A 72,089-nucleotide genomic window follows, 5' to 3' on the forward strand; every position below is an offset into this window, starting at 1 on the left:
CTTTCTCTCTGGGGCGTGCCTGCTCTGTTCTATCACTCTACATAGCCACCCACTGGGTGGGAGTTGCACTGCATAAACACAACACACGTGCATCTAGGTATGTAAATTGTAAAGCATTAAAACATGGTTTTACTAACAGTTTTCAGTATGTTGTTACTTCGGCATTATTATTATTATTATTTTGAAACGTGTATTACTATTAAATCACGGTCAAATAGGTTAATTTTGACATAGTCGTTTCCACCACAGTATTTACATGGAGAAGATAAGCCCCGCCCCCTCTCCCGCACGTTCTGTTTGAATGACAGGAGTAAACAGCTGACAGCCGCTGTGAAACTCCAGCGGTTAGAGCGATGAGAATGTCCGTTCGGCACCTCATGACGCATCTACTGAGTACCGGGCGGCTGTATATATATATATGGATGTATAATAAGAACGGCGGGAGAGTGTTGAGTACTGGCACGGTGCATGAGTACCGGAGTACCGCCAGCATGCCGGTACTGAGCAAGAAGTGCCGGTACTCCATGGGTCAGAACCAGAAGTGCCGGTACTGCGTACCGGTGAGTACCGGCCCAATTCCAGCACTGCATATACCTTATATAGGTATGGTACAGTGGCCGGCAGGTGCAAACGCGGCACAACGGCCCAAAACGCATACATTAGCAGGAAACACCTGCAAATAATGAAATGAAAAACAAACAAACCCTGAAAACAAACGCAACAAAAAAAAGCTGCACGATATGCAAAGTCCAAAGCACGTACAAATCTCAAAAAAACATACAAAAAAAAAAATTCCGGAAGTGCTCCAGGCCTCTAGCTACGTGGAACAGATTTATGTCTGACCAGATATAGAGAGAACGAACAAGACTGATGGAAATCGGGAGGAAAGAAAGTTCATTTAAGTGGAGAAAGATATAAGAAGATACGTTTTGTTTTGTTTTGATACATAGAGAGTCATATTTATATAGCTAGCGTTAGCGTGCCTAACTACTACACCAGCTGAGGGAGGAGAGCTTCATGCGAAGAGAAGATAAAGTGAGGGAAGAACATTGTTAAAAGAGATGACAAATCAAGTGCAGGCAAATAACACGGGCCATAGTGAGTACCGCGGAAAAAGGACATTTGAATTGGGACCACCAGTGTCCCCTCCATCCTCAGTGTGTCCCTCATCATCAGTGAACTTAACTGACATCTCATGAGAGGGGTCGAATGAGGCACCTTTGAAGCCGCGGATTGCTCCATCCCACACATTGGCTCTATTCATTTCATTTCATTTAATTTCAATCCTTTATTTATACAGATAAATCCCATTGAGATCATTGATCTCTTTTTCAAGGGAGACCTGCTCAAGTAGTTCCACATGAAACATAAAAACATAAACAGAACAACAAAAGGACATCATACAGCATCATTTACATAATTATCCACATAAACAGGTACCAAAAGCTTCCGATTGAGTAGCATCCAACCGAGCTTTAAAAACATTTAGTGGCACCAGATTGCTCAGTTTCCATTTAATTTGCAGACTATTCCAAGACAGAGGAGCTGCACATCTAAAAGCTGTCTTCCCTAAGACAGTCCTAGCGGTTGGCACATTTAATAAAACCAAAGCATTCGATCTCAGGCAGTAGCCACTTACAATTCGCCGTGAGATCAGGGAGCAGATATAAGATGGAAGTTTCCCTAACATGGCTTTGTATATAAAAATGTACCAGTGACTGAGCCTCCGTACAGTTAGTGAAAGCAAACCAGCCCTTGCATACAGGGTACAGTGATGGGTTAATGCTTTACAGTTTGTCACAAATCTCAGTGCACTGTGATACGCAGCATCTAACTTGCTCAGGTAATTGGCAGGTGCATTCATATACATCAAATCACCATAGTCCAGCACAGGTCAAAAGGTGACAGAGCCTTTTCCTGGCCTCAAGCGAGAAACAGGACTTGTTCTTGTAGAAGAAACCTAGCCTAACCCTCAGCTTTTTAAGCAGGTTATTGACATGAAGTTTAAAAGTGAGACAATCATCAAGCCAGATACCTAGGTATTTGTAACAGGTAACCACTTCAAGTTTTATTCCTTGCGTAGTTACAATATCTAAAACAGGCTCTGGTGTCTTTTTAGCTTTTGAAAAGAGCATTACCTTGGTTTTCTCAACATTTCAGAGAGCTGAGTCTGAATAATGTTAAAAACAGCCTGTAATTTAACACCAGCCTCCTGAATGGAGGGACCTGCACAATACATCACGGTATCATCCGCATACAAATGTAAAGTAGCTTCATCCACATTTTCACCTAAACTGTTGATGTAGATGGAGACTAAAAGTGGACCTAAAACAGAACCTTGGGGAACACCATTTGCAATGTTCAACCACTCAGAAGACAGCCCATCAAAGTGAACACATTGGGACCTTTCAGAGAGGTAGTTTACAAACCACCCTACTGCATGGCTGGACATATTGATCCTGCTGCAAGATGTATTTGTTATTTTTGCAGAGAGTTCTGCAACAATGTGTGCCGCAGTCAGGTATTCTGTGCTGGGAAAGACAAAGTGATGTATTGTAATATTAAATGATGAAGTTATAATACGATTTACAGAATAGAATAGAAAAATCAAGTGGTAATAGTAACAATTAATACCTTTCCTCTGCAGTTTGCTCCATTTTGTGTTCTGGCTCAGACTGGCTATCAATAATGATAGGTCCATACACATTTGTGTTGTTGCTGCAGTGAGAAGACAGTTGAATAATTACTTTCAAATACATAATATATGGATGACAGTCATATTTACAAAAGGATGTTGATCCTCTTCCTGTCTTTTTTTTCAATACATTGGGTTCTAAACTGACAACAGCACTTTGTCATACTCCTGCACAATCCTTGTAAACATTTGAAATGGATGCAACAAACAATATCTGATCTTTGAAAAATATTTGTGGGTGTTTTTTGTATCGTCTTCACTAAGATGTCAGATGTTGTGGGTGTCATTTGGAAATGTATGAAAGTATAATTGTTCTGCTTCCTGTCAATGTTACACACTGTGATTGGAGGCTATACAAACAAACACATGTAAAATAAAGATACACACCAAACAACTGTGTCACGATGCAACTGTCAACATCGTTTACGTATAGAAGTGGTTCTGACCCGGGGCAGACTGGACCTCTTCCTGGAATGGGGTTGGTGCTCCATCCTATTTTTACCCAGGAAATAAGTGCACACAAAGGTATTTATTGATTTCATCTTCACAAATTCAAACCTACATGGTATAATTACATGTTTAATTAGTCTTACCCAATCAGACGCTGGTTGTGGGTGCCTGAGAGGTCTGATAAAGGTAAACAACAAATGTATTCAAACTACTGTACTGTTTAAAACATTCTGCTTCTTGTGGCACAAAATAATATGTTGACAATGTTTTATTTTACCCTGGCAAACTTGTCCATTCGTGGAGTGCTCACTTTTGGAACATTTGGAATGTCCCACACCTGCATACTAATTACCTGCACTACAAATTAATTCACTTTAATTAAGAATAGATGCCACGATAAATCCAAACTGACCAAGGTACATTATATTGTTGACTGTCCTTTAACTCTCACATTAGGATTGACATTGGGGAACAATAAACCAACTCCTCTCTGCACCTATAATATATCTATATGATGTCACGAGTTACATTTAGGTGCACAGACAGTGCTGTCTCTTGACTTGCAAGCTCTTTTACCAAACAAACTAACGCTAGCTGGGTAAATATGACGCTCTTTGTATCAAAACAAAACTTACCTTCTTATATATCGACTTTTTCCACTTCGATCAACTTTGTTTCCTCCGGCTTCAATTTGCAGCACTCTTGTTCGTTCTCTCTATGTCTGGTCAGACATCAATCTGTTCCACGTAGCGCGCCCCCTAGAGGCCTGGAGCACTTCCGGAATGTTTTTTTTTTGTATGTGTTTTGGGATTTGTACGTGCTTTGGACTTTGCATATCATGCAGCGTTTTTTTTGTTGCGTTTGTTTTCGGGGTTTGTGTGTTGTATTTACAGATGTAGCACTTCATTTCAGATGCCTACCCGTGCGGGTCCGTGATCGGCACGGGGTGGGCCCCTGCTGAAAAGGAAAACCCCCCCGCAGGACTTGATACGCCCCCTTGATAAATACATGTAATTTTAATGAAACCAGCTGCAATGGATAATGGATCCACCAGGGGGAGCCGTGAAAAGCTGCCACACTGGAACTCATGTGAAATAAACCAACCCAGTCTCACGGCATTTCGTGTTCACCAACACGATTTTTAATCTATTGATTCGTGTTCACCAACACGATTTGCCCCTTTTTTTCGTGTTGCACAGCACGATTTTAAAAGCAATGTATTTCTACTGCCTGCAGCACGTCTTTTTCTCCGGTCGGGTCGAGGAAGACCGGAAGCTGTGTGGTTCATAAAAACATGTTCTTACTCAACAGTTATTGCTTTTATTTGAAATCGTATAATTTTGGACTTTTGTTGCCGTCTGTGAGGAAAATAAATGGGGCTCAGAGCCTCAGAATACGGAAATCTGTATTTTTAAATATTTTGTTCCTTCTAATTCGATATTCTTTTCAAAATAACACACTCTTATTTACTCACCAATAACACACAATTATCCTTGCTTTTATTTATTGGTTTAATTCCATAATCTCTGGCTTTTTTGGCGTCCGTCAGGAACTGAATTTCAAAATAAAAATAACCGGAAACAGAGGTAGGCCTATAAGGGACATTTCGAGCATCATTGCGATTGTCAACATTTCTGAGTTTAGGATGGCCGAAGACACTACACTACCCATAATCCCCAGCTATCGTTTAGGACTACAGTCCCCGTAAGGTTACGCAGAGCATCAAACAGCTGTGTGAAATGGAACGAAACCACGCCAGACTATCCAAAACTGGAATCGAACGCCCCCCCAGAACTACACATGCTGGCTATTGTGTTTTGCAAAATGTTCTATGGGACGTCTCTACTGAAAGTTTTCGTTTTACCCACAATTAGAAGTTGCCAGTATTAAACACATTGGTGTTATCAAATGTAAAACATATAATTCATAAATGGGTGGAAATCGCTTGTGTCCATAATGCGCAGCATTAATACCCACATGACAGCTCATTGTTACTTTGTAATTCAACTCCACTACAATTCAGAGGTTAACCTGGTATTTTTACTCCACTGCATTTATTTGAGTTACTTTGCAGATTCTGATTAATTATGTGAAATATAAACAACCCTTAAATCAGACTTTAGTTACACCTGAGTAAAATTCAGGTAAGGTGATTGTCAAGTGCCAACAATCAGGAGAGATATTTGATAGTTGGTGCTTGAGAAGACTAAACATGTATCTGCAATTGACATGAATGGAAACGAGTAATAAAGTATATTTATTACTCGTTATTCTCTACTAATAGTTCATTAAAGACTGTATATTATGGCTATTTTGCAAATCCCTTTCAAGATTTTCAAAGGTGTATTGACATATCATATACACAACTACGGTGTAGTTATGCAATGAATGAAACACTTGGGTCACAGGTTCCTTAACAGTGCATTACAAGACATCTATCAATATGTGTGTACCTCCACCATTAAACTGTCATATTCTGCACATTTCTTATTCTATTTACATAAGAGTATAATTCATATGTATAATATCAGTTAAAATAAGTGCTTCAACATAGTTAACATTGCAGGAAAGCAATATATTAGACGTTAAGTACTTTGTCAGGCTTAATATTTATCTGTAGATAGATACCCCCAAAGTTTTTTTCTTATTTAAAAGAAGACCTTAATCTGTTATTTAATGTTTAAATAAAGGTTAATTCGTTTTTCTGTTTTGCACCTCCTCCTATTAATATCTTTGTACATTCTGCACTAAACTGTTTTATTGTAGAGATCACTTATAGTATCTTCTTGATTTTTTATATTCTATATTTATACTTTCCCCCTATGAAAGTATGGACTCTTAATATTTTTAACAAATAAAACACAATAATTCAATAACGTGCTTTAACCACTAGGCGGTGCACACAAGGTACACACAGCCATAATAACTTTGTATTATTAGTGTAGGACACTTTTGTTTTCTGAAAATGTGTAGTTTTATGCATGCTTTCACATAATTTTACAGCATATCGCTATACTATTTCAGATTTAGTATTTACATTCTTACATTCAAAGAAAATCAGTAATATCTTTAAAAACTATAGTCCTTTTATATCAGCTGTGCACCGTTATGGTGTAAATATAACCTATCTGTGAATTAGATCAAATGTAAAAGTCAGCCGAATTAGTGTTGATACTGCAAGGAGACGTATTGTGTGAAGAGAAATTGAAGATGTTGTTTAATTGTTGAATATATTTATGATCCACGTCAAGTATTCAGTTTCGGCAGCATTTTCTCAGTTTTTCCAAAGGTCTTCTCATCAGGGCTCTATGAATAAAGAACTACGGCAGATATGTAATATACAATGCAGCCGAACCGTGTATTACAATGCCGTTATGTGATGACTTCCAAAGAGAAAAGCAAGAGCGCTCGGAATTAAGTATTATTTTATTATTTTAAAATGTTTTCCGGATTCCATATCATATAAACAACAAATCCCAGCATGCATTGCGGCTAAAACATCCAATAAGCGAGCTTAAAACCATAGCTGAGGATCTTGGGTAATCGCTCGAAATGCCTACGTCTGTTTCCGGTTATTTTTATTTTGAAATTCAGTTCCTGACGGACGCCAGAAAAGCCCGAGATTATGGAATTAAACCAATAAATAAAAGCAAGGATAATTGTGTGTTATTGGTGAGTAAATAACAGTGTGTTATTTTGAAAAGAATAACAAATTAGAAGATTTCAGTATTCTGAGGCTCTGAGCCCCATTTATTTTCCTCACAGACGGCAACAAAAGTCCGAAATTATACGATTTCAAATAAAAGCAATAACTGTGGCTTGATATTGAGTAAGAACATGTTTTTATGAACCACACAGCTTCCGGTCTTCCTCGACCCGACCGGAGAAAAAGACGTGCTGCAGGCAGTAGAAATACATTGCTTTTAAAATCGTGCTGTGCAACACGAAAAAAAGGGGCAAATCGTGTTGGTGACCACGAATCAATAGATTAAAAATCGTGTTGGTGAACACGAAATGCCGTGAGACTGGGTTGAATAAACAGCTGATAGATCTACAGGTATCTGATCGGATATTTGTTAAGATCCATATGTCACGGATAGGATCATATTCTGTGCTAAATAAGAGACATGTAATCATTTACAAAACATCACCATGTTTTTATTTAACAAAACAATGTTGTTTAATTCACGTAGGTGTAAGTACAAAACCATCGCTATGTTTTTAGATCAGGAAATGCATCCAGGCTCAAACAAACGATTTTCAATCATCATCCTCACGATCATTTAATGTATCATATGTTCGCGAGTTGAAATGAATGCACTAATACATGTAGTTTAATCCACGTTAGTTTACAACAACAAAAATAATCGCTTTGTTTTTATATCACATCCGACCGGAGGAAAATGCAGCACGGCTCTCACTACCGATCATCCTAATCCCACGGGCAAACAATAATATGTACAGTGTTAATAGTTTACTGTATTATTAGTGTCTAATATTACTGCTATAACAATCAGACCGGTTTTTTTTTTTAAACAGTCTGAATGAAACGGCAGCTCTCAGGTGATCAGGTGTGTTTACCAGTGTTGGGACTAACGTGTTACAAACTAACGCATTACTGTAACGCAACTACCTTTTGCGGTTACTAATAACGTTACTAGTTACCTATTCCCATTCAGTAACGCCGTTATAGTTACTGTGCTTTAAATGGATGCGTTACTGCGTTACATTATGTGATGGAACTGAACCGAATCTCCCTGCGGATGTAGCTTACAGGCGAATACAGCGATGTCCTCTCACAGCACCATGGAAAAGTGAAAGTAACCAGAGAGGGGTAACATTTCAGGGTAAGCCAATCAGAGAGAGTTGGGCTGGTCTTGCCTTATGGGGAAAATACACAGACACACAAACACTTGCTAACACACACACACACACACACACACACACACACACACACACACACACACACACACACACACACACACACACACACACACACACACACACACACACACACACACACTATGGCAGATGCAAGTATCAGCGAGAGCAGCAGCGCATTTACAACTTGGAGATATAACCACCATTTTCAATTTGTGCGGATAAAGGACGCACAAAATATTATGGTCAAATGTAAACTGTGTGCAGGACAGAAAACATTGTCCACATCGAATAACAGCAATGCCAATCTCCTGAAGCACCTAACTAATGTACATGAGGCCAGGGCCGCCCCTGGCCAACTTGGGGCCCCAAGCGACATTGTGAGATGAGGCCCCCCCCAACCGACAGGAGTGAAAAAAAATGTTTTTGGAAACAAAGTAGGCTACTTTGCAAATATAATTCCTGTTTATTATTATTATCAACACTTTTTTATGCAGTGAGGTAAATGGTAAATGTGCATGTATGTCGTTCAGTATGGGTTTACAGGTGAATACGTCTGCATTTCCTGCCAAATACTAGCCTCAAAAAGATTACAATATAATTAATGCAAATAAACAACTTCTACTAATAATAATAATCATAATCAATTCAATAATATAAATACTATATTGTTTTATTATAATATAGTTGTAATATAGTCAAGACAAAACATGCTTATGACATGCTCAAAAACTGATATTTCTTAAATCTGTATTCTAGTTCCCTCTGTCAGCAATGTATCAACAACTACACACACATTTCTATCAGTATTTCTCTGTGTTGTGGTTGACATGATGATGACTGTTAGGAGTTAAGGGGAGAGGCTGAGCGTCATCATGAAATGTGCAAATTGACATCAAAATGAATATAAGGGGGAAAAATGCTCCATGTTTTTTAGGCTGTAAACTTTAAGGCAAGGCAAGGCAAGGCAAGGCAAGTTTATTTATATAGCACTTTTCAACACAAGGCAATTCAAAGTGCTTTACAAAAAATGAAAGAGATTAAGAAAATGGCATTTAAAATCAGTCATTAAAAAGAAAAGCTAATAAAATAAACATTAAAAGAAAAAATACATGGATAAAAGTTACAGTGCTGTCAATTAAACATTAAAATAAAAAAGTACATGGATAAAAGTTACAGTGCAGTCTAAGATATGAATAGTTCAATTAAAAGCAGCGACAAAAAGAAAAGTCTTCAGCCTGGATTTAAAAGTAGTCAGAGTTGCAGCGGACCTGCAGGTTTCTGGGAGTTTGTTCCAGATATTTGGAGCATAATAACTGAACGCTGCTTTACCATGTTTAGTTCTGACTCTGGGGACAGAAAGCTGACCAGTCCCTGAAGACCTGAGAGATCTGGATGGTTCATAATTTAGCAGGAGGTCAGAAATGTATTTTGGGCCTAAACCATTCAGTGCTTTATAAACCAGCAGCAGTATTTTGAAATCTATTCTTTGACACACAGGAAGCCAGTGTAAAGACTTCAGAACTGGAGTGATGTGATCCACTTTCTTAGTGTTAGTGAGGACTCGAGCAGCAGCGTTCTGAATTAGCTGCAGCTTCCTAATAGATTTTTTAGTGAGACCTGTGAAGACACCATTGCAGTAGTCGAGTCTACTGAAGATAAAAGCATGGACAAGTTTTTCCAAATCCTGCTGTGACATTAGTCTTTTAATCCTAGATATATTCTTTAGGTGATAGTAGGCTGATTTAGTAACAGTTTTAATGTGACTGTTGAAACTCAGGTCAGAGTCCATGACTACACCTAGATTTCTGGCTTTATCTGTTGTTTTGAACATTGCACACTGAAGCTCAGCGCTAACTTTTATACGTTCTGCCTTGGCTCCAAAAACCATTACCTCAGTTTTATCTTTGTTTAATTGGAGAAAGTTCTGACACATCCAGTCATTGATTTGTTCAATGCACTTACTCAGTGTTTGAATTGGAGCATAGTCTCCTGGTGAAATTGTTACGTAAATGTGTGTGTGTCATCTGCATAGCTATGGTAACTTATTTTGTTGTTCTTCATTATCTGAGCCAGTGGTAGCATGTAGATGTTAAAGAGAAGAGGCCCCAAGATGGAGCCTTGAGGAACCCCACATGTCATATTTGTCAACTCAGATGTGTATTTACCTATAGAAACAAAGTTGTTTCTGTCCTTTAAGTAGGATTCAAACCAATTCAGAACTGTTTCCGAAAGTCCCACCCAGTTCTCCAGTCGGTCTAGTAATATGCTGTGGTCAACAGTGTCAAACGCAGCACTGAGATCTAATAATACTAACACTGAAGTTCTGCCACTGTCTGTGTTTAAGTGGATGTCATTAAAGACCTTTACAAGAGCAGTCTCAGTGCTGTGGTTTGGATGAAAGCCTGACTGGAACACATCGAAACAGTTATTTAAATGCAAGAAATTACTCAACTGTTGAAAAACAACTTTTTCAATGATTTTACCTAGAAATGGGAGGTTTGATATGGGCCTGTAATTGTTCATTACTGAAGCATCTAGATTATTCTTTTTTAAGAGCGGTTTAATGACTGCAGTTTTCAGGGCCTGTGGAAAAACACCTGAGTGAAGAGATTTGTTTACTATATGAAGTAGATCTGAGGCCATGCAAGGCAAAACATATTTGAAAAATCCTGTTGGAATAATATCAAGGCAGCAAGAGGAGGATTTCAGAAGTTGAATAATGTCCTCTAGGTTTTTATCATTAATCTGATGGAATTGTGTCATGATGTCTGAATTGATGTTAAGTGGAGATAGGGACAACACATTTGCTGTTCCTGATGCAGAGGCACTGACTGCTTGTCTGATTTTCTGAATTTTGTCAGTGAAAAAGGAGGCAAAATCATTGCACGCCCTGGTGGATAGAAATTCAGAGGCTACTGACACTGGGGGGTTAGTTAGTCTGTCGACGGTAGCAAACAAGGCACGTGCGTTGTTTTTGTTTTTGGTAATGATGTCAGAGAAGAACGATTGTCGTGCGTTTTTCAATTCCAAATTATAAAGGCCAAGTCTCTCTTTATAGATTTCAAAGTGAACCTGGAGATTTGTTTTTCGCCACCTGCGTTCAGCTTTTCGACATTCTCTTTTTTCTGTTTTCACGGTCATGGCCTTTCTCCATGGAGATATTTTCTTGCCAGACACTTCCTTTACCTTAGTTGGAGCAATGGCATCTATAATATTTTTAATGTTTGAATTAAAATGATCTACTAGCTCATTTACTGAGATGTTGGCAGGGGCAAGTGTGGAAGAGAAATTCTGAGTAAACATTTCCCTAGTATTTTCAGTTAAATATCGCTTTGTGGTTACCTCTTTTTGAACATTTTTGTGAACAGAAATAGAGCTCTCAAAGAAAACACAGGAATGGTCAGAGAGTGCAACATCAGTCACCACAACCTTAGAGATATTCAGACCCTTTGAGATAATTAAGTCCAGAGTGTGCCCCTTATTGTGCGTGGGCTCCGTCACATGCTGAGTCAGTCCATAGCTATCAAGAACACAAAATAGTTCTTTAGCCCCTCTGTCCTGGGGGTTGTCAACATGGATGTTAAAATCACCAACAATGACTAGACGGTCAAAGTCAATACACACTATAGACAGCAGTTCAGTAAAGTCATCAAAAAAGCTTGCACAGTATTTGGGTGGTCTATAGATATTTAGGAACAGAGCTAGAGAGGAGCATTTCAGCCTTAGGGCCACATATTCAAAATAATCAAAGTTTCCATACGATGTCTTCCTGCATTGAAGGGAATCATTGAACAGAATAGCAACTCCACCCCCTTTCTTATGCATTCTTTCCTGACTCATAAAACTAAAGTTGGGAGGGGTTGATTCGATAAGAACAGTTGCACTGTTATTTTGTTCAATCCAAGTTTCTGTTAAAAACATAAAATCGAGATTGTGCTCAGTGATTAAATCATTGATTAAAAATGTTTTTCCTGCCAAAGACCTGACATTTAATAAAGCTAGTTTAAGTTTGTTAAACACACTATCAGTCATGTTTTTTGTAACAAGCTGTGGCTGACATGGAATCACTGCTAAATTAGATACACTCACACAAACGTTTGAGCGCTTCCTGTTTCTATGATTCACCGCTCTTAATCTATTACCTATCAACACAGATATCGGCAAAGCTACTGGCAGGCAGGGCCCCGACATGTCCTGGAAAGAGTTGAGAGTGCCATACGCCCTTGAGCCTGGACCCATCACATATCAGTAAGAGTTTGTTGTGTTTTGTACACACACATCCTTATCAGGCTTCGGAGACTGCAGAAGCCCCCTCGAAGGGAGGGGAGGTGGTCGACGTAGGCACGGTGATGGAGACGGGCTAGATGGTGCGGGGGTAGAGGACATGCTGCCAGGGGGGGGAGGTGGTTGACGTAGGCGCGGTGATGAGGACGGGGGAGATGGTGCGCGTCTCCGCGGTGATTTTGGTGGGCGTCGTTGAGGAGCGGGGGTAAAGGACATGGTGCCAGCCCTGCGTATCGCCTTTAACTGTTATGTAAGCCAACTAGACAGACAGTGTATCACTCTTCCTCCTGTACATTAGCAGATAAAAGGCATAACATAATGAATGAATGGTAAATAAAGAATGCTGGAAATAACTGCATCTCCATTAGCCTATATGCTCTGAAGAGACTGCCTTCTTCATGTCGTGAAATGCAGCTGATGTTTTAAGATGGCAATTGGCAATTTGACTTATACAACATTCGCAAGTTGTACATTTGACTCATACAATAACCCACCTTCGAGTGATGCTCTAGTTTCTTCAAGTTTTGTTTTTTTTCCCTCTAGCTTGCACCGGACTGAAACTGTATTTTCACCGACATCTCTTCACCTGCACTAGTGGCCGTATCAAAGCCGTGATTGGTCAGATGTCGATTAATTGCAACGGTGTCGGGTTACAGACGTGCTCCCCTTGTCACCTCTCACTCTTGCGTGTCAGCCGGGGGTGCGCGGAGAACTGAGCGGAGAACTGCGCACAGCAGCTGAGGCCCTCTGGGCAGGGCCCCCTGCGCAAGGAGGGGCCCCATGCAGCCTGCGTGATTGGCCTGTAGGGAGGGGCGGCCCTGCATGAGGCTATAAAACTAGTCGCCAAAGACCCCACCGTCTCAACCACCGGCAGTGACCCAGATGGAGCAACACCATCTAAACAGCCAAAAAACGATTTTTTTAAATCGCCACATGTCACCCAGAGTCAACTAAACAGATTGATTGCTGCAAATAGTTTGTTTGTCTTCAGTGTCAGTCTGACAGTTTATTATTTATCTAATTGTTACTGCCAAAAGAGTGTAGATCTTGTTTAATTGTTACACTGCCAAAATAGTGTAGTTGTTGTTAATGTGTACACTGTGGTGATTGACATTATTCACCCACGGATCTATGGGTTGGGGTATTGTTCTGCACGGACATTTTAGTGAACCGGACTTCCTGTTTCAGCCGGTCTTCGCTTCCCGGGAATGAAGTTGTGTATAATGGTTTTCAGATGCTAAATAAGCTTGTACCTTTGATACCCTGCCTCCGACTCCCATCTCTCGACACCACAACACTGCCAAAAGAGTGTAGTTGTTTTTCAAATCAAATCAAGTTTTATTTATATAGCACATTTATAAACGATTTTTGGTCGAGCCAAAGTGCTGTACATATAATAAAAATAGCCTACAGTAGAGACACTTTACAGCAAATACAACAGCACAGATTATTTTAGTTTTTATTTCATATTGCACTACTTAGAACTTGATTGTTGAGGCTACAATAAAGATGCCTGCTTTATTGTTATTGCACAGATTACAGGTACTGAGACAACGAAATGCAGTTTAGCTTGCAACAAGCAGTAAAGTGAAAAGTAATGTACACAATCTACAGAATAAAATATAGAATTAATTGAATGATGAATAAACAGTGAGCTTGGGTATGAATACACTAGCAGCCTGTGAGCAGTATTAACAGTGTGTATGAATATGCTAAGATATATAAAGTATGAAAACGGTAAGCAGTGCAAGTATAGTATAAAATATATGGATATTAATTTCATGATAAACATTGTGGAACAATGATGAAAAATGTGAATGGAAGTGGTGACGTAAAACTGACACAAAACAACAACAAACAAACATATTTTGAGAAGCCCCCACCCCCCATGTTGCCTGTGCTGTATGCTGCAAACTCTTTGTTAAAACTAATTGGCCATCGGAATGTGTGTGGAGTAAGTCTCCCAAGGGGGGTGGTCACATTCCACAGCTCCCCCCCCTCCTGTGATCTCCCAACCCCCAGTCTGTAGGTTTGTGTTCGCAAATGTCAGTGTTAATTTTGGCAGCTGTTTTTGATTTAGTCTTTAGACTTAAATGGTTATTAGTTTTAGTCACATTTTAGTAATATATCCTTCGTAGTTTTAGTCTAGTTATAGTCGACGAAAACTCAACGTGTTAGTCTAGTTTTAGTCGACGAAAAATTACATTTTAGTCAACTTTTAGTCAAAATGTGTCTCTATACTCTCTGAATGCTCCGTCCCCGGCAGATCTCTGTGTCCGCTGCAGCGTGTCTGTTAGGCCCCGCCCCCCGCACACAGAGAGACACGGGGAGATCGCTCTTCTGGAGTGAAGAGAGCGGAAATAATGATATTGCAAGTTAGAAACGTAAGATGCATTTTGACAGACAAGATGGACACTTGGGGGGAAATATGCTGCATTTTGAATGTCCGATAGTCCACCATTAACACCTTAGTCCCGTCTCGTCTCGTCAACGAAAACTAAATATACATTTCGTCATAGTTTTCGTTATCAAGAATCTATTTTTAGCTCGTCATCGTCTCGTCTTATGCGGCTTTCACACCAGCGCTTTTCCCTTTCTAGCTCCGAGCTAGAGCTTTTCTGATTTAGCTCCGGTTTCCCTTTTCTGCTCCCGCTCTGTTCACACCGCCCAGCACCCGACTGGTGCTGCCGCTGCTGCGTCATGACGTCACCGTTTACATCGCTGATTTGCTCCACAACGGCGTTACGGCGCGCACAACAACAACGGGGAACTGCGTCGGGTCGATGATCGTGTTGCTTTTAATCACACAAAGCCAGAATAAATTGAATAACGACTTCTCCAACCTTATACTTTGCACCAGAGTGCCGTGGTTCATTGTTTATTAATGTGTTTCTGCAGCATTTACCGACCGCTGCAGTGTTGGCTGCTCTTCCACAGGAGTTTATTCTCCCGTTAGCTCCCGGTTAGCTCACACTGTTGCGGCCGCTCTAAAGTATTCACTGTCCGACTCACACAAGCAGCTGATACATATCCCCAGTTCCCCTTAGCCTAAGTGAATGTGTGTCAGTCTGAATTGACGTTGTTTTGCATCACAACGCTGTTATGAAAGTTTCTCTGGTATAAAATCGGTGATGTTAGCATAGCAACTGAAGCTAAACTGACTACTTGCTATTGCTATCCTATTGTGGCATAAACCGTTTTCTACAGGCACATTTTACCGGCGTATTTTTATTATGATTCTACTTGTGATAGTCGGACACGACAACCTGTGCAGCCCATGTATTGATTCCATCCGATAGCTGCTATAATACAAAACAACACGTCTGCCTCTCTCCACAATGATCAATAACAGTGCACGGATGGTCAAAGTAAGGTACAAATAAACAGAATCACACGAAACCTGGTTAGTGTTGCCTGACTTTATAAAGTGTGTTTATAAGCACGACTGCTTGTAGGCAGGCATGACAGTCGACCCATGTTCAGGGGAGGTGGGTTTAGTTTCCTGCACGCCTCGACGTAAGAGAGACGTAAGCGACGCCACCTCTTAGCTCCGAAGCTCTTGCCTCTAGACCGACCATTTTTTGGAGCTGGAAGTGAACTGGATTCCGCCGCTGCGGTGTGAAAGGGGCATTAGTCATGTAAAAAAGGTTGTTGACGAACATTTTTCGTCATAGTTTTCGTTGACGAAATTAACACTGGCATATTTAAACTGTCGCACTTTCTGTTGTTTCTATCGCGCATTGCCGGTATGAAAGGGTCTGTGCCGGAAATATCAAACATTTAATAAAAGTGAAAAACAATGAACAAGACTTAACGTATTCATCATAATTAATTATATTTATTCCGTTTGGATGTAGGATTTTTGACTTTGTTTAGAGCAGTGATCTTCTCTGCAGCAGAGAGCTAAGCGCTGTCAGACCGGACCTAACCCCGAAAAGTATTATCATCTGAAATTAATCATTATGTTATTAATATTAAATACATATAAGTATTTTTAAAACTTGTAATTAGAAATACTCTTGTAATTATTGATGCATAAATGTGTTCATCCATTCAATGTGGCATCAATGTATGATATTACTTAATAATACAATACATTATAATATATGATATGATAATTATATTTTAGTTTTATTCATTTCTTATTACATAGTTTCTCATTATTATTAGTTTTATTTGTATCGCTCATCTTATTTTTGATTTTATTAATCTGTGTGAATCTGTGCTGTCCTGTTTTTCACTCTTACCCTGTTGCTGTTTGAACAACTGAATTTCCCCACGGGGATTAATAAAGGTCCATCTTATCTTATCTTAATGTATAAGTTGATTTACTTCAATCTACTGTACTGTGTAAAAACACCCCAACAATATTACAAAACATATACTGCATAAAGAAAACTATATACTTTATTTGATCTAAAACATTGATGTTTTTTCATTATAGTAGCCTGTGAAAACCATAACAAATAAGTGATTAAATGCTACAGTATTCAGCAAACACAACTTCAGAGCTGCAAACATTGCAAACAGACTAAGTTCTACAACACCCAGTTGTCTTTGTGTATTTGTGAATGAAGCGCCATCTCATGGTTAAATCCTGTAATTGAACAAATGGGGAAATTTGGCAACGCCCTCTAGCAATTTGGCAACACCCCCAGCCACTGGGATCCGCTGGGCTTTTGACTGGGACACACCCATGTGAGTCCTATCTGGACTGCTACATCTGTAGTTTGCATCATTTCTGTAAATGCAGCGTTTTTCTGTTGTATTTGTTTTCAGGATTTGTTTGTTTTTCATTTCAGGATTTGCAGCTGTTTCCTGCTAATGTATGCGTTTTAGGCAGTTGTTCCGCGTTTGCACCTGCCGGCCACCGTAGAATGGCCCTACAATATATTATTCAAATATAGCATGACAGGTCTCCTTTAAAATTAATTTTTTGGAAATAAATCTCACTACACCTACACTGAGGTCAGCGTGGTTACGGCTTTAATCCAGAGTTATTTTGGAAACTGTTCCTGAAGGGTTTCACCTTCCAGGCTGAGCACCAAACAGCTGGAGAATGTGACATTGACTGCAGGTATCAGATGTGGAGGCGCAGGGCACTCAGCATTCCTCTGCCAAACTCAGACCCAGACGCTTTGTGGGGGAGCCAGGATCCCGCAGATTATCAAAGCTACACACTATTCCTTATCTAGATGGAAATAAAAATAGGACACCTGAGTTGGTTCTGTTATTTGTGAGATTTGAAATGGCAGTGTTGTGAATAAACCTTGTCCAAGCTTATGGGTACAATCACTAACAGATCTGTAAAAGGGATGTTCTCTAATGAAAATGAAAATAGTTTTGTAAATCTTCACTTATCCCTCATCTAGGATTCCTCTATGAGCACAGGTAGGACCCAATTACAGAACACATGGTAGTGGTAAAGTGAGCTTTTGTAAGTGGATAAAGGTACATTGAAAAAGCTGAAACTTTTACTTTAAATAAACTTATTAGGCCAAATAATTGTATTAGGTTAGTTGAAAACAATACAATTAAACGTGGGGTAGGTCATTTTGGAGAAACCAGCTCGAGTGCGCTAGAATTTGAAAATACACAGCCGGAAAAAATCTGCCACTTCCTTACAGAGCCCCTCCTCCAACACACACGAACGCGCACATGACCAATGAGGGCACGAGATAAGTTTGTGCACAGATGGAAGGCTGACAGGCAGGTAGGCCATCCAGTTACTTTAGCCGGGCCGGCTAAAATGATTGGTCGTGCTTTTTACAGTACTATGGCTTCCACAGATGATATTTTTGTATGTATTTATTGTCAAAGCATTTAATATATTCATTGCTATCGGGACGTTAAGAGCATTCCATGGAATATAACAAAAAGTGTTTCTGAAAAAAATTACATACCCCACCTTTAAGTTAAACCTAATATTTTTTATTTCAACTTCATATTATTGCTTTCAACTAACCGAATACAGTTTTGTGACATTTGTTGACATAATACATTTAATTAAAGTTAACGTTTCATTTTTTCAGTGTATAAGTCTCATGGCAGGGAACATGAATCAATGGCCAGCAGGAAGGAATAAAGATGATATTGACCCGGACTGGCATGAAGAGGGAATAAGGGAGAAGCTTGTAGAGATGGTGTCATTGAGACTAGGAGATTGATGGCAGGAGGTGCAGAAAGACTGACATGTGGGTCAAGATCCTGGGACACAGGTTAGGCATACAAAACAGGAAGAAAAAAATGGTTAAGAATACATACAGAGTTGGCCTTGAAGTGTAGCTACCACTGATGTTGAAACCACAATCTGCCATGGAGAGGAGCTTATTGCAGACAGGTGTGCATGAAGAGCAGAGCCAGGGTTGTTCTCTTAAAGATCTCCTTTCATGCTGTTTTTAGGCATATATTATGGGTTTCAGATATATAAAAAACATATCTATGATGTGTTTTGCTCAAAATACCAAACAGATCATGCATTTTAGACATCCCTCATATCCCTCTATTTCAGCCCTATTAGAGAATGGCTGATTCTCTGCTGGCCCTGCCTCCTTTTGAGCACCAGGCACACTGACAGGCTGTCTGCTCTGCTCAGATGCAGCTAAACACTGCTGTGATTAAACGCCATATCATGTTCCAGACCACATCAAGGATTATTTCTGAAACAGTATGGAGCTCAAATGCTTCTTTTATTCTGGTTTTACTACAAGGTGAGTTCCTTTTTTTATTTCCTGCTTTTTTACACATAATCTCTCCAGTACAGGTTAGCTCTGAGTGTTAGCGATGCTTGCTAATGTAAACAAAGACCAGATTACGTCCAAAACATGTCGCCCATTGTTTCTGATAGCAACGTTGCTGATAGTGCCGTGTAGTGTTCATTTAGTTGACTAAAGCTATGACGAAATACGTTCGTCAACGACCTTTTTTTCCATGACTAAAACGAGACGATGATGCGACGGCACCGACGGCAGTAAACAATAACCGTAACGAAATCAACATGCAATATCGTTGACGAAAAGTGACGAGACTAAATATTACCAAAGATAACGTTACATCTCTGATAGTCAGTTTTTCTCCCAGCAGTTCCATTTCCGGTGCTGCGGCTGGGCAGCAGCTGTGTAGAGGCTTCTCAATTCTTAAATTTCCCCTCCTCGACTCCTCGGTCCTCCGGTAGTGACCCGGAAATGAATTTCAGCGTGCCATGTTGAAGGACATCTAATTTCTCTAAATGCACTTCGAGGACCGAGCGTCGAGGAGGCTCTCTGGAGGAGCTCTAACCGAGGAGACACTGATGGGTCCTCCACGGCTCCTCCACGGATGCATTTCCGGGAACGGTGGAGACGTGACGCACGGCCGGACTTATCTCAGCCAATGACAGCTCTGCATGCATCCCCTGGATATTACTTTAATTGCGACAAGATGTTTACAGTGAGAACAGCTGTGAGGTCCGTGCAGAAAGCAGAGCAGTGTGTAAAATATATATCACTCAGTATAACAGGCCTACATTACTCTCTGTATTTGTATGCTGTAGTTTAGTAGATATCTACAAACAAAGAGTCGATATTTTTCCAAGACCATTTAGTGCTTCACATAATAAAATACACAACGGCTGTAGCCTGATTATGCTTTAGGAGCTGTAGGTGTGTGTGTGGTACAGTGTGTAGGTGTGTGTGGTACCCACAATAATAAAAAAAAAAATATATTTTTTTTTTATTTATCTATTTTTTTAATAAAATAATAATAAGTGGCCACCCTTTTTAATTTTTGATTGTTTGTTATGTGGATTTGTAGTATTTGTGTTACTGTATGTTTAACAGAGGTGTATTTTTGCTAAATCTTGACACATTGCCACTGTATGTACTAGGCAGGGCGACATAGGCGGTCACCTAGGGCACCAGATCTGGGGGGCGCTGCACTGGTTGCTCTGGGATGGGGAAAAACATTTTTGACCGTTGGCGCTCATCCTAATTTTTGGCCTTGATGTAACAACATTCATAATTAAGTAAATGTAACACCCTTTTAACCCCGGTTACACTTTTCATTTGCCCTGTACGATGGGCGCTGTAAGTGATGAAAGTGGGGGATGTTGGCTTATCAGGCGCCCGCAGCTCACAGCCAAAGTGCGAGCGAGGTAGAGAGAGGGAGAGGGCGCACCGGTACCGGCGCTGTTGTTATTAGAATCTGGTGCTAGCTGCGCTAACGGATATAAGAAGTAGATGTTTCTACAACCAGGGTGGAGGAGAGCTCTCCTGTCAGACTGAGAGGCTCAGTGAGGTAAAGGACTCTTTAGAAAGTTAATTTTAGTAAGTTATCTCAGAGGGTCTCAAACAAATATGTGTTTACAAATTATGTAAACACATATTTCCAAGGCACTCCTTTATAATTATTAGGATTAATAAAAATATAGGACAGTAAACCAAAAATATAATTTAAAGTTGGAGAGATACAGAAATAAATAAATGTTAACTAGGAATAAGATATTAATGAACAACAAAAATAAAATAAGTTACATTTATTTGTTATTGGCTATGGTAGGTTATTGCTTATGTTCACTACTTATTTGATTATTAAAATGTAAACCGATCTTTTCCATATGGGTGTTTTAGAGTTGTACCCCCTAGATCAGGTCTCTAGTAACTGTGTGCTCAAAGTGCACCAGATTGAAGCATTTTACTTTAAAATGTTAAAAAAAAAATCTCACCTAAAATCTCGCCTAGGGCAGCAAATTGGCTAGAACCGGCCCTGGTACTAGGCCTCAAGAGCCTTTCTTGTGCTGGCAGACACATAGAAACAAATTGGCAGGGCGCACTTCACACACGTATACACTAAAATATTCCACGTGCTCCGCGCTCACGTGCCTTGGCACTGCTGCTATGACTCCATCCTAGGGGAAACACTGATATTTATATAAATATGTGTGTGTATATGTCCGCATCTGTAGCCTGTTATTGTCTCATTATACCGCACTGTGAATGAATTAAAAGTAAATATATAAGTGGTCATGAACACATCTGTCCACCAGACAGAGGGCTGCTGTGCCTCCTGTCATCATTAATGGACGTCTCTTTAAAATGACCGCTCAGAGGAGAGGAGTTCTCATTTCTCTAACCGCCTGCTGCTTCCCCTCCTCTCTCCTCGGTTCCCCTCCTCAGTCCTCCGCTCGCATCTCCTGTGGGCGGGACTAACTCATGAGGATAGGAGTCGAGGAGGGGAAATTTAATAATTGAGAAGCCTCTTCTGTCTGTGCTGCGTGCGGCGGTACATTTGAATTACACCGGGCCAGCGGCACACTGTGAACTGTCAGAAAGACTCGGGTCCATGGGCGTTGCAGCCATTATATGAGGGTGGGACAAGTCCCCCCCACTTTTTCAAATGATTAATTTAGACCCCCCCACTTTTACCATGTGGAAAGTCCGTGAATCGGTCTATCCACTCGCCGCACTTTGTAGAGCGCTATGTCAGTGCTTCACTATCAAATCCATTCCACTTGCTTATTGAGAGAATGCCCAAATCAATGAAACTCCATACCATGTTTTCACTGCTACTTTGTACCAAGGCAGATTCTCCCATAGCGCGCGCATGTTCAATGAGTGTTGTCATAGTTGGACAGCTCAGATCTGTTGTATGAAGCGATGCCGGTAGCGGAGGTAGGGCACACACACCAAATGTTCAGGAAATGGTTAATACAGCGAAAATCAAAGCTGACGAGCTCTTGGTTTGATATGTTTTCTCCCCTAGACAACATGGACATAAGAACATTTCAAAGAAGAGGAAAGTAAGTCTTCAGCTGGTAGCAGTTCATCAGTTAACAGTGATGGCGGCGGAGGAGTTTCGTCTTTATGTCATGATAGAGATACAAATACTGAATAGTTTAGATGAGAAAAGGCATCGAAATGCCAGGTCACTAGTATTTATTATGTAAACAGGGAACATGAATAACCCGATCTCTCTGTGCTCATGTAAACACCATATCCCCAATATGATCATAACTGGGATAATACTCATAAAAGCCTTACTGATGTCCATGTAGAGACGCAGTCAGTGTGTTTCACTGGAGCCTCAGTTCGATGAGAGATTATTTTCTGAGTTCTTTAACTTCGGTACTCTCTCTCAAAATGGTAATGTGCGTTATGTTTTAATTATACTTCTTATCATTCAGAAGCTTTTTGTTTATGTTTTACTGAGTGCTTATAGGCAATTTCCATCCCAGTGTTCAGTTAACTATTTATTTTCTGTGCACATTACATAGACTAGCTAATATTCTACCTACTGCTTGGGGCTTTGAATCTTCAAAATGTCCAAGTCACAGACTGGGACTTACTTTAGAGTCAGCTGTATTTACATTCAGTATGACTTGTTATGGTTCAATGTGAAAGAGTATACTGCTCAATAAATAATGATCACTTCACCACCTCTCTTGACATCTAGGCGTTTGAGAGTGAGTCAGAGGCAGAATACAGGGGCAGTGGAGAGAGGTCCGTTGCTGAGGTGAGTGATGAAAGGGAAATTACAGTTTAGAGTCAATTGTGATGTGGACTCTCATCCCAGAATGTTAAGGAAATCAGTGGGGATATTGAACAGGAAGCATTTCAGTCAAGGGGCATCATGTGACCAATATAGACAGAAGAGCAACATTTAAGTCAATGATACCATTCCTAGGTGAACTTAACATCTGTATGGAGTCAGATCAGTCTCAATTAGTGGTGCACCGATTATCGGGCCGATAATTATCGGTCCGATATTAGGAATTATGACGTCATCCCGATCAACCCGATAATAGTATTAATAGCCCCGATAATATACAATATATTTTTTGGGTAAAAAAAAAGAAAAAAATACTGCGGTGTGGGTGGATTGGGATGAGGGGCGCTTGTTTTTCACTCGGCTCCTCCCGTTTTGCCAGTACTGTGGTATTAGTGGTTTAGGAAGAGGGGAGTTTTTAACAAATCCAGCGCTCCCTAACTCATGCCTGGCTGTGACGTAAATGGTGTGCGGCCGTGAAGCCAGGACAGTAAATAAACATGTTGCCGGCAGTAGCGTGGCGTGGGAAAAAAATTAGGGGAAGCCAATAATACGTCCTTTCTTTTGGGTCGGGGGTGTGGTGGTCAATGTAATAACGTAAGCAGATGAGTGATTACAGCACCCGGTATCATTTTACACACATTTGTATCATACAGATGCAGGACTTACACACGCCTGTTATCTAACCGACAGGTCCGCACGCACTCTCCAGCCCAAACTCTAATAAGCATTCATTCACAAACTAAATCAGGAGACCTTTAACGTTTTACGTCCAATTCGCTCCTTTTTTCCTCTCTGTACACAGCTCCAGTTTGGGCATTGGCCTGTCATCAGATTGTATTTTAGTTGCTGCTGTAGCGGAAGTTTAGTACAATTATTTTTGATGAAATACTCCAAATCTCCACCCTCCATAATTGCACTTGCTTCAGTTGCTTGCTACTTTCTAACGGCGGTGAGAGTGGTGCAGTGACGCTATCTATCTTCTATCGATTAGATTTATGATTCGAAAATTATAAAAGTAGGGTAGACATGTGGATATTATCCGACTGAACAAAAACTTGCATTTATCTAACAGGTTCGTTTTCCACTGACCTTATTTCGAGCTATTTTCCTAAATCCTATGGAGAAATCTCATTGCTTTTTTGTCGAGGGAAACCGAGCGCAGCTTACTTCCGGATTTTAGGATGCGTCACTGCAACACTAAGTTGATGCGATTTGATTGGATTGTGAGGCAAGGGAAGCCAGCCGCCTCTGGCTTCCCTTGGCATGGCCCTGACCAATCACAGGTTGGCAGGGGCATCACGTGAGCCTCATCTGATTGGTCAATCCCTCAATTTTTTTCACCAAGGGAAGTCAGATTCGTCTGGCCTCCTCTCGCAACAGTGAGTGGAATCTACTGTTTCACCATAACATCTAGAGGGGCGCTGTTTGTTTCACTCTTTGTAAAATACTCAATGAGAATGGGGGAGAGACGGGCCGGCAGCAACACACAGCAAAGGAGAATTATCTAAACAAAACAAAGTGTTTTATTTATTTATTTAAATTATAACTACAATCCGAAAAAACAGGGGAAGCCTGGCTTCCCTTGGCCTCCGGGAGAAAACGCCACTGGTCGCCGGTAGTATGGGACTATTTCAAAGTTTCAGAGTTAGATAGTTCGCTTGCTATTTGTATTAACAAATGCAATGCAGAAGTTCCACGAGGAGGGAAAAAAGCAACGAGCTATAATACTTCCAACCTGATTTGTCACCTGAAACATCGCCATCGCTACGATGGTGTGTTAAAAGCGTACGAAGACGCATGCGCTGCTAGCGGCGAATCCAAAGCCAGCTGCAAAGGAACCGGGGCTTTTACCTATCGACGAGGCTTTTGAAAAAGGCAAGAAGTTTGCCAGAGACGACCCCAGGGCTAAAACGATCTCTAACTTCATCATAGAAATGATGGCGCTTGACGAGAGTCAAAACTGTTCTTGGCTTTGTTTTGTTCATAGTAGTAATGCTCATGTAATTTGCTCACTACTAGTCTTTTTTTTACCACCAGGTGTGCAAAAACTACAGGTACATTTAAAATATATATATTGTAGTGCCGTGAAAAGAGAGTCGGAGGCGGTGTATTAAGAATGGAGTTCCAATCTTTATTATCCATTACTTTCAGAGAGGTTAACACATGCACTGCTCTGCCTGATGAGCTAGCAGGAATGGCAGCTAAAGCTACAGGTGTTCCCCACTAAAGGGTCCGTGTGGCAACACAATAAGCAAGGTGAATTATGTCCAATAACATGTCACCACACAAGCCCCCCCAGAATTCACACATAAACAAAATCAGCATGGCGGGGAGGAACGACACGCCGACCCCCACGACTCCTGAGCACGGGAGTCGGAAAAGTGACTCCCGCCTGTGCGGCCCCCGGAAGGGGAGGGACCGGAACAACAGGTCTTAAATCCGTGACAGGGGACGAGGCCGGGGGGCGGCCCCGTCGCGGAGGTCGAGCCAGCACCACAGGCTGGTCCAAGTCCAGGTGAGCAGCCTTCACCCGGTCCACCGAGACGTGCTCGGCCTTGCCACCCAGGTCGACCACCAGGTGCTTGTCCCCGTGCATAAGGGGGCTGCAGGGGGCACCTGTGCGCATCGTGCCGGATTAACACGTACTCCGCCGAGCGGAGCTCTGCGGGAACCTGGGACACCTGAGTACCGTGCTGAGTAGTAGGGATCGGAGCAAAAGCCTCAGCGGCGTCACGCAGGAAAGCCCGCTGGGCCGACGCCGACCAGGGAGCCGATGCATTTGGGAGGAAATCCCCCGGAACTCTCAGCGGCTGACCGTAGACCATCTCCGCTGTAGAACACTGCAGATCTTCCTTAGGTGCGGTCCTCAGGCCCAGCATCACCCAGGGCAGCTTGTCGACCCAGTTACCGTCCGTAAGGCCGGCCTTGAGGGCCGCCTTCATGGAGCGATGAAAGCGCTCGCAAAGGCCGTTAGCCTGAGGGTGGTAAGCGGTAGTCCTGTGCAGCTTAACCCCCAAACCGCCTGCCACAGCGTTCCAGAGCTCGGACGTGAACTGAGAGCCCCTGTCTGAGGAAATGTCTGACGGGGTGCCAAAACGACACACCCACGTTGCAATGAAGGCCCGGGCAACGTCTGCGGCTGATGTCGAAACGAGCGGAACCGCCACCGGCCAACGGGTCGTTCTGTCCACCATGGTGAGGAGGTAGGAAAACCCCTGAGAGGAAGGCAACGGACCAACCAGGTCAATGTTGACGTGATCAAACCTCCTCTCAGGCACCAGGAAACGCTCCAACGGGGCCTTCGTGTGGCGGTGCACCTTAGCGCGTTGACAAGCCACGCACTCCCTGGCCCAAGTCCTCACGTCCCTTTTCAGTCCTTGCCAAACGAACTTCGCCGCTACCAAACGCACCGAAGGTTTAACGCCGGGGTGTGACAGGCCGTGCACAGCCTCGAACACAGGACGCCTCCAGCTGGCAGGGACGACAGGCCGCGCCAGGCCCGTAGAGACGTCACACAGGAGAGTAATGTCCGCGTCGCCGAACACCACGTCCTTCAAGCGCAGCCCCGCGCTCTCCACCTTCAGGGCCTGGACGCCGGGATCTGTGACCTGGTCTGCCGCCATGCGAGTATAGTCCAGGCCCAACTGGACGGCACCGATGACGACCCTGGAGAGGCAATCAGCAACCAGGTTCGACTTGCCAGCCACGTGCTTAATGTCCGTAGTGAACTCCGATATGTAGGACAGCTGCCGCTGCTGACGTGCCGACCAAGGCTCCGCCACTTTTGACATGGCGAAGGTGAGCGGCTTGTGGTCGACAAACGCCGTAAATTCACGGCCTTCCAGCATGAAACGGAAGTGCCGCACGGCCAAATAAAGTCTGAGGAGCTCCCGGTCAAAGGCGCTGTATTTGCGTTCTCTAGGCGTCAGCTGGCGGCTGAAAAAAGGCGAGCGGCTGCCAAGCGCCCTCCACCCACTGCTCGTGCACTGCGCCGACCGCGTAGTCTGACGCGTCCGTGGTGATGGAGATGGGAGCCGTAGATGATGGGTGTGCCAGCAAAGCCGCCTGAGCCAACGCGGTCTTGACCTCAGCAAAAGCGCCGTCCGCCTCTGCTGTCCAGTCGATCTCCTGGACGGGGGTCTTGCCTTTCAACGCTTCATACAGCGGCCGCATGATGTGTGCGGCCCGGGCGATGAAACGGTGGTAGAAAGTCACCATCCCCAGAAACTCACGGAGCGACCGGGCTGTGAGCGGGCGAGGAAACGCCGCAACAGCCTCCACCTTCGCTGGCAGAGGTGTCGCACCGCCCTTGGTGACGCGGTGCCCCAGGAAATCGATGTCCGACACCCCGAACTGGCACTTGCAGGATTGATGATTAATCCGTGTTCGTTGAGCCGTGTGAAAAGGGCTCGGAGGTGGGACAGGTGCTCCTGTACTGAAGCGCTGGTGACGAGTATGTCGTCGAGGTAAACAAACACAAACGGCAGGTCCCGCAGCACCGAATCCATCAGGCGCTGGAACGTCTGAGCGGCATTCTTGAGTCCAAAAGGCATCCGCAGGAACTCAAAAAGTCCAAAAGGCGTTATCACTGCTGTCTTGGGAATGTCCAGGGGGTGCATGGGCACCTGGTGGTATCCACGCACCAGGTCCACTTTGGAAAACACCCCCGTACCGGCCAGATGCGCCGAAAAGTCCTGAATATGCGGCACCGGATAGCGGTCAGGCGTAGTGGCGTCGGCCGTAATCCCCGCACGGGCGGAACCCGCCGTTCGATTTGGGAACGACGTGCAGGGGGGAAGCCCAAGGACTGTCGGAGCGGCGGACAATGCCCAGGCGCTCCATGGTTGCGAACTCCGCCCTCGCTACAGCCAGCTTAGAAGGGTTCAACCGCCGTGCCCTGGCGTAGACAGGAGGCCCCCCGGCAGTGACGTGGTGTTCCACGCCATGCTTAGTGGTAAGCGCAGAGAAGGTGGGTAGCGACAGGTCTGGAAACTCAGCCAACAGTCTGAGAAACGTGTCTGCACCTGACGCTGCGCTGCCAAGTGTGCACACGAGGGAAGAAAACGTTAAGGCATCAACCAAACGCTTATTCTTAACGTCCACTAAGAGTCCATGAGCACACAAAAAATCCGCTCCGAGGAGGGGAAAATAAATGTCCGCTGTCACAAAATCCCAGCTGAAACGCTGTCCTCCGATGCACAAACACATAGGCCTCACGCCGTACGTGCGAATGGGACTGCCGTTAGCCGTCGTCAATCGCGGTCCGTGCCCCCCACGGGCGACGTCTTCACTCGACGCTGGAACTACGCTCCGTTGAGCGCCCGTGTCACACAGAAACAAGCTCCCCGAAACGCTGTCGCTGACGAAGAGGAGCCTGCACGTGCCGCCGACGCTCAGAGCCACTACTGAGCGCCAGCCCCTCCGTTTCCCGGGGGTTTGTAGCTGCACGGAGCGATGCATCTCTTCGCCCTTGTCCCGAAACGTGCGTGGTAAACGCACTCTCCGGCGTCTCCACGCCGGCTAGCCACAGCCGTGTCCGGCCTCCGCCACGCTTTCTTGACTGCCGGTGGGCCGCTGAGCGTCGCGGCTAACGTCTCTGCCCCGGGCTGTTGCGTAGCCAGGAAAAAACGATCCGCTTCCTCAGCCAAAGCACGGGGCTCCGTGACAGGCGTGTTGGCCAGCGCCGTCTGTACCCGGGGAGGCAAGTGACGCAGGAAAATCTCCGTGAATAATATCCGGGGATCTTCCCCCCCTAGCAGATTTAGCATTTTCTCCATTAGCTGGGATGGCTTGCTGTCTCCTAGGCCTTGAATGTCAAGTATCTGGCGGGCCCTCTCCTTAGCAGATAAGCTAAATGTCTTAAGGAGAAGGGCCTTAATCGCCTCATATTTGCCATGATGTGGGGGGGCTGCGATGAATCCCACCAACCTGGACGACGTGGAGCTCCCCAGCGCTGCTACCACATGGTAGTATTTTAGGTCCCCGTCACGGACCTGTCGGCAGGCGAAATGTGCCTCCACGTGTGCGAACCATGCCTCCGCGGCGTGCTCCCAGAATTCCGGCAGCTTTATGAAAACATCGCGCTCAGCCATGTTCGTTAATTTTCCGGGAACTTTCTCGGAAACGTCAGGGTCACCAGTGTTTCGCCGTGAAAAGAGAGTCGGAGGCGGTGTATTAAGAATGGAGTTCCAATCTTTATTATCCATTACTTTCAGAGAGGTTAACACATGCACTGCTCTGCCTGATGAGCTAGCAGGAATGGCAGCTAAAGCTACAGGTGTTCCCCACTAAAGGGTCCGTGTGGCAACACAATAAGCAAGGTGAATTATGTCCAATAACGTGTCACCACAATATATTATATTATTATCGGTATCGGTCTTGAGAAGCAGGAAGTTATCGGTATCGGTTTCAAAAAACCAATATCGTGCATCCCTAGTCTCAATATTAATAAATGCTCACAGAAGGATTCACAAATGTATTTTGCGATTTATATATAAATGAGTTGTGTACTCGACGGGTAATAAGGGATTATGACGGAGATGTTACGATCCTGTCCGAACATCGCTTTCCCGCTCTCTATATCTCCTCCGTTGGCTCCTCCTCTCATGGCTCCAGCTGGTGTCTGGGACCTCCCTCCGCTATCTTCTATGTCCAACATCGCTTAAAACAGAGGATTTAGACGTAGTGTCTACATTGTATAACTCCACACCCTTTTACTCCTCTTACTCTCTTTCATGACTTTTTATTTAATGCATTTTAACGGCTGCAATCGTTGTTAACACAAAACCGGAAGTTAAGCTCACTGTTGATATTCGGAGACTTCTTCCGGTAAAGCTTTTCAAAATAAACTTTAGCAACAACGTTAGCCACAGACGAATGCGGAAATGTTTTCAGAATAAAACAGTTTTATGCTGACTGTATGTTTAAACTAAATTACGTTATTGAACACTGATTTTAATTTCTTACAACGCCCTACTGGGCACTCACCTATGGAGGACGGAACATGACTTAAGTATAAATAAATGTATGAAGAAATACAGGAATAAATAAATTACGTACATAAATACAGGAATAAATAAATAAATACGTAAATAAATAAATAAATACAGGAATAAATAAATGACGAAATAAATACAGAAATAAATAAATGTTGAAATGAATACACAAATAAATAAATAAAAGAATAAATGCATAAATAAATATGGAAATAAATACATCAATGTATAAATAAATAAATGTCGAAAATAAAACAGAACACACGTTATTATTATATATCTTTCATTTATTTCTACATTTACGCGACATACATTTATTTATTTATGTGTCCGTATGCTAATGAGGTGGGCGGTCCTAACCTCAGTCTGAAGCAGGATTCGCCAATTGTTGGAGCCAGGCAGAAGCAATAGATTTGTGGCAAGTCACATCATGTCGAGCTGAGCCAAGTCCTCTATACATCGTTCCACACGAAACTGGACATAGTCTTTTGGTTCTCCGTTCTCTAAATGGTCCGCTAATGATCGTAAATGATCTCCAATGGCTCTTAAATCAATATCCATAAATAAACCTTACAACTGTGGATAAACCATGGATGTATAAAGATAAGGGCTAAACAGTAAAGCTCCTGCATTCGAATCAGCGCGGTTATCCAGGCGTTAGTAGTAGAGCCCTCTGCCAGAAATGATCACACACTCCTGTAACCAATCCTGCTTCAGACTGAGGTTAGGACCGCCCACCTCCTTAGCATACGGACACATAAATACATAAATAAATAAATGTATGTTGCGTAAATGTAGAAATAAATGAAAGATATATAATAACGTGTGTTCTGTTTTATTTTCGACTTTTATTTATTTATTTATACATTGATGTATTTATTTCCATATTTATTTATGCATTTATTCGTGTATTCATTTCAACATTTATTTATTTCTGTATTTATTTCGTCATTTATTTATTCCTGTATTTATTTATTCCTGTATTTATTTATTTATTTACGTATTTATTTATTTATTCCTGTATTTCTTCATACATTTATTTATTTATACTTAAGTCATGTTCCGTCCTCCATACTCACCTCCATCATCATGAAGTGCTTTGAGCGGTTAGTCAAAACACTTCATCACTTCCTCCCTCCCTGACTCTCTGGACCCCCTGCAGTTTGCTACAGAGCAAACAGGTCCACAGACAACTGTCGCGTGCTTTTATCCCAGGAAAGACAAACTACTAATTAAGATAGCAAAATATATATTGTCTCAGCTGAGGACTCTATCAGGTCTTAAAGGTCACATGTCATGCTTTTCCGGTTATTATGAAGGTTTTTATGCATGTAAATGGTGTGCAGAGTCAAAACCCTCAAAGTACACCATGTAGCGAGTAAAACTCTAACACAGAAAATACCTCCCCAAAACGCCTCGTTGGTGAAACGTCATCATCCATTTGATTCTTCCGGGGACATCTGATGTCATGTCGTACCCGGAACGAAATGGACCAATCCGTGGAGCCGTTACGTTACGTCCGCGGAGCCGTTACGTTAAGCCCCCGCTGATTGGTCCAACTTGACCAATCCACGGACTTCCTCACACACTCAGTGCATGCAGCTTTGCTGATCTCTCCTCCCTGGCTGATAACAGACAGTTGGGATCGCGGCGAAATTCTCTCTGCAGACCCATTCTCACAGCGTTTATCAACCTTTTTCTTACTCAATATCAAGCCACACTTATTGTTTTTACTTCGGCTGTGACTTTGTGTGTGCTCAGGGTGTGTTTGGCTGTGTTTCGCTGTGTATCGCTAAACAAGGAAATCACACCTCCACGGAGCTTAGCGCGATTCACAACGTCCCGACTGGTCCCGACCAATCGGAGCACACTGGGCTCACAGGGGGGGGGGGGGGGCAAGAGCTGCAACGAGCCGTTTAGTGGAGAGAGTGAATACACGTAGTTTACAGAGATGCTGTATGCGAAACAATGTGAGTTTGGAAAATTGCACAGTATAACATGTGACCTTTAAGAATCACAGGCAGTCTGCAACTACTATTTCCAACAAGAGCCCCGAACTTTGTGTTCACATACAGCATACAGGCCGTTGCCCTCACAATTATGATAATTCATTAAGTAATTCACATCTCCTCTTTACTCTTCTCTCTGTGTGGAGCAGCAAGTTCAGCTGTCAGAACAAAGTAAAAAACAAAAAATTGCATAAAATATGTGACCCGCTCTATCGGAAGTCCCAACGGCTAATTTCAAAATAAACATGTTTGCGTAAGAAAATAGATTTTTGGGGTTCGGGTGTTTTATTTGATTTTAAATAAACAAAGTCTTGGCTGTCAGAATATTAAACTTTTATTTCCAAAATCACACGATAAATACATTTTTGAAGCTTGTAAAGGGAAGATGACAGCTCTCACTCGCCACTCTGCTGTTCCGCAGCGCTGCTTCCCCTCCCTCCGGCTGAAATTATGAATGTAAGGCATATAGATAACACGGCAGCAGAGGCGCGGGAAGGTATTTTGAGTGGGGGTGCTGAGTAGGGTTGGGTATCGTTTGAATTTCTACGATTCTGATTCCGATTCTACTTTTTGATTCCGGTTCTTAACGGTTCTCAATTCCGATTCTTTGAGGGGCAGGGTAAAAAAATAAGAAATGGCTTCTTCCACCAAAAAAGTACATTTATTCGAGACACTTTTACACAGGTTAGTTTACAGTAATATTCACATTAATCAGTCTGTTTATATCCACTGCTATGTAACTATAACCTGAGAATCACTGAAGCTACAACAGTGCAACAGTCCAACTTTTAAAGGAAACCCCCCCCCCCCCCCCATTTAAAAACAGTTCTTGTTGAGAAAAACAAGCATATCTGCCTTCTCAGGCAAACCGGGAAGAAATATTTGAACATTTTAAAGTAAAATGCTTCAATCTGGTGCACTTTAAGCAGAATTACTAGAGACTAGATCTAGGGGGTACAACTCTAAACACCCATATGAAAAAGATCGGTTTACATTTTAATAATTAAATAAGTATGTGAACATAACCAATAACCTACCATAGCCAATAACAAATACATGTAACTTATTTTATGTTTGTTGTTCATTCATATCTTATTTTACTATTTTATTTATGCATATTTTTTTATCTCTCCAGTTTAAAACGATATGTCTGGTTTACTGTCCTATAGTATACATTACATTACATTACATTACATTTAGCTGACGCTTTTATCCAAAGCGACTTACAATAAGTGCGTTCGACCAACAAAATACAACTTGAAGAAAACAGAATCATATAAGTACATCAGGTTTCATAGAGCAAAAACATTTCAAGTGCTACTCAACTGGCTTTAGAAAAGCCAGTCCTTTATTAGTATAAAAGTGCTTCGTTAATAGTTCTATCGCTCGAAGTGGAGTCGAAAGAGATGAGTTTTTAGTTTGCGCCGGAAGATGTGCAAGCTATCTGCCGTCCTGATGTCAATGGGGAGCTCATTCCACCATCCTGGAGCCAGGACAGCAAACCCACGTGTTTTCGCCGTTGGGAACTTGGGTCCCCCTCGCAGCGAGTCGTTTGGCTGATGCAGAGCGTAGTGCACGCGCTGGGGTGTACGGTTTAACCATGTCCTGGATGTACGAAGGGCCAGATCCATTCGCAGCATGGTAAGCAAGTACCAGTGTCTTGAAGTGGATTCTAGCAGTTACCGGAAGCCAGTGAAGCGAGCGTAGGCGCGGAGTAGTGTGGGAAAATGTTGGAAGGTTGAAGACCAGACGAGCCGCTGCATTCTGGATGAGCTGCAGAGGTCGGATGGCACATGCAGGTAGACCAGCCAGGAGGGAGTTGCAGTAGTCTAGGCGTGAGATGACGAGAGACTGGACCAGAACCTGAGTCGCTTTCTGTGTCAGCTGGGGACGTATCTTCCTGATGTTGTAAAGTGTGTATCTGCAGCAACGGGTTGTAGCAGCGATGTTTGCAGTGAAGGACAGGTTGTTATCTAGGGTCACACCCAGATTCCTTGCAGTCTGAGTCGGGGAAACAACTGAGGTGCCGATGTTGATTGTTAGGTCAAGAGTGGGACAATCTTTTCCCGGAAGAGCAGCTCAGTCTTGTCAAGGTTGAGTTTGAGGTGATGAGCAGACATCCACTGAGAGATGTCAGCTAGACAAGCAGAGATGCGTGCGATGACCTGGGTCTCTGAGCGGGGAAAGGACAGAATTAATTGGGTGTCGTCAGCGTAGCAGTGGTAAGAAAAACCATGCGGGCTAATGACTGATCCGAGCGAGTTTGTGTACAGCGAGAAGAGGAGGGGACCAAGAACAGAGCCCTGAGGGACCCCTGTAGTTAATTGACAAGGGTCGGACTCAGACCCTCTCCAAGTCACCCTGTAGGTACGGTCTTTCAGGTATGAGGTGAGGAGGGAAAGTGCAGAGCCTGAAACTCCAAGTTTTTGGAGAGTGCGAAGGAGGATCTGATGATTCACCGTGTCGAATGCAGCAGACAGGTCCAACAGGATGATGACAGAGGAGAGGGATGCAGTTTTGGCAGTGTGCAGTTCCTCCGTGACAGCAATGAGAGCAGTTTCTGTGGAGTGACCTGCCTTGAAACCAGACTGGTGCGGATCCAGAAGGTTGTTCTGATTGAGATAACAGGAGAGTTGTTTAAAGACAGCGCGTTCAAGTGATTTAGACAGGAACGGGAGGAGAGAGACAGGCCTGTAGTTTATAACATCAGACGGGTTGAGAGTGGGTTTCTTTAGGAGAGGGTTTACTCTTGCCTCCTTGAGACTGTTTGGAAAGTGACCAGAAGTTAGAGAAGTGTTGATGAAATGGGTGAGAAACGGTAGAATATCAGGAGCGATAGTCTGAAGGAGGTTTTAAGGGATAGGGTCCAGAGGACAGGTGGTAGGGCGGGCAGAGGTAATGAGGGTAAGAACCTCACTTGGAGAGAGAGGGGAAAAGGAGGTAAGTGTGTTGGTGGAAGGAGGGTCTGGTGACCCAGCGGTGAGTAAAGGTGAGTCAGAAAAAGAAGAGCGAATATCATCAACCTTTTTTTCAAAGTAACAAAGTCGCTTGACAGAAGTGAGGAGGGGGGAGAAGCTTTTGGAGGGTCCAAGAGGGTGGAGAAGATGGAAAATAGTTTTTTAGGATTGGAATAGGAAGATTGGATCTTATCTTGAAAGAAAGTGCTTTTTGCCTGAGAGATCGAAGCAGAGAAAGAGGAGAGGAGAGCTTGATAGGTTAGGAGGTCGTCACGGTGTTTGGATTTCCACCATTTCCGCTCTGCTGCCCTAAGGACGGTTCTATTAGCACGCAGTGCATCATTTAGCCAGGGAGCAGGAGGGGACTGACGAGCCTGCCGAGATGTGAGAGGACAGAGCGAGTCCAGAGTGGATGAGAGAGTAGAGAGGAGAGTTTCTGCAGCAGAGTTTGGAGGCAGGAGTTGGAACGAGTCAGAGGAAGTGAGGGCTGAGAGCACCGACGAGGCAAAGGTAGAGGGGGAGAGGGAGCGAAGGTTACGGCGGACAAGTGCAGGATGAGAAAAGATTAGTTTGTTATGTTTGGAAAGGGATAGAGAGAATGAAATGAAGAAGTGATCGGATGTGTGGAGCGGGTTTACAGAGAGGTTAGAAGTAGCGCAGTTCCTTGAGAATATGAGATCAAGGACATTGCCAGCTTTATGAGTCGGTGGGGACGGAGACAGTGAGAAAGCAAAGGCGGTTAACAGAGATGTTAGTTCGTCTATCTTTCCCGTCTGGAGGTTGAAGTCTCCGAGAAGTACAGCGGGAGGGCCAGTTTCAGGGATGTGTGAGAGGAGATTATCTAATTCCTCCAAGAAGTCCCCCAAGGCTTCTGGTGGACGGTAGAGAACAACAATGGTTAACTGTATAGGATGGGTTACTGTGACGGCATGGAATTCAAAGGTGGAAGGAGTGAAGTTAGGTAGCTTGAAGAGGGAAAAGCTCCATTTGGGAGAGAGCAGGAGACCAGTGCCACCTCCTCTGCCAGTTGGTCTGGGTGTATGGGAGAAGGAATATGCAGTGGAGAGAGCTGCTGGGGTGGATGTGTTGGATGGAGTAATCCACGTCTCAGTGAGAGCAAGGAAATCCAGAGACTGCAGGGAGGCGTAGCCAGAGATGAAGTCAGCCTTAGGAACAGCTGACTGGCAATTCCACAGGCCACCTGAAACTAGATGTTTGATCTCAGTGGAGCATGTGGGATAGATGAGAGCAGGCCGGTTATATCGATTACGAGATACACGGGGCCAGTGATAATTGCGAGAAGACACATAAACAGGAATGGAGAAAATACACATGATTATAGCATGACGGCCCGTACACACAGCAGCTTTTGCCGATTTGTCCACCGCTTCCAGCGCGTCTCCGCCCATTGACTTTGAATGGGGATGACGTCACTTTCCCTCGCTTGTCGCCGAACTGCATTGTGGGGGGGCGAGGCGAAGATTTCCAGGATTTCCAGGATGTTCAGGATTCCAAAGTTGAACAATGTTCAACTTTTGAGGCTGAGCTGGAAGCGACAGCCAATCAGATCCGTTTATGCAAATCTGACAGTTCAAGCGCTAGCCAATCAAACCGCGTGCAAGCTGGGAGAACCCGACCCGCAGTTCATTTCTATATTCCACAAAAATGGAGGAGAACTTAGTTATTGCGGTAGAAAATCACCCGGTTCTTTATGACCAGTCCCTATTTACTTACCGGGATACAAACCGGAGGAACCAGGCATGGAGGGAGGTGGCAGAGGCAGTGGGTGAAACTGGTAGGTTTTCGCTTGTTTGGGGATTTTATATCCAGTTTACTTTGTTGCTAGTTTACTTCGTTGCTAGCAAGCATGGACAGTATCATTAGCCAGCATGGAATGTAGCATAAAATAGCACCATAAACATTAATCTCATAAATGTTCAAAATGTTAAAAAAATAAATGTTCATCATAGCCCTTCCTATTTGACAATAGTGTAGAAGAACCGGGTTTTTTTGCTTTGTATGTCGGGGGCGGGATATTCATGTGATATTCATGTGATTGGTTGTTGGTCGCGAAATCCCCAAGCTGTCAGACACGCCCAGCTCCAGGATTTTCAAGATTTGGTCAAAGCTGCTGTGTGGACACACCGTGAGGGGCTAAACAACCAAATAAAATAAAACAAAATAAAAACACCAGCGATACTTTGCTCAATCAAAGTAGGATTTGCCTCCTCTTTGCCTCCCTCGTGACTCCCACAGGACTCTAATGTCTTTGCCAGTCTTACTCCCACAGGACTCTAATGTCTTTGCCAGTCTTAGCCTGTCTGACGCTGAAACTGACGCTCCAGGAAAGTGCTACCTAAAATGGACACCTGATTGCTGAGTTCTCACAGCTGTGGGGCAACGTCCTTTTAATTAGTTAACTCTGCAGCTGGTGGCCCTCAAAAGGAAATCTAGACTGGCTTCCTCCTGATGTGTTATTGTCTTTTAAGTCAATTACATTAAACCCTAAGTTATAAAGTTATGAGTTTAACCCTTAATACAGTTACACCTACTCAATAAAGCTCTTAGTATTCTACAAATGTTTAAATCAAAGTTAACCCTAGTAGTCAGTTAATTCACTTTTAAGGTTTCAGTCAAATTACTTTTCCCAAGTTTCTGTCTGACAGATGCTGTAGCGGTTTTGAGTTTTTAAAAACACAATTCCAGTCAGATCAACTACAGAGCATTGATACAGAGTACACACACTGAAACAGAGAAGTCTACAAACACAGTGTTACTCACACAATTCTAGAAGTCTCCAGTAGCTTTCTTGTCAAAAACGAGTTGCACACTGGTATACATTGGAATGATTTCAAACCTGTTTTATCCCAATAATTATAAAGGAGTGCCTTGGAAATATGTGTTTACATAAATTGTGATCAAAACGTTTTGAAACCCACTGAGATAACTTAGACTAAAGTGAACTATCTAAACACTCAAGAGTCCTTTACCTCACTGAGCTGTAGTTATCAGCCTCAGTCTGACTGGAGAGGACTCTCCCTCCACATCATTGTAGAAACATATTCTTCTTCCGTTAGAGCAGCTAGCAGCACATGCTAATAACATCAGCGCCATCCCTTTCTCCCTCGCTCGCTCCCACGCTCACTCACACTTTGGCTGTGAGCTGCGGGTGCCAGATAAGCCAACATTCCCCATTTTCATCACTTACAGCGCCCATCTTACAGGGGAAATGAAAAGTGCAACCGGGATGAAAAGGGTGTTACATTTACTTAATTATGAATATTGTTGCATCAAGGCCGAGAATTAGGATGAGTGCCAACGGTCAAAACATTTTGTTTCCCTCCCAGAGCTGTCAGCGCAGCGCCTCCACATATCTGGCCTTACTCACTCCCTAAGCGTCCAGGAGCGACGTTTGGTCAGTGTCCGTGGCGTGCAGTTGTGACGCTCCTAGGCTCCTTCAGCGTCATAAAGGGACGCAAATAGCATACAACTGATTGCAATGTATTCCCATCTGCGGCGGGATTTGACGCTCATGGAAGCACGGCATTCGTTTGTGTCGGCTGCCCTTATAGGCAATGTGAGCGTCCATTCCCATTGGATAACGGAGAATTGTACACCCGGAAGTAAGTATTCCTCTTACTGTCGATTGATTTTACAGTGATATCTGCACTACTCATTGACTAAAAAACACCAGATTATCCTTGATAATTACACAACATTGATTGGTTTAAATTGTGTGCAATGCTTTTGTATTTTTCCCCTTCGATTCGGAGAAACAAATATTTTTTCGGAGTAAAGGATGGCAGAAGACACTACACTACCCAGAATCCCCAGCTATCGTTTGGACTACACCATGTGCTCTGTTTGACAAACCCCGTTTTTTTCACTATTCATTCCAATGGCTGGCGTCTATGTCACATGATCTTCAAATTTCTCCCTGCAGAAAAAGAAAACATGGCCGAACTTCGTTTTATTCTCGGTGGAAAATGCCAATTTTAAAGTTAATTTGGCCATTAAAATGCGTTTTGATGTCATTTGATGCGAGAAATATGAGTTGTTATTTCAGATTATGTGTGCAGTGGATGTCCATGATCTTTAGTTTTCTAGTTATTACGAAGATTACTTCAGGAAATTGCGACGTTTTCATTGTTACCAAGGTGGTTGCTAGGGACGCTGCTATCGATATTATTTCTGTCATGTTGTGTAACTGTTTAATGGTGTTATCTTTATTGCTACCCCCTTCCCCGTCAATGTATAGTGTTGGTCCACAGCGCAAACATATTAGTTTAACAAAATCCGCATCTAAAGATAGCCTACGTTATTTTCCCCTGTGCAATTTCAGTCTCACATCTCACAGCACATCGTCATTAACAAATACCGGAAACAGACCGAAAACTTTTTTAAAAATAAAATAATACTTTATTCCGAGTGTGCTTGCTTTTCTCTTTGAAAGTCATCACATAACGGCATTGTAATACACGGTTCGGCTGCATTAAATATTACATATCTGCCGTAGTTCTGTATTTATAGAGCCCTGATGAGAAGACTTCAAGACACACATGAGGAACTGAAAACGTGATGTGGATCATAAATATATCAGCCATTAAACAACATCTTACATTTCTTTTCACACAATACGTCTCCTTGCAGTATCAACACTAATTCGGCTGACTTTTATATCTGATCCAATTGGTAGATAGGCTGTATTTACACCATAAAGGTGCACAGCTGATATAAAGGGACACCTAGTGGTTAAAGCATGTTATTGAATTTCATTATTTTCATTATTAGATATGAATAGGATCCCTATAAAGTATATTCATTACTCGTTATTCTCTACTAATAGTTAATTAAAGACTGTATATAATGACTATTTTGCACATCCCTTTCAAGATTTTCTAAGGTTTATTGACATATCATATAGGCCTACACAACTATGGTGTAGTTCTGCATTGAATGAAAAACTTGGGTCGCAGGTTCCTCAATAGTGCATTACAAGACATCTATCAATATTTGTGCATACCTCCAGCAATGTTAACTATGTTGAAGCACTTATTTTAACTGATATTATACATAATGTATTATACTCTTATAAGATGTAGATATTTCATCTCCGGCCTTGTCAGGTATTGAACAATCAATAAATAAAGGACACAGAATTGTTAAATATAAAACACAGAATTTGTGTGATTATACTAAATGATTTACAAATAAACACCACTGCATATTTACAACTGTTACACATGCTGATGTAACGCAAATGTTCCAACTTGGGATCAATAAAGTATATCTTATTTTAAGCTGATCGATGGCTACTGCCATATTTGCAAAATGTGCCTCTGAACCTTGACAAGTGCATGTTTCAGGCTTATCAATTAATGTAATGTAATGTTATCAATTAACAACAGGGGTCACAAACATAAGACCAGCTGTTAAATAAAGCTCTTCTGACCTTAGCTGGCATGTGTGTATATATATTAATGCTGCCCATTATGGGCACAAGCAATTTTCACCCATTTATTAATTACATGTTTTAAATTTGAGTGTTTCCTATGCCCTAAACCTCCAGGGATGTACACAGTTTAATACTGGCAACTTCTTATTATGGGAAATATTAAAACGTCTTTTAAAACTACAACTCCCAGTAGAGACGTGCCATAGATAGAGAACATGTTGCGAAACAGAATAGCCAGCATGTGTAGTTCTGGGGATGGGGTGGGGGAGGGGGGGACGCGGTGGACCCCGTTCAAATCCAGTTTTGGACAGTCTGCCGTGGTTCCATCCCATTTCAAGTGCTGTTCGAGAATCGGCGTAATCCTCGGAGCACACTCTCCAATCACAGAGCTTGAGGACTATCACGGGGTTTGTCAAACAGAGCACATGGTGTAGTCCAAACGATAGCTGGGGATTCTCGGTAGTGTAGTGTCTTCTGCCATCCTTTACTCAGAAAAAACATTTGTTTCTCCGAATCGAAGGGGAAAAATACAAAAGCATTGCACACAATTTAAACCAATCAATGTTGTGTAATTAACAAGGATAATCTGGTGTTTTTTAGTCGATGAGTAGTGCAGATATCACTGTAAAATCAATCGACAGTAAGAGGAATACTTACTTCCGGGTGTACAATTCTCCGTTATCCAATGGGAATGGACGCTCACATTGCCTTTAAGGGCAGCCGACACAAACGAATGCCGTGCTTCCATGAGCGTCAAATCCCGCCGCAGATGGGAATACATTGCAATCAGTTGAAAGCTATTTGCGTCCCTTTATGACGCTGAAGGAGCCTAGGAGCGTCACAACTGGACGCCACGGACACTGACCAAACGTCGCTCCTGGACGCTTAGGGAGTGAGAGTGTGTTGATCTGGCACCCTAGGCGAACATCTATAACGCCAGTGCTACGGGCCGGCCCTGGTCTCAGGTTACGCTGTAGGAAGTGTAGGTACAACGCTACATTTCCCTCCCCGCCGCAGTCATACAGTAGGCTACGGAGAGCGGCAAGAAAATATCCTCAGGCATCGAAAAGCGGAACCGAAATGCACATTTCTAAATGATGCCGTTGGAATCGAAATGTTGGAACTCGGTACCCAACCCTAGTGCTGAGGTGCTGGACTCCAGTGAACACTATTACGGGCACTATAGAGCACGCACCAGGGGCGCTACAGTGGAATGTTCTACTGCAACACTCCCCACACCCCACACCTAAACACACAGTACACTCGCGACTGTTACAATGAAGGCTCGATAATCAGCTCACGGCATATAGGCAGGTGTAAAGTACTATTTTTTTATGAGTGAGGGCGGACCTCACCTCCTCTAGGGGGGTCCGGGGGGATGCTCCCAGCAAAAATAAAGAGATCTATGGATACATCTCTCAACATCCATATGAAACACAACTGTAATCAGATGTTCTTTTTCTTTATGGATATTTTACCTCTCTCTAAATACGCTATTTCTCTCTCTCTCACTAAATGCGCTATTTCCACACAACACAGCCGAGCTTGAATGACACAAGCACACTTTTATTTCCATGCAACTCTCTGATTGGTCTGATGTCTTGCCTCTGTTGCATTCACTGAACACGGGAAATTACTGTAATTATATTATTGAGGTAGAATTGTCCGGGGCAACAGAAAAAACATTCGGTAATTTTACCAACAATGTGGAATTTATTGGCTACATATTACACAGATTATGCACAGCGGGAGCAGCAATTACCGTCAAATAATAATTCAGACAGGGGGGCTCCGCACCGCCTGCCTGCCGCTAGGGGGTGCTGCAGCGCCCTCAGCAACCCCCTTTCCGCGCCCATGCACGGCAGGGTCCGTTACAGTTTGTTTTCATCTGATTTCAATGAAGCAAAGTCTTGGCTTTCAGAATATTAAACTTGTTTCGGCAAATTCAGATGATAAATACAACTTTGAAGCTAAGCTTGTGACGGCATAATTACAAGCGGAGAACGGAGTAACTTGACGTCACAGCAGGCATAACAACAGCCGGTGTTTCTCATGAGGGTTTTCCCCGGGAAACAAACACAATACACACAAACGCAAAAATACACAAACACACACGTATACAAGCTTCCCCCAGACCAGTAATCCAAAAGAAAATATTTTCCCTCCGTAGTATTTTGATCATTTGCTCCGCTAATAATCAATCAGATCGATGGATTCCAGAGGAGAGGAAACTTTGAAGGCCCTTTTCTCAAAATGATGACTCGATGACAGTCATTATATAATGTGACATATTTTGCTTAATATTTGAAGTACAACAACAATCCTGATATCATTAGAAAGCTAGGAATCTCCTCTTTCCAGCAGTGGATACAACTCAAAATGTGTCTTCGGGTCAATGTGACTGATTTCGATGGAGCAGGTCACATATTATTAAATATGTCGGGTAGTACTAGATTTATTTATTTTCTTCTCAGAGTGTATCAGAATGAGTAGTTTATATGTTAGTAGAAGGCGTGTGGCACAGTGGGTTGTGCATTGATGTTCAGATCAGAGGGTCACAGGTTCAAACCCCACTGCAGTCAGCATGTCGTTGTGTCCCTGAGACACTTCAACCCAAATTGCTCCTGTGGGGATTGTCCACAGTATTGAGTATGTAAGTCGCTGTGGATAAAAGCGTCTAACAAGTAACATGTAATGTTAGTATTTCTAAAAATCTCCTGGGGGACAATCCCCCCAGACCCCCCTGCTGGGGTTGGGTTTTCAGCATGTCACGTTTTTCACGTGCGGTGAATATGCAGGATTGGCTCCAAGTCTGCCTTTTTATTGAATACAAGACAAGTGTGCCTGTTTATGTTATACAGTTCAACTTTGATTCTAGAAGCTAGATGACCATCATTAGATTACACTTTTTTTTAAAGCATACTTTAGTTATGTGAAGGGATATATGCACTGTACTTCACTTTAATGAAATTTGTATTCTGAAAAGCATCGATATTACAGCACGGTTTTTTGTTGAATAGATTGGAGTGGTTCAAAATGTTGGGTCGCGATTTATTGACGAAGGAAAAAAGTGGGTCCCCAGGCTTGACCAGTTGAGAACCACTGGTTTAGACTTTAGTCTCCCTGGTTGGTGCACAGACTTAGTCCTAAGTCTCTTGGCAACACAAACTCCAATCAGCATTCAGCCGCGCCTGTAAAGGTTCATCCCTACGCTATCTTTTGTAACTTGTTTTCATTGACACTGCTTTCAACTGAAAACAGACAGCATCTAAAAACAGGAAGCATCTGTTACACTGGTTCCCTATTCCCTGCTATGCGTAGGCGTTGAGCTCACTCCATACGAGGCGAGAACGCGGTATCTTGTCCTTAAGGCTCTTTGTGTGGGTGTTTATTCATATAGCGTGATGGCTGGGTACAGGGGCGGACTGGCCATCTGTAGAATCTGGAGAACCATCGAACGGCCGGTCATCAAGGGCCGTTGACGGCCGGCCGGCCCTTTAAAAAAAAAATGGTTCAACGTCATCATTTAAGTTGCACTGACGGCCAACGGAGGATGACAGCGGCCGCTAATGCAGTTGTGTGGTTTTTATCTGTCAAAATCACACACGAAGAAGAAAAAAGACCGGCCACACAAAGCGAAGGGATTAGATGCCACGGCAGACAGGGAGAATGAAAAAAACATGGATACAAATCAAAGAAAACGAAAAGAAAAAGGTGGGGCCGAGAAGGCAAGAGAAAAAAAGGTGAAGTCGCTCGCAGGTGAAGCATATACATGGTGTAAATTGACAGACCTTTTTGGCAGCAGCGCTGCTACAAGCACTATCAGCAGCTGCTTAGAACAAGTGCAAGATGATGAAGAGAATGATGAGGGTGCGAATTCAGATATACAGCCAGCCTCCTGCGTTCATGATGAGGGACAGAGTTGAGCTGCTGGAAGAACCAGCTCAACTGGCACGTATACAAGTGCAGGGCAAGAGCAAGAGGTGGGTGAGAATTATCCCTTGAACTCAGTGGCGTTTTCTCCTGGAGGCCAAGGGAAGCCAGGCTTCCCCTGTTTTTTTTACTGTAGTTATCATTTTAATAAATACATAAAAACATTTTGTTTAGTTTTGGTAATTATTCTGTGTTGTGTGTTGCTGCCGGCCCGTCTCTCCCCCATTCTCATTGAGTATTTTACAAAGAGTGAAACAGCGCCCCTTTAGATGTTATGGTGAAACAGTAGATTGCATTCTCTGTTGCGAGAGGATGCCAGCCGAAATTGGCTTTCCTTGGTGAAAAAAAAGGAGGGATTGACCAATCAGATGAGGCTCACGTCATGCCCCTATAACCTGCGATTGGTCAGGGCCAATTGCCAAGACCAATCCAGAGGCGGCTGTCTTCCCTTGCCTCACAATCCAATCAAATCGCATCAACTTCAGTTCGTACTGTAACTGTCATCACCAACCTTAGAAAGTAGCAAGCAACTGAAGCAAGTGCAATTGTGGAGATTTGGAGTATTTCATCAAACTTAATTTTACTAAACTTCCGCTACAGCAGCAACTAAAATGTAATCTGATGACAGGCCAATGCCCAAACTGGAGCTGTGTACAGAGAGGAAAAAAGGAGCGAATCTGCAATCTCCTGCCAACATTGTTGGCGACGTTTGGCAGGCACAAGGGTACTGCTTTTGGCTTTTATGATGTGCTTCACATCTTTGTAGCGGCTCATGATCATTGTCTGCTCCTCGGCCGTGAAATAATTAGCTCGAGGTTTCTCCATGATTCCGATTGGTCGATCGCTCCAAATACCACCCCTTTTATGTGAACGCTCACCTAACTAGGACACGGCTGGCTTGAGCGATCCACTTGATAACCCGCGTCGTAGGACCGTTTAGCGAGAGCGCGTATGTTTTGGATTACCAGACAGGCCTCTGGTCTAGAGGATTACAGGGTTGGAGTGCATGTGAAAGGGCCTAGGGAAAGACCGACAGGGAACACAAGGAATGATCAGGAGTTACGAACGCTTTAACACAGTGCTCATTCAAGCAGAAAATTATTTGACACGACATCCAAATATTTCAAGGTCCCCCAAAGAGCAAGGAGATATTAATTAAGACAAATGAGAAGGAGCATTGTAGATGAGCGGAAGAGTGGGAAAACAACAATCAATCACCAACGATCTGCTCTCTCTTACCTTCATAATGACCAATTAAAAAGCATCCAGGTGACCCAGCGGGCTGAGGCCGGCAGAAAATCTGTTCTTTTACTGGTCAGCTGCCAGATGGAATGTGTGGCAACAAGTTTAAAGCAGCAGAAGAAAAGTTTCCAAGATCATTAAGGATTCTAAAGGCACAGAGATTATATATATTATTATACTAATTTGTTCAACAAATATTTATTTAGTTAACACTCCTGATCATTGTCAAAATATGTTAACAGAGGATTAAAATGCCATAGATCTTGAGCAGATACTTGTTAAATAGTTATTAAATATAGTATAGTTTTTCATTTTCTTCTTTCTCTTTTGTCTGAAAAGCCACTGTTGCAATACTAACCATTTTCAGTTTTAACAAATATGCCAATTATACATTTATTGTGAATATCTGTATAGTTATGTCACATGCTTAAATATAATGGCATCCGCATTTTTCTGACATGAGAGGGGAAATGTTGCTTTAGCTTCCTGATGTCTACATGCTGCTGACAGGTCCAAACAAACCTACAGCCCAGTATGTGGGGTTGGTATGGTAACAATTCCCCACACACACACACACACACACACACACACACACACACACACACACACACACACACACACACACACACACACACACACACACACACACACACACACACACACACCACACACACACACACACACACAGTGTTTTGAAAAAAAATGTTGTATACTTTTGAGAATTCAAGTACACAATACTCTTTTTTTAGTATCACAGATGTAAGTTTTAAATTGTAAATCTGACATTTTAGTGGCTGAACTTTAAGTTTGAGTTTGAATGATCTACTGTAAAGCAAACTGCAAATGATGTATCTTTTAAAGTTTAAATAATTCAAATATATTATATATTTCAATTCAAAATGATCTCCCTTCTTCCAGTTTGAGGACAACATGGTGGAAATTAGTTTATTGATTTTGGACCTTAACCTCAAACACGAGAAAGACCCTGCTGACGATGTCTCCGCTCGCTGTAACCCCATCTACGTCAGCCGCGTGGTCAGCGCCATCGTATGATATATATTTGTATTTCTTACGCACGGCTTCCTAAACCTTTTTATAGCAGCTAAGCCTTTGTTGGCTGACATTTCAGACTGTTGTGTTCCAGAAATGATGCGAGTCAGTGATACCACTTAATGCAGAAAGTAAAAACGTTCTATCGCTAAATGACGGGATTGTAAGTGTTAGCATGGGTTACGGCCACAGCCTCTACTCCACTGTAGTGGCTCACGCTGAGACCCGCAACATGAAAAAAATACACGCAACAACAGTACTTAGTAACGGACATTTATTATTATTGAGCCGTTTTCTTACAAAAGCCAAATGGGAAAAGAAAAAGGTCTGGAGGACTGGCTAAAAAGAACAAAAGGAAGGAGGGAGCCCGTGCCAGCCAAACCAGGGGCCGTAGGACCAAGAGCTTCCCCCCTAACCAAAAGTAGTACGGTAACAATTCTACACACACACACACACACACCCACACACACACACACACACACACACACACACACTACAAGAGCCAGCAGCGATTAGCAGAACAGAGGTTTTTACTCAGTGGGGAAAGCAAAACTCATTTTGCAATCACATTACTCTGCATAATGTTGAAATACTAATCATATGCAAACGAGATGCTAATTGAGCAGGATTAAATTAAGACCAACAGATGGCTCCTGTACTGCTATAATGGAGCCTCTGATGGCTGCAAGATAACTGTGTGTGTGTGTGTGTGTGTGTGTGTGTGTGTGTGTGTGTGTGTGTGTGTGTGTGTGTGTGTGTGTGTGTGTGTGTGTGTGTGTGTGTGTGTGTGTGTGTGTGTGTGTGTGTGCAGGTATATATGTTGCATGTGTGTCAATCAATAGACAGGGGATGGAGGCAGGAAATAAATGAGAAAAAGTTTGAGTGAAACCTAAAATAGTAGAAAATGAATCAGAAAGAAACTGTTTGGAAGTCGGTAAGAAATCAGTAAACAGTGAGAAAAAAATTAAGGAGACAGTATAACAAATTTAAGATTTGACAGGAAATCCACAACTTGATCCTATAATGGGACGGGTGGCGCAGTGGTCTGTGCGTTTGATCATCAGATCAAGGGGGCGTTGGGGAACTCCAGTTTGAAACCCGCTCCCGCCCCACTGCGTCAGGCTGTTGTGTCCTTGGGCAAGACACTTCACCCGAATTTGCTCCTGTGGGTATTGTCCACAGTAGATGACCATTACGTGTATTTGTAAAGCGCTTTGAGAGTCTTTGATAAAGCGCTATAATAAATATAAGGATTATTATTATTATAATACCTCCATCTACATTAAGTTTATTAATTAACTACGATAAATAGAGTTGCTCCTTAAAGCTTCAATGAAGAACATCAGACATCACTAGCTGTGCATCTCCATGTAGCCTATAAGCCTCTTTTAGCACATATTTAGTATTTTTAAAGTGCCTTAAATGTTTGAACCTGGTTTTAACAAACACACTAATAAACTATAACCTGTCCAACATTAAACAGCAGACCAACATTAAAGAGCTAGATTTGAAAATATGCCAGAGGTGTGTCATCCCTTAAATATGTGTTATCTTTGCAAACAACATTAGAAACCCCTGCGAAACGTAATCATGGTTGACCATAGTCACCATGGTATTCCATTGCCAACCATGGTAATACCATGGTTGACCACAAAATACCATGATGGTCACAGTACCATGGGGAAGAAACTATAGTCTACCATGGTCAACCATGGTCAGCCTACCATGGTCACAATGTCAACTCCGGAAACCATGGTCAACCATGGTCAGCCATTTGAATATTTGAACCATGGTCAGCCATCGTCAGCCAACCATGGTCACAATGTCATCTCCAGAAACCATGGTCAACCATGGTCAGCCATTTGAATATTTGAACCATGGTCTACAGAAACCATGGTCGACAATCATTCTAATGAGGCTCATGCAGGCACCGTCACCTGATGAATGTATATAAAATAGTCTTTACATTTTCACCAACTGTTTAATGAGCATTTAATGAGTGTGTGTGCAACTATAGAGTGACAGTGTACTGTAGATGAAATTAAGTGCAATTAACATGATCTATACAAATATTTTAAAATTAAATGCTTGAAACTATTGAAAAGCTTGTATTAATTTATATTATTTCCAGTCTGGTGGACCATGGTTTATGTCCATGGTAGACCATGGTAGACCATGGTTTATGACCATGGTAGACCATGGTTTATATCAGTGCTCTACCATGGTTGACTGTAGTGCCATATCCCAACCAAGGTCTACCATGGTCAACCATGGTTATACCATGGTTAAATGAACCATGGTCTACCATGGTTCATTTCGCAGGGGAAGCTAACTAGCACTCGTCTTTGTTTGGGTTTTACATTTAACAAAACAGTAAAACAGTAAAAAGTTGTGTGTTTTTTTAGCATCCATATACAGTGGGTGTTTCTCAATGTCGAGCAAAGCTGCTCCAGAGCCACTATTTCAAGGATACTACGTTATCGAGTGCCGCCAAAGGACTGTTCCAATCAAATCAAATCAAATTTTTATTTATATAGCACATTTATAAGCGATTTTTGGTCGAGCCAAAGTGCTGTACATATAATAAAAATAGCCTACAGTAGAGACACTTTACAGCAAATACAACAACACAGATTGTTCAGAATATCAGTATGAGAAAAACGACACCCTCTATCCTTAGACCCTCACATCGTACAAGGAAAAACTTCCAGAGAAAACCCACAGTTTAAGGGGAAAAAATGGGAGAAACCTCAGGGAGAGCAACAGAGGAGGGATCCCTCTCCCAGGACGGACAGACGTGCAATAGATGCCGTGTGTAAATCGAAGAGATAATACATTTTACAGCATATAGACCGAATGTTAGGAAATGCCTGTGTCTGTAATAAGAAGATGAATCCACGAGGATGTTAGCTACAATCCTGTGGAAGCCATCAGGGAAGCAGCATGACGAGACCCCAGGCAGGACCGCAGAGACAGGTTCAGCCACGACCCGAAGTCCACGACTTAATCCAGAACTCAGGATAGAGGATCCAAGACACAGGACTACAGCAAGAGGATCAGCCTCGACTCCGGATCCCGGCGTAGATATAGATACAAAACAAGAAAAAAGATTTGGCTGGGTTAATCGGAACAAGAGAATACACAGACACAGACAGAGAGGGAAAAGGTCATTGGATAAAAGTTATTTTATCCAATCCCATCTACTATTCCTATATTCGAATAATGTATAAACTATTTTTAAAATACTTTATGAAATCCTATGTTATGTTATAAATATTAAAATAAAGAACTAAATGAATAAATAAATAACTAACTAACTAAATAATTAAACAAAAGCCAGAGAGAAAAAGTGAGTTTTAAGTGTTGATTTAAAAACCCCCAGGGTCTGGGCCGACCTCACATGGAGGGGCAAAGTATTCCAGAGCCTAGGGCCAGCCGCTGCGAAGGCTCGATGCCCTCGGGTTTTGAGCCTGGTCTTAGGCACTATCAACAGCAGCTGATCAGCCGACCTTAAGGCTCTGCCTGGGGTGTAGCGATGGAGGAGTTCGGCTATATAGGCAGGAACCAGCCCATTTAGGGCTTTAAAAACAAATAAAAGGAGTTTAAAATCTATTCTGAACCGAACTGGAAGCCAGTGCAATGAAGCCAGAATTGGGGTGATATGGTCGCGCTTTTTATGGCCAGTGAGAAGACGTGCAGCTGCATTCTGAACTAGCTGGAGGCGTCTAATTGAGGCCTGATCCATACCCACATACAGAGCGTTGCAGTAATCCAGTCTCGAGGTAACAAAGGCGTTAATAATCCTTTCTAGGTCTTTAAAATATAAAAATCGACTTGGTCTTAGCCAATAGTCGTATTTTGAAAAAGCAGGTCTTGACTACAGTGCTAACCTGCTTATCAAATTTAAAGGCGCTGTTGAAGGTCACTCCAAGGTTCATGACAGAGGGGAGGATATTTGTATTGAGGGAGCCCAGAATATCAACCGGGGAGACTGTTGGTTGGGGTCCAAAAAAGATGACCTCGGTCTTGCTCTCATTGAGGGTGAGGAAGTTTTGGCTCAGCCAGGATTTAATCTCTGTTAAGCAGTCCTTCAACTGCTGTTGTCCAGCATACTTGGAATTCTACCGAGGCCGGCGTACTTCGTTGCGGGAAATTTCAAGGCTGCACCTGTGTAGACTCCGCGGTCTTAAAATCCCCACAATGCTTTGCGCACGGACCAATTTCCAAATCTTCGGCGGAAATCACGCTCCATTTAAGGCGGGGCCTCGCATATGACGCACATGACGCGGGGCCTCGCATATGACACACATGACGCGGGGCCTCGCATATGACGCACATGACGCAGGGCCTCGCATATGACGCGGGGCCTCGCATATGACGCACATGACGCAGGGCCTCGCATAGGACGCACACCTGTTCCACAATTCTTCGTTTTCCGAGGTTAGGAAGGATTCTTGCCTCGCTTCTGAAGCAACTGACTCGGAGGTACATGTGCTACCAAGCAAGCCTCCTCGACATTGAGAAACACCCAGAGTCTCTTATTTCAACAGTTCTTAATAATTAAAATGATCTCACTGCACTTGCAGATTATAACACTGATCAAATCTGTATCTGATGTTTTTGCAGTTCTCTGAGAGCTTTACGTATATGGAAGCAGAGCAGAAGGAGTAAACACATGTCAGTGAAGAGAGTGACTTTGACATGGAAAAAAAACAACCCAAGCCCCTTTTTGAAACACAACGCCAACATGTCAAATTGCCAGATAACTAAAAGAGTGAATGTATGTGTGAAGGAGACTTGAGGGTCTTTGTGTCTGACAACAAAGAAACAAACTGTGGTTCAGGCTGTTTTCTCAGTGAATACACTCAGATGAAGGCCTCCAAATGTGTCAAAACCTCCAAGACTCCAAAGATAATGTGGTCTAGCTTTGGAATAGTTTTCTGTGCTTGTGCATGTATCTCTCTCACTCACTGAGGGGGGAATCAGAGACTTCCAGGGAGATGTGTGTGTTCTCCTGTGGTGTGAAGACACACAGTCAAGTGAGTTGGAGACAGCGAGGAAATACAATGGAGGAGAGAGAATCGGTATGTTTCATATCAGAATGTCTAGTCTGCAGAAGGCTTTAATCCAGGGAATACACATCCAAAGTATTTCTAGTTTCTGAAACCGGGAAAAACTATTAGTTCAAGGTGTAAAATAAATGTAAACTCTATCACTTAAGATATAGGAAAGTGTAAGCCACACCTGGACAAAGATGGTATAAGGCAGTCAGTATTTTTGGAAGCAAAATTCAGCATGTTTGTTAACATAAGTTACATACATTCCCTTTTAAAGAATGTAGTGTTATTTTAAATATGATGAATGTGTTTTGACTGCAGCTGAACTTATGTAAACTAAAATGATAGGAGTTGTTCCGCTTATTCTGGGATAATTGTGACAATTGTCCACCGGATGTTAATAAAATAATAATCCAGCACCATAACCGGGATATATTGTTACATTTCATGATTGCTTTCCTTTCAAGGTTATTTATTTTGAATTAAACTAAGTCCCATTCCGAAATCCATGTTCCTGTGAAAATATCTTTTTTTTATAAATAGGAGGCAAAAGCAAGTTTTTCAAGTAAACAAATCTTTTTTGCGTTGTTTGTCTTTTTCCAGAATCTCCACTCAGGTTTGAGAAGTAAATGGCATATATATGTTTTAGGTGTGTCCATTGATGACTGATTACAAGCCAGCTCCTGAGTGATATTGCGCGTGTGTGTGTTTGAAGAGAGGACTGGTTTGGTGCTGAATAATTGCTGATATCTTCTTATTAATTCAGAAGCTCTAATGAAATGTGTCTCACGCAAACAGGCACACATCCACACACACACGCGTTTGTACATCTGTACTTGAGTTGACTGTCTCTGACAAAACACATTCGTTTGCCACACCCCAATAAATGTATTTTCCCTGAAGATGACTTTGAAATGTGCCTGATCTATAAGATCTTAACACTCCAACTGGTCCTCACAAAGGTGGAATGACAAGGCCAGACCAAATCAACAATCACACACAGTCTGACATACCCTGACTTTTCCCTCATATTATCGTAGAAGAGGAAACACACACACACACACACATTAACACACAGCATTACACTTCTCCCTGCTCTGTGACATTATTGATGACGGGTTCAGTAATGTGTCTTTTTAATAGGACACAAAAATATATCTTTTCACTCTCAGGACGTTCACATGGAATTAATGCCAGTTTATTAATGATGTGTGGAGACGGAGAGAGTTTCTGCTCTCCTTATTCATCACAGTCAGTTTCCTTCCCACAGAGGAACGAATACACACACATGACTGAGTACTAGGGATGTGCATCTCCATCACTGAGGCCGATGCAATGTGCATCTCGATACGTTGCCTACGATACATTTGAAGCACCAGGCGATGCGATACGATTCACCCCTATTGCCATGCAGTTAGATACGATTTGATTCAACATTATGCGATTCGGCGCGATACGATGCAATTCAACACGATGCAAAAATAATGATACAATTCAATATGGTACGACAGAGGCCTTTGTTTTATTCCTCATATGCAGCAAATCATAAATTAACAAAGTGCTTTACATATTTGGTTCTCTCTACTAGTGCATCCCATCATGCCGTTTCTTTTTGACCTTACAAAAAAAAAACTGTTTAAGGATGCATTGCCCACGATTAACAATGTGCAAATAACAACTACCAAAGTGCAATGCCCATACGTACAGCTGCCATCCCGATGTGCTTAACACTCATTCATAGGCTGACGTACCAGTGAGCAGAAAGCAGTGGTTTCTATATGAACAATAAAGAAAATAAATAACCTTTCACAAACAGGTATTTCATAACTGCTTACAGTAAGGAAGACATTTAACCATTATTGGCAGTCATAGTCTGCTGTATACTAAACTATACTATACACCAGGGGTCGGAAACCCCTGGCACACGTGCCACCGTTGGCACGCGGCACCGTAACCAGTGGCACGCTAGGAATAAGTGGAATAAGTGTGCAAAATATTTAACCGTAGGATCCTGAACGAGACCGCCGCCAGAGCGCGTCTCCCCGTTACGTGCAGAAGGAAGCCATGCACACATCGCAGCCCCGCTCTCTTTAACTCCAGGCGATTTGCTGCTGCTTTCCACTGTGGTGTAGTGCTGATCGTTTCACCACGGAGGAACGCACTGCTGCCGCGCCGGCACTTCACAAATTGCAGTACCCATAATGAGCTGTTTTGGGGGAAATGTTGAAGTGCTTTCTCATCTGCATTGGAGATTGTTTTAATCAGTGACGGAGCAGGCCCGGTAGACAATGGCAGGTCCGCTACCTAAGAAATCTAAAATAAGTGTTCGGACATTCCAGCCCTCGTGGACAGAAGAGTGGGATTTGTGTTTCAGAAGGACCGTGCTGTGTGTACTTTATGTCTGGAAAATGTTGTCTGCCGGACGTCAAGTGTCAAACGGCATTTTGAGACCAAACACAAGACAATTTTCAAGGATGAGGCAGACAAGGCTGAATCCATCATACGTGCCGTGTCTGGTTATGGGAAACACTCTCAAAGCCTTTGCCACTGCAAACAATGATTCTACTGAAGCAAGCTATCGCATTGCATCGCGAAACATGGAAAGCCATTCACTGACGCTGAATATATTAAGGAGGCTTTCCTCTGTAGCTCAGAGGTTTTGTTTGATTCCTTACCAAACAAAGAGACAATAAAATCAATTCCAGTGTCAGCCAGATCTGTTGAACTGGCAGAAAACGTTTGCGCGCAGCAGACAGCTGGTTTGAAAGAAGCCACGGTATTCAGCGTTGCACTGGATGAGAGCGTGGACGTGAACGACATACCACGCTTGGCGGTCCTGATAAGATACTGTGATTCGACTGTAAGAGAAGAGCTCTGCTGCTTAAAACCAATGCGTGAAACAACAAAAGGTGAGGACATAGCCAACGTTTTTATGGAGCATTTTGAGGAGCGAGGGATTGACATAAGCAAGATTATTGCGGTGACAACAGATGGCGCTCCCGCCATGGTCGGGCGAAACAAGGGAGCGATCACATTAATTGAGAAACAAGTCGGTCACCCCATCATGAGACTCCAATGCATAAGACACCAAGAAAACCTCTGTGCAAAGATGTTAAATTTAGATCTTAACGAGGTCGTGGCCACAGTGGTGAAGATTGTTAACTTCATAGTTAAGCGATCTGCTCTGACACACCGACAGTTCCAATCCCTGCTGGAGGAAAAGGACAGCTCATACAAAGATCTGCCTCTCCACTCTGGAGTTAGGAGTGGAAGAGTTTTGGAGCGGTTTGTTGGCTGCTTTGATGCCATAAAGGCCTTCCTGGCTGAAAAAAGCCAAGACTTTCCAGAGCTCGAGGACGAGAAATGGGTAGTGAAACTTATGTTTCTCACAGATATTACTGGACACCTCAACGAGCTCTATTTGAAACTGCAAGGCGCAGGTCAAACTGTTTTGGACATGTTTGACACATGGAAGGCTTTTGTTGGAAAGCTGGCAGTTTTTTCAGATGACGTGGCCACCTCCACTTTCCGCTACTTCACCCACTTGAGGGAGCTGTCCACGCAGCACAGCATCAGCACCGCTGAAATATGCAAATACATCAGCAAGCTGGAGTCGGAGTTTACAACACGATTCGGGGAATTGCAGAAGTATGGACCCATGTTCTCTTTCTTGATCAAACCCGACAGCTTTGATGGACATGAACTGGATGTATCTGTGATAGGCTGGCTGGATACACAGGACATGATAATGCAGCTGATTGAGCTGAAGAGTTCAACACTGTGGATGACGCAGTTTGCGGAGTTGCGGAAACAGCTGGAAACCACGGCAAGACATGATCACAGCACTTGCATCTTCACCTGTTCGATATCTCTACCGGAGAAGTTCAGCTGTGTCAGGAAAATTGCATTGGCTTTGATGACAGTCTTTGGCTCTACATATCTCCTAGCCCCTCCCGCAGTCGTTTGACAACTGACCACTCTGAAGCTTGTGTGCAACTTAAAGTGACAAAGTACGATCTGCAGATAATGGAGCTCAGCAAAGGAAAGCAGGGCCAGGGATCACATTGACTGGTTTATGTGTAGCACACATGGCTTTGCCTAATGGAGCTCTTTGTCCCCGTCTCTTTTTTCTTCTTCGATGTGGATATTTTCATAAGCATAGCAGCATTGTTATATAGTGCTCATATTTCTGTTTGTTACATTTAATTCCCTTTTTTAACATTTGCTGCCCTTGCAAAACTTTGTATATGAGGGAGTCTCATTGAAAGCAGTATGCTGAAATGGCAACTGTGTGTATCATTTGTTACCACAGGGCTTAAAACTAATTACATACTAAAAACGATTTGTTAAGTTTATTGCAGAAGCATTGTTGTATAGTGCTCATATATCATTTCAATCATCTGATTATGGGAGAAAAATGTTGCTATGTAGATTGCCTATATGGATGGAATAAAATCCGATGGAGATACAAAAAATGGAAGTGGTGTCATAATTAAAGTTACAGATGTAGCACTCTAGAACAGACTCCAGCCAACAGCTTCCTGCCAAAGACCCAACGGGACCCAGCGGCTGGGAATGTTAAGCCCTCCCACTATTTTCCAAGAGGGCGTTGCCAGATTTTCAATTTCAGGATTTACTCATTAGATGGCGCTTCATTCACAAATACAGAAAGACAAGTTTCATGGACTTTCAGTACTTCAGTTGTGTTTTGGTGAAGAGCATTTGAACACATATTTGTTATGGTTTTCACAGGCTACTACAGTATAACAAAGACACATCAATATTTTAGATCAAATAAAGTATATCTAATCTTGTAATTCAATAATATATAGTCTTTATATATTAAATAATCATAATTATAATGTAAATGTTTACATTACACTTTATTTGTTATGCTCATACTTTTACCTTTACAATAGTTTGCTTTAATATGCAGTATATATTTTGTAATGTTCTTTTGGTGTTTGCTTCCTCCTGCTCCCTTTCGGACACATACTGTATAATTTATTATTATTATTAATATAAAGATATTATTAAGATAAGATGTTACTTTATTGATTGAACATTTTAGTTTAGAGTTCTCTGGCTCACATTCCGACCATTATTTAAAACAATAGGTGCTTTCACACCGTCTACAGTTTGATTTGCATAGAGGGAGCTGTGGCTGAATGGCCGGCGATTAGGTGTGGCGCATTTACCATTAGGTGATCAGAGCTAACTGCCTGCCGTCAGATTTCATTTGAAAAACAGGTCTTGACTTTGTTTAAAATCCAAGGGTGTAACTTTGGTTTGAGAAGTGGGGGGGGGGGGCGGGACACGAAACACAATTAAAAAAAATTCCGATTTAATTCAATTTCCTGCCTTTCTACAAATATATTAGAGACTATGGTGTTAAAAAATCCAAGAAAATGTGTAGTGTAGGGTTGGGAGGGTTACTTTGTAAATGTAATCAGTTACTGATTACTGAATACAGTAAAACTCCTGTCTCCTGCACACCAAAACGTACCCATCACAGATGGGTGTTTTGGTGAACAGGAGACACAAAAAGCAAAAGGAAACTGAACGTGTTTTTACTGTTTTAATGGCTTATCAAGAGCACAACTGAAACATAACATCTGAAACGATGTAACAACATAATAAACTTTTTGGGGATGCAGCTTGGGATGTGAGGAGTGAGGGACACGGCTTAGAACGGGCGTGTCGCCTTCTGTCCTGCCAGTGTTGGCAGGACATGAATTAAAATGTCAAACTCGGACTTCATTTTAAGGACATTTCGGCCAGGGGTGTAGAGCTATATTTGTTTAAGCCTATTGTATGATAACTGTGTGATTACTATTTATTTTCAAATGCATATATGCCACTCATTTACACCGCTCTTCCCGTCAAGAATTGGAATTTTAATAAAATGTAGTTTTAGTTTCTGGATCTCACGGAGAACACTGTCCCGCTTCATTGTAGGATTTCTGCCTTGTCTCCACTTTATAAATAAGTAATTAGATAGACTACCTTACCATTAGGCTACTGCGCTCATAAAGAATGAAAAGAATAATGCCGGCGTGATCAGATCACATGACCTGTTCAAGCCGGTGCCGCATAAAAACAACAGTCCGGACAAGTACTGGCTTGAAACTATATGCCAGTCTTTGTTTCATGCAAAAAGACCCAGTAAACACGGAGATACGATGATATAAAGTTAATACAAATATATTTCAAAAGTATGAAAAATGGAAGCACACATATTTTAATATCTTCGCCGTATTTTATAATTTTACGTGATTAATGAGTTTATTTAAGGTAATAGGTATAGAAGCCCTTTTTGATCAGTAACAAATTTAGCAGTTGAACATAAAAGTCAACTGAGTGTGACTTGCAATGACAGTGATGTGTTTTTATTTTATGAACCTTTTACATTAAAAATTGTTGTTGAATATATAAATATTATTATGAATATGGATAAATACTAGGCTATGCATTATAAACGTTAGTCCTTAACATCTATCACTGTGTATATCACCATTCTTTAACTACATGTTTGATACGTTTCTATGAAATAAGAAATTAATAAAACTAAAGTGTAATTATCATATCATATGTAATGTAATGTATTGTATTATTAAGTAATATATCATACATTAACCCAATTATAGCAGATGCCACATTGAATGGATGAACACATTTATGCATCAATAATTACAACAGAGTATTTCTAAATACAAGTTGTAAAAATACTTAGCCTATATGTATTTAATGCTAATAACATAATGATTAGTTTTACTTTCAGATGATAATACTTTTCAGGGTTAGGTCCGGTCTGACAGCGCTTAGCTCTCTGCTGCAGAGAGGAAGAGAAGATCACTGCTCTAAACAAAGTCAAAAATCGTACATCCAAACTGAATAAATATAATTAATTATTATGAATACGTTAAGTCTTGTTCATTGTTTTTCACTTTTATTAAATGTTTGATATTTCCGGCACAGACCCTTTCATACCGGCAATGCGCGATAGAAACAACAGGACCTGCGACAGCATATGCGAACACAAACCAGACTGCTGGAGAAGAGAGATCACATGGGGGGGTTGGGACACACACATTCCGATGGCCAATTAGTTTTAAACAAAGAGTTCGCAACATACATAGGCATAGGGGGGTGGGGCTGGTGAACGGTATAGTCAATAGTGTTTGTAAACACTGTGAAATGTTGACTTTATTTGATAATTTCAGTTAAAAACTAACGTTCATATTTCTCTTTTTGAGAAGAGCAAAATGAATATGTTAGTGGCTGACCCAGCCCCAAGGTCTGTCACAGTAGTGCGGGAAAGAGAAGTGCACTGTTTTGCCTGGCTGGAAAGGAGTGAGCAGAGGGTGGAGTTGTCGATTCTTGTTCTGTTTTCTGTGAACAATCTTCACCCTCTCAGACTTTCAGTTGCGCGCTACCATGGAAACCAAATAATGGTGTAGCTGTAAGATCAGGGGGGGGGGAGAGAGAGCTGTGCCTGATGGGCTATTAGATGTGTAAACACACAGCTGAGAGCTGCCGTTTCATTCAGACTGTTTAAAAAACGGTAATAACGGACTATTTTTCTTAGCGGATGCATGTCAATTTAAATCAATACATACAACTATTTTTTAAATCAATAAAAACATTTTCTAAATCCATAAAAGCATTTCAATTCATATTGGGAGTCGTTACTTTGTTGAGAATGTGGCCATGTAATAAGTGGGATAATGTGCAGCAACTTGGTCATTATGGGGAAAATAACACCCTTCATCCAGATCAAGATCCCTCAGCGTCGGGACCCTGATCTGCCTTATTATTTATTATATAATAATAATAATAAATAAAAATAATATTTTTTGTGAATTACTGAGTTTAGGCACGTTAATAACGTTTTAATGAAGTTGACGACAGTATATTCATATTTGTCAGTGCTTTCATGTAAATTTGGCCAACATAAACATAGATGATGATTAAATTAGAATTAAAAATTGAGAGCATTTCCTCCCGTTCGTTTTTGGAGCCGGCAGGGCTTCCTGATGTTTTTTGTACAGTAGTTGTGGACTAACCAACATTATTTTGTTAAATAAAAACATGGTGATGCTTTGTAGCCTAAATGATTACATGTCTCTTATTTAGCACAGAGTATGATCCTATCTGTGACATATGGATCTTAACAAAGATCCGCTATACAGTAGTAGCCTACCAGACATAAATCTACCGTACTGTATCAGAGTTTATTTCACATTAGCTCCAGTGTGGAACCCCACTGCACCCCCTGGTGGTAGGGTGACCAGATGTCCCGCTTTGCGCGGGACTGCACAGCATTTTCACGACTTTTGGTGCGTCCCGCAAATTGAGACGATGTCCCGCATATTACATTTTGATTGGCTAAAACGCTTTTCTTTAAAATCAGATTCATCCAATGGCTGTTGAGAAGGCAGGGAAGGCTATCATCACGGGGCTGTGTTTGCTGTCAATCAAACTGTAACACACGGCGGGTGCTGGTCAAGTGTTAACCAATGAGAGTAACTCACTCACACACCACCCCCCCCCCCGGCCGCACCAAACAACAACGAACGCAGGCGACCCAGCAGGTTATGGAAAATGGAGGAAACTGAAACTACAGTTAAGAAGAAAAGAAGATGCATATACAACAAAGACTGGGAAGACACGTACCCGTGGGTGAAGCCAGTGCAGGGCGACTCCCAGAGAGTTTTTTGCAATCTTTGCAAGAGTAATTTTTAAATTTCACATGGCGGTGAATACGACGTCAAAAGACACAGAGAATGCGATTCTCACAAGAAACGTGTCGCTCAAAAAGAGACATCCCACTCTATGGAGACATTCCTACTCAAACCAAAAAATGATGGCCACTCAGACAAGGTAACAGCAGCAGAAATAACCAGTGTTTACCATACAGTGCAACACTCCCAATCATACCGGTCAAATGACTGGTAACAAGCTAGCGCGACCATTTTTCCAGACTCTGAGATAGTAAAGAAAATGTCATGTGGTCGTACAAAAGCAGCATCCATAATAACAGATGTGCTTGCCCTTGCCTCTGTGGCGAGTTGTTTGACAGAGTCAAAGTCACCAGTGGTTCTAGGTGACAAAATAGCCCACACACTGTGTGGGGGGGCCCACCTGCTGTTGCTGTGATGGACAACACTGAAAGCTATTTTATGTATTATTATGTTTCTGTTCCCTCCTGACCAGTTTTGATTTGTATTTATGGTTTTATTTGATCTATTAATTTATGTTGTGCCTATTGTACAGACTACACTAGTTGAATAAGAAGATGCATTTCTAAACACTTGAAGTGAATAATTTCTGCTGCCTTGGTTAGCCTTAGTTTACTTTTCTTTATTAAGATACTAAATTGTTACTGCATTTTGACTTCACTTTTTGCTCTGTTGTTATATATTTGTTAAGTTTTTTTTCTTCCGGGGGGGTGTGGGTGCTGTTGAGAGGGTGTCCCACATTGTCCCACACAACAATACTCCTTGTCCCACATTTGGTTTGTTGGGATCTGGTCACCCTACCTGGTGGATCAATGATCCATTGCAGCTGGCTTCATTATAATTACATTTATTTATCAAGGGGGCGGTCTCAAGTCACGCTGGAGGTTTTCCCTTGAGCGAGGGCAGACCCCGTGCCGGCCACGGCCCTCGCGTTTCAAATTGTCTGAAATGAGGTGCTACATCTGTAATGTTGATATGGCACACTCAGGGCCGCCCCTCCCCCTCGCGGTGGGAGCCTCATCTGATGCGCAAATGCAGCGCACCTTTATGCCCTTATGCGGATATATGCGCATAAGAGTCCGGTGTGCGAAGAAAATGATTCCCCATGAATCGGTGAATCTTAACATCCCTACTGAGTACACATTCAGTCTACTCCTGTTATAATCCCAACCCAGCAGTGGTGTGCCGTCAGGGCCCTCTAGGCCCTCTGTGAGGGCCTAAGATATTCCAAAAAATTATATTTGAAAACATTAAAAAATATATATATATTTTAAATATTTTTTATATTTTGTTGTTGTTACATTTTTCATTAGTTTTACCAAAATAACTTGATTTAATTGTATTTAAAATAACATTTCCAAAGAAATAAATCCTTCGAATCTGCCTGTTCAGTTTCTGTTGGAATATGAAGGGTTAAATTGTTACGGTTTGGGAAAGGTAGGACCCAAAAGCAGACTACAAAAGAAGGTAAGTTGGTCTAGAAAATAAAAACGAGCTTTATTGTAAAAGCTGATGGCAAAAACATGGCAAAAACACAAAGGAAGCACATGGAAGATATAATACAAAAAGCTGACGATGTCTGACATGGAGAGTGACGGGAAAAACATACAATGAACCGACACCGAACACAGGAAGAGACAAGACTAACTACAGGGAGGGGTAATCACGAGACGAGAAACAGCCGGGCAGGGGAGGAGAAACACAAGGGCAACAGGTGAACACAATCAGACAATTATACACACCAGGGAAACTATAGGTTACTTACGTAACCCCAGTTCTCAGAGTAACATGAAGTGAGATGTCTCACTATGGGATGCGCCTCAACGCGTATGCAAACAGAAGCATCAATCTCATTACGCCAATCCTGATTGGCTGGTGATCTTGACGTCAACGTCAGGGAATCCACCCACCCTTTAAGTAGCTTGCGCTACGACGCAGCGTCATTCAAAATAAGCACCTCATCTCGCTTCGCCTTAGCAAGAAGGGCCGTCTGGTGAGACATCTCACTTCATGTTACTCTGAGAACTGGGGTTAAGTAAGTAACCTATAGTTCTCATTCATAACACTCCGTTCGATGTCTCACTATGGGATATTGAAACTCCCGTATTGCTAGACATGCTTATCTCGAAAATCACCAAAACAACCAAAACTTAACAGGTAGAACTCTGTCTCAACACGGGACCCAGCACTGCGCGGGCCACACTTGGAACAGAGACATCTAGCCTGTAAAAGCGGACAAAAGTGAGCGGCGAGGACCAGCTCGATGCTGCACAAATATCTTGGATGGAAACACCCTTGAACAAAGCCCAGGATGTAGCCAGTCCACGAGTAGAATGAGCATGCAGGCCCGTTGGTGCCTGCAAACCCTTACTCGTATAAGCCAGAGCAATCGCTTCCACGATCCAGTGGGAGAGCCGTTGCCTGGTAACAGGCTTGCCCTTCTGAGGGTTAGCCCAGGATATAAAGAGTTGGTCATTACAACAAAACTCTTTTGACCTGTCCTTATAGATGCGTAAAGCACAAACTGGACACAGCAAATTCGGCCGCTGTTCCTCAGAGGAACACAGCGGCGGAGGAAATGCCACAATGTCAATGGGGGTACATGAGCCAACCACCTTAGGTACAAAGGCAGGCTTGGGCTTCAGCAACACTCTTGTTTGCCCCGGGGCAAACTGAGTGCATGAAGGATGTACAGAGAGCGCATGAATGTCACTGACTCGCTTGGCAGATGCCAGAGCCAGTAACAGCACTGTCTTCAGTGACAGGTGTTTCATGTCAGCTTCTTCCAGGGGTCCAAATGGAGGTCGAGTGAGCCCATCTAAAACCACTGCCAAGTCCCATAAGGGCACCAGTGACCTGGAAACCGGGAGGAGCCTGCGAGCCCCTTTCATAAAACGGCAGACCAAAGGATGTTGGCTAGCCGTCTTTCCCTCAAAGCCCACATGGCATGCAGCAATAGCAGCCAGGTACACTTTGATCGTAGAGAAAGCTCTGTGTTTATCAATTAAGTCCTGTAGAAATGATAAAATCACCCCGACAGGACATTGAAAATAGATGTGTCCTTTTTGAAGGCACCACTCCTCAAACACCCTCCACTTACAGTCATAGAGAGACCTGGTGGAGGAAGCTCTTGCACTCTGAATAGTGTTTATCACCTTCTGAGGGAGACCCACTGTATTCAGATTATACCGCTCACGGGCCAGGCCCATAGTGCCAAGCGCTCTGGGTGTTGGTGAAAGATCGCCCCCCCCCGCCTGAGACAGTATGTCCCTGCGTAGTGGGAGCTGCCACGGCTGCCCGCACAGCAGCTGATATATCTCCGCCAGCCAGTACATTGCAGGCCAGTGCGGAGCTATCAGGATAAGTGTGTGGCGTTGTTCTCTCACTCTGGCCAGAGTTGGGGGTATCAGAGCCAGGGGTGGGAACGCGTACAGAAGGACCGGAGGCCAAACGTGCGCGAGCGCGTCCACGCCTAACGGTGCGTTTAAATCGCCCATTGAAAAGAACAGCTGACATTGAGCATTTTCTTTTGATGCGAACAGATCTACCGCGGCTCGGCCGTAACGCACCCACAGCTGACTCACAATAATTGGATGTAGAGTCCAGTCTGCATAGAGTGGTGCACCTCTGGACAGCAGATCCGCCCCGAGGTTCATCACTCCTGGTACGTGCGTCGCTCTCAGAGAGAGGAGACGTCCGCAGCTCCATAAGATCAGTTTGCGTGCCAGCATGTGTAACTGGAGAGAACGCAAACCCCCTTGGCGGTTTATATACGATATTGTGGTTGTGTTGTCTGTCCTCACGAGGACATGATGTCCTCTGAGAAAAGGCAGAAAGCGTTTCAGGGTGAGGAACACCGCTAAAAGCTCCAGATAATTTATGTGTGACCATTGGAGGTCTCTGCTCCAGAGACCCCTCACAGTTCGACCTTCGTATATACCCCCCCAGCCCGTCAGACATGCGTCTGTGGTGACCACCTTCCGCGATAGGACAGCACCCATAGGTACGCCCCGTACTAGAAAAGTCGGGTGTAGCCAGTAGCGCAGAGCCATTACGCATTTCATAGTGACCATCACTCTCCGCGCGGGGTCCAATCTGAGGGCAGCTACCCAGCGCTGAAACTCCCTCATGTGTAAGCGTCCCAGTCGTACCACCAGAATGGCTGACGCCATGAGCCCCAGCAACCGCAGACATGACGAAGAGAACATATTTGCGTGGCTGGAAATGAGCGAGGCAAGCCCTGAAGGCTTTCACTCTCTCTGCTGACAAGCGGGCTGTAAAGGGCACCGAATTCAGGCGTAGGCCCAGGAAGAGTACAGTCTGGGCTGGAGACAACATGCTCTTTTCTGTGTTTATTACAAAACCCAGGTTGAGCAGGTGTTTTACGAGGACATTCGTCTGATAATAGCCTCTTGCTCCGACTGTGCGAGAAGGAGCCAATCCTCCAGATAAGTTGCCAGGCGAATACCCTGTTGTCTTAACGGGGCTATCGCGGCTTCCGTACACCGTACAAACACTCGCGGGCTGAGAGACAGACCGAAGGGAAGTACTCTGTACTCGTAACAGACACCCTGAAAGGTGAACCTCAGATATTTCCTGTGTGGGTAATATACTGGGATGTGGAAATACGCATCTTTCCAACACACTCTCACTCCCTAAGCGTCCAGGAGCGACGTTTGGTCAGTGTCCGTGGCGTGCAGATGTGACGCTCCTAGGCTCCTTCAGCGTCATAAAGGGACGCAAATAGCTTTCAACTGATTGCAATGTATTCCCATCTGCGGCGGGATTTGACGCTCATGGAAGCACGGCATTTGTTTGTGTCGGCTGCTCTTAAAGGCAATGTGAGCATCCATTCCCATTGGATAACGGAGAATTGTACACCCGGAAGTAAGTATTCCTCTTACTGTCGATTGATTTTACAGTGATATCTGCACTACTCATCGACTAAAAAACACCAGATTATCCTTGTTAATTACACAACATTGATTGGTTTAAATTGTGTGCAATGCTTTTGTATTTTTCCCCTTCGATTCGGAGAAACAAATATGTTTTCGGAGTAAAGGATGGCAGAAGACACTACACTACCCAGAATCCCCAGCTATCGTTTGGACTACACCATGTGCTCTGTTTGACAAACCCCGTTTTTTTTCACCATTCATTCCAATTGCTGGCGTCTATGTCACGTGATCTTCACATTTCTCCCTGCAGAAAAAAAAAACATGGCCGAACTTCGTTTTATTCTCGGTGGAAAATGCCTATTTTAAAGTTAGTTTGGCCATTAAAATGCGTTTTGATGACATTTGATGCGAGAAATATGAGTTGTTATTTCAGATTATGTGTGCAGTGGATGTACATGATCTTTAGTTTGCTAGTTATTACGAAGATTACTTCAGGAAATCGCGACGTTTTCATTGTTACCAAGGTGGTTGCTAGGGACGCTGCTATCGATATTATTTCTGTTATGTTGTGTGACTGTTTAATGGTGTTATCTTTATTGCTACCCCCTTCCCCGTCAATGTATAGTGTTGGTCCACAGCGCAAACATATTAGTTTAACAAAATCCGCATCTAAAGATAGCCTACGTTATTTTCCCCTGTGCAATTCCAGTCTCACATTTCACAGCACATCGTCATTAACAAATACCGGAAACAGACCGAAAACATTTAAAAATAATAATAATACTTTATTCCGAGTGTGCTTGCTTTTCTCTTTGAAAGTCATCACATAACGGCTTTGTAATACACGGTTCGGCTGCTAAATATTACATATCTGCCATAGTTCTGTATTTATAGAGCCCTGATGAGAAGACTTATAGACAAACATGAGGAACTGAAAACGTGACGTGGATCATAAATATATCAGCCATTAAACAACATCTTACATTTCTTTTTACACAATACGTCTCCTTGCAGTATCAACACTAATTCGGCTGACTTTTATATTTGATCCAATTGGTAGATAGGCTGTATTTACACCATAAAGGTGCACAGCTGATATAAAGGGACACCTAGTGGTTAAAGCATGTTATTGAATTTCATTATTTTTATTATTAGATATTAATAGGATCCCTATAAAGTATATTCATTACTCGTTATTCTCTACTGCTAGTTAATTAAAGACTGTATATAATGACTATTTTGCACATCCCTTTCAAGATTATCATATCATATAGGCCTACACAACTATAGTGTAGTTCTGCATTGAATGAAAAACTTGGGTCGCAGGTTCCTCAATAGTGCATTACAAGACATCTATCAATATTTGTGCAGCAATGTTAACTATGTTGAAGCACTTATTTTAACTGATATTATACATAATGTATTATACTCTTATAAGATGTCACGGAGGAACTGCACACTGCCAAAACTGCATCCCTCTCCTCTGTCATCATCCTGTTGGACCTGTCTGCTGCATTCGACACGGTGAATCATCAGATCCTCCTTCGCACTCTCCAAAAACTTGGAGTTTCAGGCTCTGCACTTTCCCTCCTCACCTCATACCTGAAAGACCGTACCTACAGGGTGACTTGGAGAGGGTCTGTGTCCGACCCTTGTCAATTAACTACGGGGGTCCCTCAGGGCTCTGTTCTTGGTCCCCTCCTCTTCTCCCTGTACACAAACTCGCTCGGATCAGTCATTAGCCCGCATGGTTTTTCTTACCACTGCTACGCTGATGACACCCAATTAATTCTGTCCTTTCCCCGCTCAGAGACCCAGGTCGTCGCACGCATCTCTGCTTGTCTAGCTGACATCTCTCAGTGGATGTCTGCTCATCACCTCAAACTCAACCTTGACAAGACTGAGCTGCTCTTCCTTCCGGGAAAAGATTGTCCCACTCTTGACCTAACAATCAACATCGGCACCTCAGTTGTTTCCCCGACTCAGACTGCAAGGAATCTGGGTGTGACCCTAGATAACAACCTGTCCTTCACTGCAAACATCGCTGCTACAACCCGTTGCTGCAGATACACGCTTTACAACATCAGGAAGATACGTCCCCAGCTGACACAGAAAGCGACTCAGGTTCTGGTCCAGGCTCTCGTCATCTCACGCCTAGACTACTGCAACTCCCTCCTGGCTGGTTTACTTGCATGTGCCATCCGACCTCTGCAGCTCATCCAGAATGCAGCGGCTCGTCTGGTCTTCAACCTTCCTAAATTTTCCCACACTACTCCGCTCCTACGCTCGCTTCACTGGCTTCCGGTAACTGCTAGAATCCACTTCAAGACACTGGTACTTGCTTACCATGCTGCGAATGGATCTGGCCCTTCATACATCCAGGACATGGTTAAACCGTACACCCCAGCGCGTGCACTACGCTCTGCATCAGCCAAACGACTCGCTGCGCCCTCGCTGCGAGGGGGACCCAAGTTCCCAACGGCGAAAACACGTGGGTTTGCTGTCCTGGCTCCAGGATGGTGGAATGAGCTCCCCATTGACATCAGGACGGCAGATAGCTTGCACATCTTCCGGCGCAAACTGAAAACTCATCTCTTTCGACTCCACTTCGAGCGATAGAACTATTAACGAAGCACTTTTATACTAATAAAGGACTGGCTTTTCTAAAGCCAGTTGAGTAGCACTTGAAATGTTTTTGCTCTATGAAACCTGATGTACTTATATGATTCTGTTTTCTTCAAGTTGTATTTTGTTGGACGAACGCACTTATTGTAAGTCGCTTTGGATAAAAGCGTCAGCTAAATGCAATGTAATGTAATGTAATGTAGATATTTCACCTTGTCAGGTATTGAACAATCAATAAATAAAGAACACAGAATTGTTAAATATAAAACACAGAATTTGTGTGATTATACTAAATGATTTACAAATAAACACCACTGCATATTTACAACTGTTACACATGCTGATGTAATGCAAATGTTCCAACTTGGGATCAATAAAGTATATCTTATCTTAAGCTGATCGATGGCTACTGCCATATTTGCAAAAATGTGCCTCTGAACCTTGACAAGTGCATGTTTAATGTTATCAATTAACAACAGGGGTCACAAACATAAGACCAGCTGTTAAATAAAGCTCTTCTAACCTTTTGGCATGTGTGTGTATATATATATATTAATGCTGCCCATTATGGGCACAACCAATTTTCACCCATTTATTCATTATATGTTTTAAATTTGAGTGTTTCCTATCCCCTAAACCTCCAGGGATGTACACAGTTTAATACTGGCAACTTCTTATTATGGGAAATACGAAAACGTATTTTAAACCTACAACTCCCAGTAGAGACGTGCCATAGATAGAGAACATGTTGCGAAACAGAATAGCCAGCATGTGTAGTTCTGGGGACGGGGTGGGGGAGGGGGGGACGCGGTGGACCCGTTCAAATCCAGTTTTGGACAGTCTGCCGTGGTTCCATCCCATTTCAAGTGATGTTCGAGAATCGGCGTAACCCTCGGAGCACACGCTCCAATCACAGAGCTTGAGGACTATCACGGGGTTTGTCAAACAGAGCACATGGTGTAGTCCAAACGATAGCTGGGGATTCTGGGTAGTGTAGTGTCTTCTGCCATCCTTTACTCCGAAAAAATATTTGTTTCTCTGAATCGAAGGGGAAAAATACAAAAGCATTGCACACAATTTAAACCAATCAATGTTGTGTAATTAACAAGGATAATCTGGTGTTTTTTAGTCGATGAGTAGTGCAGATATCACTGTAAAATCAATCGACAGTAAGAGTAATACTTACTTCCGGGTGTACAATTCTCCATTATCCAATGGGAATGGACGCTCAAATTGCCTTTAAGGGCAGCCGACACAAATGAATGCCGTGCTTCCATGAGCGTCAAATACCGCCGCAGATGGGAATACATTGCAATCAGTTGAAAGCTATTTGCGTCCCTTTATGACGCTGTAGGAGCCTAGGAGCATCACAACTGGATGCCACGGACACTGACCAAACGTTGCTCCTGGACGCTAAGGGAGTGAGAGTGTGTTGATCTTTTAGGTCGACTGATGTGAACCAGTCGTTTTGGCGCACGAGACGCAACAGAGATGTGTGAGTGAGCATTCTGAATTTTTTATCTTTTGAGATATTTGTTCAGAGCTCTCAAATCTAGTATAGGCCGAATTCCGTTCCCTCCCCGTTTGGGAACGAGGAAATACTTGGAATAAAAGCCGCTCTGACTCTGTTCGGCGGGTATTATCGATATGGCCTTCTTTTCTAGCAGCGAGAAAATCTCTTGCTCTAGAATATGGGCCGACTCTCCCCGGGCCTGTGAATACAGAATGCCCGAGAAGTGATGGGGGGTGACAGCGAATTGGACCCTGTAGCCCCGTGTTACTGTCTTGAAAACCCAAGCAGAATCTGTGAGCATCCTCCACTTTTCGCTTCTCAAAGCGAGCGGAGATGTCACAGCTCTGTCGTCTGCCCTCAGTGTCTCTATTTGTTGTGTTATGGAGCCCTCTAGTGTCTGAACACGGTGGTACCCCAGGTTGACAACCCCGGCCGACACTGCGCATGGGCGTGGCGGTGGTGCCTTCACAATCCCGTCTATTGTCCCTCTTTTGAGAGAGGCCGTAGCCGCTCTCAAAAGAGGGGCAGACGACAGACTGTTTATTGTTTTTATTATTTTTCTTGCCTGGAAACGACAGTGGAAAATGATTTATTTTGAAACAACAATGATGACATGTGTTTGTGTGACTTAAACAGGCAGCGGAACTTGCTGTCTTTGATGTTAAGTCCATTTCCCTGATGGCGCAAACTTGAGGATGACGTTCTGGCATCACTCGAGGCGGCGGGAAGATGGGGGCATGGTGGCACCCCGAAAACATGAGCATCCAACACTGGAACGTGCTCTGGAGCTGGGGAACAGGGAACTTCCAGCTCCTTCATCGAGGAGAGGAGAGGATGCTGTCAGGCCGCCGCTTCTTCTTCCTCGCCTGGTGGCTGAAAACCTGGGTTGGCTGCGCCTGAGCGGCAGCTTGCGGGACCGGAGATTTTCTTGGCCAGCTCCCTCTTACCTCGTGCCTGGGCTGGGGACCCGGGACGGGCTGCGGTCTCTGCTGCTTCGGTATTTTGAACCGGGCAGGACGTGAGACAGCTTGAGTGAAGGCCTGCCGCGGGACCATTGGAGGTGGCGGCTGGACCCTTCGGGGGAGACAGAGCTGGAGAGCCTCGCCTCCCTTCCTTTTTGACTCGCACCTCAGCTGCATTGAAGCTAGAGCGGAGCCAAATATGCCCTCGGGAACAATAGGCATGTCCAGAACATCCTCTTTTTCCCGGTCTGGAAGGTTGGTCAGGTTGAGCCACCTGGCTCTCTCCTGTACCACCATCATTCCCAGCGCTTTGCCCGTGGCTTGGACTGCACAGCGCTGCACACGGAGGCAAATGTCCGTGATCGCTGCGATCTCGTCCCACACGGCAGGCTCAGGTCTGCTCGACATGTCCTCGCAAAGCTCCGCCTGGTAGGCGGTCAGCAGCGAGGAGACGTTAAGAGCCCTGGCGGACAAAGCTGCGGCTTTATAGGCCCGTTCGGTCATCGCTGACTGGAACCGGTCTGCCTTTGCCGGTAGCATGGGGTTCCTGCTTGGTGTCGAAGCCAGCCTCGGTTTGAGGTGGGCTGCCACCAGCGGTTCCATGGGCGGCATGCAGAGCAGGCCGAGCCTCTCCATACCGTCACAGTCCAGGGAGGAGGCACCCTGGATTGGGACCTTGTTGCTGAAGGGACGGTCTCTCCACGAGACCGACACCTCGTCCAGCATCTCCGGAAAGACTGGAAGGAGCTGCCTCTTCGTCTTCGCTGCTTGGGGCAAGTTCTTCCCCTCGTAGCGATATCTGGAGGTCTCCTTGGCCACTTCAGGCCATGGGATGTCCAGCCTGGACGCAGCGCGTTGACACACGGCCTGCAAGTCCATGCTTAGGACGGGCGAAGCTGGTGTGCTCTCGCCCGGGGGAGCGGACATCGCTCCCGGCTTTGCAGCCTGAGCCGATGAAACGAAGATGTCATCCCCATCCGAGTCAGACCGGAGGAATTCAGAGGTATCGTCTTCGTCCTCCATGTAGTCCAACTCCAGGACATCCTCCGCGGGTGGAACCATGGTGAGGTCCAATTGGGAGCCCCAGCTTGACACAGCGCGGGGCTCCGCTCTCGCGGCTCTTGCCGCCACCAGTTCCCATCCTGAAATGGCGTGGGGCTCCGGTTCAGCGGCTGTCGCTGTTGTTGAGCCCCAGTCTGACACAGCACGCGGCTCAATCTCTGCGGCGGACGCCACCATGTCTTGATTGCCGGACGGCGAATCAGCGGACATGAGGGGGTCCTGTCCCGACAAGCTAACTTGGCGTGCTAGCCGTCTTCGGAGGCTCTTCATGGTGAAGCGGGTACAATGCCCGCACGAGCCGGGGTTATCGATAGCCTCCCGGGCATGTTCCAGCCCGAGGCAGGACGAGCAGACCTGGTGTGAGTCTGTGCCTGAAATGTTAAACCCGCAGCAGCATTGCCGAGCCTCGGAGTCCCTTACTCCTCTGGTGTGAGGGAGAGAAGGGTCCATCTTCGATCGCCGGTGTGTCCGCGTGGAGTGGATGCGCTAGTAACAGGTACGTTACTGAGAAAAAATCCAACCTTGCCGTTAGTCCGAAAGGAAAAAAGGCAACGGTGTAGATTTGACTCTTTAAAGAATATTAACTGGTGTGTTAATACCCTTTTTATCTCTGTCTCCTCTGGTGTGAGAGAGAAAAGAGAACGTCCTCTTTACCGTGGTGTCGGTGTGGAGGGAAGTACAAACTAGCAACAGGTATGTTACTAGCTTGAAGAAGAAAATCAAACCTTACCGTTATTTCGACAGAAAGAACGG

The sequence above is a fragment of the Gymnodraco acuticeps genome, unplaced genomic scaffold (assembly GCF_902827175.1).
Source record: "Gymnodraco acuticeps unplaced genomic scaffold, fGymAcu1.1, whole genome shotgun sequence".
In the NCBI taxonomy this organism is placed as follows: domain Eukaryota; kingdom Metazoa; phylum Chordata; class Actinopteri; order Perciformes; family Bathydraconidae; genus Gymnodraco; species Gymnodraco acuticeps.